The 72,089-nt window shown below is 38.3% G+C and overlaps 1 protein-coding gene across 2 annotated transcripts; it reads left to right on the top strand.

Annotated features, from left to right (window-relative positions):
- Positions 1-29,501: 29,501 nt before the first annotated feature.
- CNRIP1 (cannabinoid receptor interacting protein 1) lies at positions 29,502-52,686 on the top strand. Of its 2 annotated transcripts, none has more exons than XM_079110613.1 (3): positions 29,502-30,217; positions 32,394-32,544; positions 51,696-52,686. In XM_079110613.1, exons 1-3 carry the CDS (start codon positions 30,129-30,131, stop codon positions 51,858-51,860), a joined length of 405 nt encoding a protein of 134 aa, XP_078966739.1. In that variant the 5' UTR covers positions 29,502-30,128; the 3' UTR covers positions 51,861-52,686. The 2 variants fall into 2 exon arrangements, with proteins under 2 accessions (XP_078966739.1, XP_078966738.1); XM_079110612.1 differs by having other exon boundaries at positions 29,507-30,249.
- Positions 52,687-72,089: the final 19,403 nt, after the last annotated feature.

Raw genomic sequence — 72,089 nt, 5'->3', positions numbered from 1 at the left:
ACTCTACCAACTGAGTTATCTCCCTAGCCCTTAACTCCTAATTTCTGTTAGACTGAAAACGTGTCTCTAGTCCAGTGATGATCTAGGTGCTGTGGAATAAACTGTCTTTAGTAACAGCATGTTTAATAATGGTCCACAAGAATTTCAAGGAAACATATTCAGTACTTGTAATTTTAGGGTATAATTTTGGTGTTCCTTTATTAATAGACCATCCCACATTGCCAAAGTGCACCCTGCCTTGGTGTGGCTTCAGCACATGAGGGCTCTGGACCACTAAGTGCAGCTTTGTGGGGACTTGGCCCACTGACACTTCTGCAAGCAGCAGCACCATCAGGGGGGCTCTCTAGGAGGGAGACCTGCTCTCAGTTCAGACGACCGCACCCCAGACATCAGGCACCCGCACTCTGGAATCAGCAGAACCTCAGCAGGCATTGCCCACTGCAGTGGACACACGGGCTGCAGGGCAGAAGTGCAAGGAAAGGTCACAGGGGAAACCCATGGTGATGACAGGACTGTGTCTGGGTCCACAAGAGTCATCCCCTGTAGAATCTCCAAAATGCACAGAAGACCTAGAAGAGGTCCTATCAAGGTCCTTTCACAGGCGGTACGCACAGAGCTTGAGAAACACCATATACAACTGCCCTGGTGATGCTAGATCTTCCCCAGACTTGTGCAGCTGGAGACACACGGGTTCTATATCTGCATCGTGGTTACTAGATACCGAGGGGATCTTCAATCTTCAACTTGTTCAGGCAAGTTCATTCCTAAAATGGGCTTCTTAGGATACAGCTGCTTGGAGTTCCAGTTGTCACCCTTCCTTCTTACGTTTCCTGCTCAAGTCCAGATGAGCTAAGTGATATTAAGTGTAGCTGAGGTCACTGAAAAGATTTTTAAATAAGCTATTTTAAAAGTTACTGACACCACCAGCTCCGAGCTGTTATTCCTAGGTCAGCACATCCTCCTCCTCGCTGCAGCCCGGCCTTTCTGCTGATGGCCGCCTGACTGCGCAGCCGCAGCCGCGGCCGCGGGGCTGGGTGTGGCGCCGCGGGAGCGAGAGCTCTCTCGCCCTCCCGCAGCCCACTCCGCACGGCAAGTGGTGGAAGTTGCTGGCCAAGAATTCAAACCAAGTGCGATATCAGATCACGATTTGTTTCTGAAAACATGTTGACATGCTGAAGTTTAGAAATAATATCTATTTCATTCTGATTTATGCAAACTTTCCATTCGTTTGAGATACTTTAGACTCATACATAATATATGAGTTTATTTCAATAGTTAACAATTAACTTTGGGAGGGGATACAGCGATAGATAACATCTAACTTTTAGTCCAACGCCTGGATTCTGTCATTCCAATGAATTAAATAGAGTTCACCTACATTCTGTTATTCTGTGTGTTTGCTTATTTGGGGATAGTTTGATTCCTCCCACCCCCCCCCCCCCACCGCCCCACCCCCCGCCAAGTTCCTGGTTTCCGGAATTTTAAAACAATATTCTTTTTAGTTGTAGATGGACACAATACCGTTATTTTATTTATTTATTTTTATGTGGTTGGTGCTGAGGATTGAACCCAGTGCCTCACACGTGCCAGGCAAGTGCTATACCACTGAGCCCCAGCCCCAGCCCCCATGTTTCTAGGATTTTAAGAGCAATAATCAAAGAGAAACAATTCACCTCTGCATGGGAAGGACAGATGTCAATGCATCTAAGACTCGTGTTAATCTTCCAAATGCTGTCAACCTTTTTAAAAATGACATGCTTCTTAACACCCTGCTTGACATAAATCCATAATAATAATAAGAGCTAATGGTTTTAGAATGTTTGCTGTGTTGGTATTATGCTAAACCCTACACTTATTTTTAATCTCATTTAATCCTCTCAATTTAATGAGGCAACTGCTGTTATTATCATCCTCCTCATCATCATCTTTGCCTCACTGATGAAGTGCCAGGGACAGAGAAGTTAAATAACTTGCCCAAGGCAACTCAGTTCAAAAGGTATTTGGCCCAGGTCTGCCTCACTCCAGAGTCTGCAAGTCCCATGCAATACCTGACTTAAAGTCACCTCTAGGCTATGTTGCTTGGCAACCCTCACTCCCCAAAGACCCACATTTTGTAGGACAAACAAAACTTCTGTGGGTTCTTAATTATTGAGGGGGTGGGTTGCTTACTTTTTTTTTTCATTTGTTTGTTTTTGCTTTGGGGGGGGGAGGAAATATGGGATTGAATCCAGGGGTGCTTAACCAATGAGCCACATCTCCAGTCCTTTCTACTTTTTGATTTTAAGGCAGGGTCTCATGAAGTTTGTTAGGGCCTCACTAAGTTGCTGAGGCTGTCTTTGAACTTTCAATCCTCCTGCCTCAACCTCCCAAATCACTGGGATTACAGGTGTGCACCACTATGCCCAGCTTTACTACATATTTTTATATGTAGTAAAGACACAGAATAGCACTAAATAAAATATCCCTAAAGTAAATGTAGTCTTTGATTTTTATATAACAATTTCTTAAAGTCTCTCAACAAATCTAAGGTAAGAAAGTAAATCCTTACTCAACTTGGAAAAATTGATGAGGGTCAAGATAATAGGAACTATATATAAAACTCTAAGAATCTGTAAATTAAACTTGGAAAATACAAATAAACACACACACACACAGCTTCATGTGAATTTCCTTTAAACAACCCTCCATATAAACCAATTTTCATCACAGTGCTTACAATAAAACTTGAGCAAAAATTTGAGTTATAGACCTTTGCAAAGGTCTAAAATGTGTATATTTTAGGTCATCAATTAAGAGCAAACATAGATGCTTTGAAATATAGTCAAGTTATTGTTCAATAAATTATAATTTGTTGTTGTTGTTGTTGTTGTTATGGTGGTGGTGCTGGGGATTGAACCCAGGGCCTTGGGCTTAGCAAGGCAAGCACTCTACCGACTGAGCTATCTCCCCAGCCCCTCAATAAATTATAATGTTTTAATGGGTTTTAACTTTAAAACATTTTCTTGCATAAAGTCAAATATTATTTTCCATGAGTTGGCTGTCTAATTTTACTAAGAGAGCTACAAATTGGCACTAAAACCCTGGGTGACATTACTGGAATCCTATTTAAAAAATAAAAATAAAAAAAACAGGTGGGGAATTAGGGCAAGATGCATCACATATATCTTGACTTGATTCAGGCAAACTATATTTGCATTGCCAGCAAGTAATTGTTGGACCACTTATGAGACCAAAGAGGTTTGCATGTTGTTTTCCTGGACTTATTTCCATCTGTCCATAAAGTAAACAGTGCTAGATGGCCCTATCGTGTCTTACTAGTTGGATTGCCGGTCTGAAATTTGGAACTCTCTCTGGCGATGGGGCAATACATCATAAGGCCAGCTGTATCCCCAGCATCCAAAACAGAATCTGGCCCATATAAGAAACACTATAATATTTAAATGATAAACAAATGGATGAATGAGTATAATAGTAAGTGAAACAGAGCAAGGTGCAGACTGGTAACTGCGTGTGTCTCTCCCCAACACCAACCCCAAGCTATCCCCTCCTTACGGCAAATTCTTGCCAGCCTTCCCTGACTCTGATCTCTGCCTCCTCAATTCAGTGAACCAGCTGGGCTTTGTTTCAGTTCTCCTTCCTGCCCCATGACCAGGAATTGACCACAGAAAGTATGTAGGGACACTCGAAGGGCTTGCCTTATTCGTTTTCCTTCCCTCAGTTTTCCCACTCCGACTGGTGTCTACTGTCTGACCATGGTTGTTACATATATTTGGTTCAATTTTCTAGTTGTTTATTACAGGAAGGAAATTCTTACACAGTTCAATCCTCATGAGAAGAAGCACAAGGCAATAATTTTGTTCTTTATAATAGTGATAGAGTATCTCCAAGGTCCATTAAAAATGATATTGTGGTCATGTTAAAAGTACACACACACACACACACACACACACACACACGTAGAGAGAAGGAGAGGGAGAGAGAGAGAACCCAAGCTTTGTCTTTTCAAGTTTCTATTGAAGTATTTTTAGACTATGCAATATAATTTCTGGAATTTACTTCAAAAATACAGGCAAGGTGAAATTGAATGGGGGTATACATTGGCCATGAATTGATGATTGTTAAAGTTGGATGATGAATACAGTTTACTCTTTCGTGTTTCAGAGTGTTCTATCATTAAAAGCTTTCTTAAATAAGTTTATAGGAATCTCTGTGCTTCATGCTCTTTAAATGACCTCTGTGTCTACTTGATAAGAATGGGTGGTCTGAGAGCAGGTGTATAATGGTAGAAAGGGGCAGAACATGAGGACATGTCACCGAGGGAAGGAAACTGCAAAGCCAACTGCCATTTTAAGTGCCATGACTTCAATGAGACCCAGATTCTGAGATCCAGAATCGTGGTGACAATGGGCTCTCCACTACTGTGTGGCTGAGAGGTGGCAGAAACTCTACCCACCACCATGTTGTCACTGCCGCTAAGACGGCCTGGTCCTTATTTTTAGAGAGTGAGATTTCACAAATCACAAAACCAATCTGTCCTGTAGCAAACTCCTTCTAAAATGAACCTGGATCACCATGGTAACAGCAAAGGCGAGCATTCAGGGAGGGACTTTGTCACAGCTACAGAAAAGCAGGTGAAAAACATTAAGTCAGAGAAAGCCTCTTCTCCATCCCTCCGGATCCAGCCCAGACCTCTCTTCAGTGGATGCTGTTGAAAATGCAAATCCTGCCTCTTCTCGACCCCCTCTACAGAGTTCAGCTTATAGAGCACCTGGTCTGGGTATCTGAGGAAGGTATCATCATTTCTAATTTGCAGAGGAGTAACTAAAGCATAGAAAGGCCAAAAATCTCTCTAAAGTCTAAGTGCCAATGCTGGGATTGAAACTAGGTCTACTGGGTGTGGCCATTGTTCTCCTCTCCGATGCTGTAAGGGCCCATAGCATTATCCATGTAAACCTTTATCAAACTAACACAACATACAATATGACAAAGGCAAAAGTGAATTTAAATTGTAAGCATTTAAAAATCCAGAGTGTTTTGAGAACTCATATTTAACTCTCCCCCCTCATAAATTTCTACCCAATAAGAACATAATATTAGAAAATACTAAGGGGGAATTTTTTTTCCTTTATGGAAACCAGAGGGGGGGGGGAACATATAGAACTGCTTTAAAATGTGAACTAAATAGGCTATATTCTGGAATAAATAAAATCATACTGTTCAGTTTATGTTTCTCCATATAACTCCTCTAACAAGCAGAAAAATGTCAAAGTTGCTGAGACTGGGTCTTGAACTTGCCATCCTCCTGCCTCAGCCTCCAGAGTTGCTGACATTACAGGTGTGCACCACTGCACCTGGCCCATTGTTTAATAATTTTTAAATGTGGTGGAGAATAACATATTCTTCATGTCTTACTGGTTCCCAAGGATGATGTTTTGTTTTTGTTGGTGTTTTTATTATTTTGGGATTTTTTTTTTTTTTTTTTTTTTTTTTTTTTTGAATTTCCAAAATGTTTTCTTAAATAGAAAAAAAAAAGCACTTGTTCTCTTACACAGTCAACACAAAACACTTTGCCTCTGGTCACCAAAATGTATGGACCTTTGTCCCCATACAGCAAGTAATTCTCCAGTGGACACTAACTGGGTATCCTCTAAATCCATTCAATTCAATTCTGAGACTATCTACTTAGCATTCAAGTCAGACCCCACAGGTTTAGGGCTCAGTCCCTCAAGACTGTCCTCCACTACAGATGTCATTTGATGTCTGATTACCCACAGCTTCTGTCCAATTTGGCTGCTGATTGGACTTGCCCACCACCCCCTCCTCAGGTTCCATTAATTTGCTAGGGCAGCTCACAGCACTCAAGGAAACAATTATTTACATTCACCAGCTTATTATAGAGTGTATAACAAGCAGTACAGATAAGCAGCCAGATGGAAGAGAGGCATAGGACAAGGAATGCCAGAGCTTCCGTGCCCCTCTCCAAGCACCTGCTCCCACCTTTGGCAATCTGGAAACTCTCCAAACCCATAGTTCAGAGAATTTTTTACAGAGACCTCATCATATAGGCATGGTCAATTACTAAATCTCTACACTTCTCTCCCTCCCACAGATGGGGTGCAGAGTTGAAAATTCCAAGCTTCCAGTCTTGGCTTGGTCCTTCTGTGACCACCAAGAATCATCTCATTAAAACAAAAGATGCTCCTATCATCCAGCAAATTCCAAGGGAGTTAGGGCCCTGCATTGTGTATGCCTATCACTATGGAACTTAGGGGGGGTCTTAGGAGATCTGTGTCAGGAACTAGGGATGGAACCCAAAATATATATTTCTCAACATAAGCCCCAATATCTTAAAGGAACACCATGACCAGGAAGCTGCTGCACCCCACGGTGCCTGAGAAATTCTGGTTATATTTTAGTCATTACATTATTTATTCAAGTTTCAAAGTCCTGAAAAATGCTTATGTACCACACCTCATACAAAAATTAACTTAAATTGGGTATTGCTCTAAATGTAAAACCTAAAACTAGGAAGAAAAAAATTAAAAATCAGAAGAAAAAATAAGAAAAAAAATCATTGTAACTTTAGGTTAGAAAAAAGGTTTCTGAGGACAACAAATTCATGATTAACAAGAAAAGTGAATTGATGAGTTGGAATTCTTCAAAAGTAACAACCTCTTCTCAAAAGACACTAAGAAAATGAAAGACAAGACACAGATTGAGAGGAAATATGGTGGATCACATTTCTCTGTATCTAGAATGAATAAATGAAGAACTCTTAAAGCTCAATAATAAAAAAAAAATACCTATCTAATACAAAATGGGCAAAAAAGAAATGGATGAACGCTTTTGGTAGACTGAAGAAAGACTTCCTCCCTCCAAAGACATCCTGCACCTGACCCCTGAAACTCATGGATATGCTACCTGACATGACAAAAGCAATTTTGCAAATAAGAGTTAAGTTAGAGATGAGGAGTTTAGCCCGGATCATCCACTTGGGCCCAAAAGTCACCAATGTTCTTATGAATGGGAGGCAGGAAATTCAGGGTCAGGAGGAGGCAACGTAATGATGGCAACAGAAAGAAGCTGGAAGATGACTGATTGCTGACTTTGCAGGAGGTCAGGGCCACCAGCCGAGGAATGGTGACCTCTGGAGAATCTAGAAAGGCAAGGAAACTGACTTTCCTCCAGAGACTTCAGCAGGAACACAGCCCTGCCAACATCTTCTTTTAGGACTTCTGACCTCCAAACTATGAGGTAATATATTTCTGTTGCTTTGAGCCATGAGCATTGTGGTAATTTGTTACAGCAATGATAGGACACTAATGTCTATGTCACCAAAGTATGATGAGCACTTGGAAAGACTTTCAACGCCATTAGTCATTAGGGAATCGCCAAGGCCACAGTGAGATCTCTTTACTCACTCCCAGAAGGGCTAATATTTAAAAGATTAACAATTGCAAATGTTGGTAAGAAGGTAAAGCAGCTAGAACTATTGTACAATGGTGAAGGAGATGTAAATAGGTAAAGCCATTTTGGAAAGTTGTTTGTCATTATTTACTGAAGTTAAGCATTTGCAGATGCATCCATATGTTCACCAAATGAGAGATATAAGGAGTTCATAACTCATTTTGTTCATATTGTTTGTATTAGCCAAAAAAGTAGAAACAACTCAATTTCCAACAACAGTAAAATAATAATAATAATAAATATTGCTCTATTTATTCAATTGAAGGACTATATAACATTAGCATCAATGGACAATTGCTAAACATAGTGATACGGATGAATCTTACAAATATGCTGATCAGTACTGGGCATGGTGGTGCACACCTATAATCCCAGCAGCTCTGGAGATTGAGACAGAAGGATCTCAAGTTCAAGGCTAGCCTCAGCAACTTAGTGAGAACCTGTCTCAAATTTTTCAAAAATGTTTAAAAAGGGCTGGGGATGTGATTCAATGGTAAGTACCCCTGGGTTTAATCCCTGGGATGGATGGATGGATAGATAGATGATAGATAGATAGATAGATAGATAGATAGATAGATAGATAGATAGATAGATAGATAGATAGATAGGGCTGGGGATATGTTTCAATTGTTAAGCACCCCTGGATTCAATATTCAATCCTAGATACCAAAAAAAATTCATATTGTATGATTCAATTTTATACAAAATTTTAAAACAGAAAAAAACAAATTGATGATTTAGATATCAGGTTGGTGATTATCTTTTGGAAGGAAGAACTGGGTGATGATTAGGTAGGTTTTCTGGGATGCTATTTCATTTTTTAATGTTAGTAATAGCTACACAGAGTTCCTTGGCCTGTAGACAGGATTTCTGCGCTTTTCCAATGCTTGCCCTATTTCAATATAAAAACTGAAATAATTCTAAGAGATTACTTATAAACATAGAAAGACTGAGAAGTATTCATTTTTAAAAGGTCTCTGTGAAACAGTAAGTAGAGGATGGTCTTATATCTGTTGTTTTGGGCTGCCCATCATTTCCTTCTTGTTTTTATGGTGAAAACAGTCCCCTTTTCTCCTTCCTCCAAACGCACATACTCTTAGTCTCATTACTGCCCCTTCATATGCCATGCAGTTTTAGTGGGACTAACTAACACAATATTTATTCCATTTCAGTCAGTAAGCACCTTTCCAAGAGATTTCAGATCCAGAGTGTAACAATTCAAGAACAAAAGATTTTAAAAAGATGAAACAACCCATGGAAGAGTCCTACTCCTAGGGAGATTGCCGAGGTACCTATACCATGGTGGCTGTGCATCCTGAGGCCTAAGCATTCTGCTTGAAGTATACAAACTCTCTAAGATCCTTTTAATAAAGAAGTAAGTCAATTTTCTTTAATGGAGTTGGGGTTGGGTGGTGGGTGTATAATCAGAGAATACACACCAAAATTGTAAAAGTAACAAATACTTTTTTTTCATATTTATTGCCTATATTTCCTACAGTGAATAATGAATGTGCATAACTTTTATAATATAAAAAAAGGATAATGAAGCTTTTTTTCAAACAGGACCAGACATAAAGATAGTATCCGGCCTCTGGAATGAGGTAGTTACCCTAACTGAGCTCTTGACTCAGATTTGACTTTTCTGGACCTTATTGTAAACATCTCTCATTCTGTGGACTGCTTTTTCTCGTCTTTAATGGGATCTGGATAAACAGGCACTCTTAACTGTGTGATACCATCTACTTTAAAATTTTTCTCTAGTCATTGAGGGGCTTGTTATTTTGTTTTTTCAAGAGGCAACTCTCATGGGTTGTTTACCGATAAATGTGATCAGATAAGTAGAGCGTAATTATCATCATTTGTGAAACTATGGATCCTTGCATAGCTTTTCTTCTTTGTTTTTATCATGTGGTAAATATACAAAGTGGTGCATAAAACGTATAAATGGCTTAAGGAAAAATTATGAAGCAAATATGTGTGTAACCACTCAAGTCAAGGAATAGAACATTCCCAGCACTCTAGAAACCCCACAGGTCCCCAATTATATACCCCTCCTTTCCTCCCACCAGTGATCACTGAGATCTTGACAGCATAATAATCACTTTTTTGTTTCCTTTATCATTTATACAAATGCACACTTAAGTGTGTGTCTCTAACCAGTATAGAGGTTTTGCTTGTTGTTGAAATACATGAAATGTTAGTATTTTTATTCTTGAGAATCTTGTTTTTTTCATTGAGCATTGAGAAATATGTTTGTATGGTTGCATATATTTCTAGGTGATTCATTTTCTTCCAAATATGGTATTTTAGGTCAATTTGTCGATTCCACTGCTGGCAGATGTTTGATTCTTTCCCCAACTCTAAACTGTTTTATGGAAATGGATTACTGCTAACTGGTCCTTTCTTGTAGCTACCTGGCTATATTTAATAATCTCTTATAACCCAATTCACCTTTATGATTTCTGGATTTCCACCTTTTAGAAGGTAGAGTTAAAGAGGGACATCAGCCTTGCTATTTTGTTTTGTGTAGGTTTGAGTTTTTTGGTGAGAAGAGAACACTTTAGAACTGCATGATATATCAAAAGAAGTTGGGGCGGAGGTTGTGGCTCAGTGGTAGAGCACTTGCCTAGCACATGTGAGGTACTGGGTTCGATCCTCAGCACCACAGAAAAATAAAAGGTATTGTGTCTATCTACAACTAAAAAAATATTAAAAAAAAAAAAAAAAAAAAAAAAGAAGAAGAAGAAGAAGTCCTGGGGGCTGGGCCTGTAGCTCAGTGGCAGAGTGCTTTGCCTGGCCTGTAGGAGGCACTGGGTTCAATCCCACATAAAAATTAACATATAAAATAAAGGCATGCTGTCCATCTATAACTAAAAAAAATTAAAATAAAAAAAGCTGAAGTTCTTAAGAGAATACACTTTGGTAGGCTGGGAAGGTATTACAGGCCTTGTTTAAGATAAATGAAAGTTATTTCACTAACCAAATCAGATTTTTGCTTTGTTGAGTAAGGGAGGCAAGAGCTGGATTTTCCTCAGCTGAGAGTAAGAGATGAACTTGGATCACAAAGAAAATTTATAGATATTTGGGGAAGAGAAAGGGTAAAAAGAGCTAACAGGGGAAAAGAACAATGTCACTGGACTGGTTTAAGTTTCTGCTGGAATATGAATCACAAAATAATGACAAAAATATGTTTTGGAATTTGTTTCGGAAGAAGAAACGCTTTAAGCTAAGTGGAAGTAAGAGCTTAGATCAACCTACATTTGGTTGCTCTCTGAAGAGCGAAAATTATCTTGACTTTATTATTTTGGTCTCTGCAGAAATTTCTTCACTGTTAAGATTTAATGCTGATCTCAGTTTTATAACATAATAATATTAAAAATCCATTTGAAGAACATTCTGTCTTTTGCAAAACCATATTTCAAGATAATATCCATTAAGTTACTCAATGTACCTTATTCAAGAACCCACACACACACACACAAGATTTCTCCTTAAATTCAGTGCCAGGAAAGTCCTTGTCTCTTTAGAAAAACATGTTTTCTTCTTTTTATCAGACAAAATAACTCATGTGTTCCCTGTCTTAACTTTGTTTCCATAACCCCCAGAAGAGTCGGAGCTAAATTTAAGGCTCGACTATGGTGACCAACAAATCCCAAATACCTGGTTTCATCTCTGCCTCCAATCCTGTTTTATTGAAAATAACTTTATTATCCTTTTATGTCATATTATGAAAGTAAAGGGTGCACTAAGACCTAGGTTTGATTCCCAGCACTGTAAAAAAATATATATAATTACATTCATATATGAATGACATATATATATATATATATATATATATGAATGACACTGGAGAGCTGATATCACTTAAATACAACACCCAAGCTTCAGGATGCTCTGTAGCCCCAAGCCTCCTGCTCCCAGCAATGAAAACCAAGGACAATCTTCTCAGGAAGCTGCCTTTGGCAGAGTTATCTACAAACTACTTTTTTTCCTGAGTGGTAATCAGTGTGGAGCTCTGTGCTCTGTGATTCCACTAAAACTGCATGGGATGGGGCCGGGTCAGTCAGTACAAATGAGTAGAGTAGGGGGATAGTTCAGTTATCACAAAACTGGGTTAGAAAAAGGAGGTGTCTCAAGTCACTGAGCTGGAAAACATCTTGGGTGTGGTACATGCCTGTCTCTCTCCTTCCCCTATGGTCACAGTCAAGTGTTCATGAATTCATGTGACCCCACACCTATTGCCACTGCTGAGGGCAAGAAACCCTGGACTGAGAGACAAGGGATTCACTCTCCTGGTGGATTTTCTGAGCAGGACTTAGTTGCTGGGAGCAGTGGCAGTCCATTGCCTCCATTGCTCTCCCTATGCCTTGTCCTACCAATGATAGCTGGGTCATCAGAGAAGCCAGAAGAAGGAGTCCACACTGGACAGGAGACCATAATCTTTACCCTGAGTTCATTACACATAATTAGAGCAAAATAAAGTTTGATTATTTTAATTGTAAATATGAATAGTAGATGGTGTAATTTTGCTTTATACCTTCTGTAACTGATATTTAGGTAATATCCTGTTATGTATCTAATCCAACATTTCTCAATACTTATGCCAATGCTAATTTATGGAACACCAGTTCCATTGGTGTTATTAATATTAGCTTTGAGGAAAAGGTTTTGGCAGTTGAAAAAATTTTGAGAAAATTGCATATCATATCATATTTTTGGAAATGCAAAATTTATTGCATTATAGTCAAGTCTCTAGAAAGCTCAACAGTTTCATGTGTGTTTAAACACACACATATACACATACAAATATATAAGTATATACACATATATCAATATGTTCAAATTCTGAATTTCCTGGTTATTTGATCACATGGAACACCACAATTCTTGTAGAATTGCTGTTCTGCTTAGTCTATGAAATGGTTTAATATTTTAGGGATACTTAACGTTTCAAAACTTGGCAGCCAGAGTTTTCAAGATGGCAGCCTAGAGGGTGGCTGCATTTCATGTTGCTCCAGGACTCAGGAGTCAAAAGAGGAGATATTGAGAGACTTGGGACCAACTCAAAGCAGCTGGGTGAGTCTCTCCCATTGGGGAGGCGTCCCGGATGGGGCGGTAGTCCCGGAACGCAGGGAACTTTGTGAAGTAGAGCTGCCGGCGAGACGCCCCTTCCCCCGCTGGAGCAGTGAACTCGGACAACTGGGAACATCGGAGAGGAGGCCGCTCAGCACAGTGCTGGGACTCGGAGCAACCACTGGGGCTCCGGCGGCTGCCCAGGGGAGGAGCGGCGAGGAGAGCTGTTTGGACTCAGAGCGACCACTTCTGAACACTCCTGCCCTGAGGAGGAGGAGGAGGAGTGTGGCCGCTTGGATTCGGAGTGACTATACCGGAGCTACAGGCGGTTGCCAGAGGAGAAGCGGCGTGGTGAGCTGTTTGGACTCAGACCACTTCTGAACACCGGGGCCTGCCTGGAGGAGTAGGAGGAGGAGGAGGAGGAGCGCGGCAGGTCATTTGGACTCACAGTGACTGCATTAGAGCTCCAGGCAGCTGCTCAGAGGAGAAGGCGAGTGGTGAGTTGTTTGGATTAAAGCGACCGCTCCTGAACACAGGGGGGCTGCCTGGAGGAGGAGCGTGGTGGGTCGCTTGGTCTCGAGTGGCTGCAACAGAGGTCCAGGCGGCTGCCCAGAGGAGGCGTGCAGAGGGTCACGTGGATTCAGAGCCACTCAGAGCGACTGCTCCTGAACACCCGGGGGGTTACCTGGAGGAGGAGGAGGAATGGGGCGGGTCACTTCGACTCGGAGTGATTGCCCAAGACTACGGGCGGATGGTGGGAGGAGGAGGCACACAGTGAGTTGCTCGGACTCCTAGTGACTGCACCGGAATACTGGGTGGCTGTCTGGAGGAAGAGGCATGCGGCAGGTCTCTGGAACGCAGATTGTATGGGCCCCCAGGTGGCTGCTCAGAGGAGGGGCCGCATAGCCAGGCGATTAGGTGCAGAACAGGGTCCCAGGATCTAGGAGGCTTCTTGGTGGAAGAGCCGCACAGAGACACGCTTAGGGCGGAGCGAAGGTGACTTGTGGGCAGATTCTTTGAGGAGGGACAGCCTAAGGAGATTCATCTGCGAAGGGTGAGGCTCCCAGGCCCAGGAGGTAGGGCCGGACCCCTGGGAACTTTGCAGAGGAAGGTAGCCCAGCCCAGGCGGTAGCTGTAAATTGAGGGGAACCTCTAGGAGGGAACTGACCAGCGAGACCGCCCCACCAGGCGAGTCTTCCCTGGTGGGTGAGGTTTCCCCACAAGGACGGTAAAACCAGAGACACAGGCCCAAACAGGCCTTGCCAAAGCCCGCAGCCTAGTTCCCCTTTAGACGACCATTGGTCAACAAGTGGAGGCACCTCTGCCCACTAGCAGGGAATATACCCGACCTGAAGGCCACCACTCCTAGAGAGGCAGCTTCTTTGTGGCGCACCACATTATCAACTTCCTCCAAGACTTCAGCCTACTGAAGGCTAAGAGGGGATATATATATAGAAATCTTCAGGGACATTGTAAGTCAATAGAGGAAATCTGCAATATCTCAGCGGGCCACTGATACCTGAATAATATGAGAAAACAAGGAAAGAAAATGCCGCAAACAAATCTAGATGTTATATCAATAAAACCCAATGACAGCATGGCAGAAGAAATGACAGAAAAGGAGTTCAGAATGTACATAATTAAAATGATCAGGGAAGCAAACGATGAGATGAAAGAGCAAATGCACACACTGAATGATGAGATGAAAGAGCAAATGCAGGCATTGAATGATCGCACCAATCGACAGTTAAAAGAGCAAATACAGGAAGCAAAAGATCATTTCAATAAAGAGTTAGAGATATTGAAAAAAAACCAAACAGAAATCCTTGAAATGAAGGAAACAATAAACCAAATTAAGAACTCCATAGAAAGCATATCCAGTAGGATAGAACACCTGGAAGACAGAACCTCAGACATTGAAGACAAAATATTTAACCTTGAAAACAAAGTTGAACAAACAGAGAAGATGGTAAGAAATCATGAACAGAATCTCCAAGAATTATGGGATATCATGAAAAGGCCAAATTTAAGAATTATTGGGATTGAGGAAGGCCTAGAGAAACAAACCAAAGGAATGAACAATCTATTCAATGAAATAATATCAGAAAATTTCCCAAATCTGAAGAATGAAATGGAAAATCAAGTTCAAGAGGCTTATAGGACTCCAAATACACAAAATTACAACAGACCCACACCAAGGCACATTATAATGAAAATGCCTAACATACAAAATAAAGACAGAATTTTAAAGGCTGTGAGAGAAAAGAACCAAATTACATTCAGGGGGAAACCAATACGCATATCAGCAGATTTTTCAATCCAGACCCTAAAAGCTAGAAGGGCCTGGAACAACATTTTTCAAGCCCTGAAAGAAAATGGATGCCAACCAAGAATCTTATACCCAGCAAAACTTACCTTCAAATTTGACGATGAAATAAAATCCTTCCATGATAAACAAAAGCTAAAAGAATTTACAAAAAGGAAGCCAGCATTACAGAACATTCTCAGCAAAATATTCCATGAGGAAGAGATGAAAAACAAAGAAGCAAATCAGCAAAGGGAGGAATTATCCTAAAGGAATTGTCAAATAAAGGAGGAACCAAGTTGTGTCAAATAAATAAATAAATAAAATTTTAAAAATGAACCATATGACCGGGAAACCAAATCATATCTCTATAATAACCCTGAATGTTAATGGCCTGAATTCATCAATCAAAAGAAATAGACTGGCAGATTGGATTAAAAAGAAGGATCCAACAATATGTTGCCTACAAGAGACTCACCTCATAGAAAAAGATACCCATAGACTAAAGGTGAAAGGATGGGGAAAAACATACAATGCACATGGACTCAGCAAAAAAGCTGGAGTATCCATCCTCATTTCAGATAGTGTGGACTTCAAGCCAAAGTTAGAAGGGATAAAGAAGGTCATTTCATACTGCTTAAGGGAAGCATAAATCAGTAAGATATAACAATCATAAACATCTATGCCCCAAACAGTGGCTCATCCATGTATGTCAAACAAATCCTTCTCAATTTCAGAAACCAAATAGACCATAACACAATAATACTAGGTGATTTTAACACGCCTCTCTCACCACTCGACAGATCTTCCAGACAAAAATTGAACAAAGAAACCATAGATCTCAATAACACAATCAATAATTTAGACTTAACGGACATTTATAGAATATACCATCCATCCAAGAGCGAATACACTTTCTTCTCAGCAGCACATGATCCTTCTCTAAAATAGACCATATATTATGCCACAAAGCTAATGTTAGCAAATACAAAAAGATAGAGACACTGCCTTGTATTCTATCAGATCATAATGGATTGAAGTTAGAAATAAATAAAAGAGTAAAACACAGAAACTATTCCAACATCTGGAGATTAAACAACATGCTATTATATGATGAATGGATAACAGAAGATATTAGGAAGGAAATTAAAAAATTCTTAGAGGTAAATGAGAACAAAGAAACATCATATCAAAATCTCTGGGACACTATGAAAGCAGTACTTAGAGGGAAATTTATTGCATGGAGCGCATTTAATAAAAGAAGTAAAACTCAACAAATAAACGACCTAACACTACAGCTCAAAGCCCTAGAAAAAGAAGAACAGACCAGCACCAAAAGTAGTAGAAGACAGGAAATAGTTAAACTCAGAACTGAAATCAATGAAATTGAAACAAAAGAAACAATACAAAAAATTGACAAAATAAATAGTTGGTTCTTCGAAAAAATAAACAAAATTGATAAACCTTTAGCCACACTAACAAAGAGAAGAAGAGAGAAAACCCAAATCACTAAAATTCGGAATGAACAAGGAAAAATCACAACAGACACGATTGAAATACAAAACATAATTAGAAGCTATTTTGAAAATCTATACTTCAACAAAATAGAAAATTTCGAAGACATCGACAGGTTTCTAGAGACATACGAATTGCCTAAACTGAATGAGGAGGACATACACAATTTAAATAGACCAATTTCAAGTACTGAAATAGAAGAAGTCATCAAAAGCCTACCAACAAAGAAAAGTCCAGGACCAGATGGGTTCTCAGCCGAGTTCTACAAAACCTTTAAAGAAGAGCTCATTCCAATACTTCTCAAAGTATTCCATAAAATAGAAGAGGAGGGAACCCTCCCAAACTCATTCTATGAAGCCAATATCACACTGATACCTAAACCAGACAGAGACTCATCAAGGAAAGAAAATTTCAGACCAATATCCTTAATGAACATCGACGCAAAAATTCTCAATAAAATTTTAGCAAATCGCATACAAAAACATATTAAAAAGATAGTGCACCATGATCAAGTGGGTTTCATCCCAGGGATGCAAGGTTGGTTCAACATCCGGAAATCAATAAATGTCATTCACCATATCAATAGACTTAAAGTCAAGAATCACATGATTATTTCAATAGATGCAGAAAAAGCATTTGATAAAATACAGCACCCCTTCATGCTCAAAACACTAGAAAAAATAGGGATAGTGGGAACATTCCTTAACATTGTAAAGGCCATTTATGCTAAGCCCATGGCTAATATCATTCTAAATGGAGAAAAACTGAAAGCATTCTCCCTAAAAACTGGAACAAGGCAGGGATGCCCTCTTTCACCACTTCTATTCAACATCGTTCTTGAGACTCTAGCCAGAGCAATTAGACAAACCAAAGAAATTAAAGGGATATGAATTGGAAAAGAAGAACTCAAACTATCCCTGTTCACTGATGACATGATTATATATTTAGAGGAACCTGGAAATTCGACCAGAAAACTCTTAGAACTCATAAGTGAATTCAGTAAAGTAGCAGGTTACAAGATCAATGCTCATAAATCCAACGCATTTTTATACATAAGTGATAAATCTTCAGAAAGAGAAATTAGGAAAACTACCCCATTCACAATAGCCTCGAAAAATATAAAATACTTGGGAATCAATCTCACAAAAGAGGTGAAAGACCTCTACAATGAAAACTACAAAACATTGAAGAAAGAAATTAAGGAAGACCTTAGAAGATGGAAAGATCTTCCATGTTCTTGGATAGGAAGAATTAATATTGTCAAAATGGCCATACTACCTAAAGTGCTATACAAATTCAATGCGATTCCAATTAAAATCCCAATGATGTACCTTACAGAAATAGAGCAAGCAATTATGAAATTCATCTGGAAGAATAAGAAACCCAGAATAGCTAAAGCAATCCTCAGTAGAAAGAGTGAAACAGGGGGTATCGCAATACCCGAACTTCAACTTTATTACAAAGCAATAGTAACAAAAACGGCATGGTATTGGTACCAAAATAGAAAGGTAGATCAATGGTACAGAATAGAGGACATGGACACAAACCCAAATAAATACAATTTTCTCATACTAGACAAAGGGGCCAAAAATATGCAATGGAGAAAAGATAGCCTGTTCAACAAATGGTGCTGGGAGAATTGGAAATCCATATGCAACAGAATGAAACTAAACCCATATCTCTCACCATGCACGAAACTAAACTCAAAATGGATTAAGGACCTCGGAATCAGACCAGAGACCCTGCAGATTATAGAAGAAAAAGTAGGTCCAGATCTTCAACATGTCGGCTTATGACCAGACTTCCTTAACAGGACTCCCATAGCACAAGAAATAAAAGCAAGAATCAATAACTGGGATAGATTCAAACTAAAAAGCTTTCTCTCAGCAAAGGAAACTATCAGCAATGCGAAGAAAGAGCCTACAGACTGGGAGAATATCTTTGCCAATCATACTTCAGATAGAGCGCTAATCTCCAGAATCTATAAAGAACTCAAAAAACTCTACTCCAAGAATACAAATAATCCAGTCGACAAATGGGCTAAGGAAATGAATAGACACTTCACAGAAGAAGATCTACAAGCAATCAACAAACATATGGAAAAATGTTCAACATCTCTAGTAATAAGAGAAATGCAAATCAAAACCACCCTAAGATTCCATCTCACCCCAATTAGAATGGCGATTATCAAGAATACAAGCAACAACAGGTGTTGGCGAGGATGTGGGGAAAAAGGTACACTCATACATTGCTGGTGGGGCTGCAAATTAGTGCAGCCACTCTGGAAAGCAGTGTGGAGATTCCTTCAAAAACTTGGAATGGAACCACCATTTGACCCAGCTATCCCACTCCTTGGCCTATACCCAAAGGACTTAAAATCAGCATACTATAGAGATACAGCCACATCAATGTTCATAGCTGTTCAATTCACAATAGCCAGACTGTGGAACCAACCTAGATGTCCTTCAATTGATGAATGGATAAAGAAGCTGTGGTATATATATACAATGGAATATTACTCAGCCCTAAAGAATGATAAAATTATGGCATTTGCAGGCAAATGGATGAAATTGGAGAATATCATGCTAAGTGAGATAAGCCAATCTCAATAAGCCAAAGGACGAATGATATCGCTAATAAGTGGATGATGACATATAATGGGGGGGAGGGTAGGGTTAGTGTTAGGGTTAGAGTTAGGGTTAGGGAGGGGGGCAAGTATGAAGGAAGGAAGTACTGTATAGAGGGAAAAGAGGGGTGGGAGGGGTGCGGGGAAGGGAAAAATTAACAGAATGAATCAAACAACGTTACTGTATATAAATTTATGATTACACAAATGGTATGCCTTTACGCCATGTACAAACAGAGAAACAATATGTATCCCATTTGTCTACAAGAAAAAAAATACATTATTAAAAAAAAAAAACTTGGCAGCCTTATGAATAAGATTATCTACCTACTTGATATGGAAATGTTACCTGAAGACTTCACACAAAATTAATAATCAATATAAAATGGTAGGTAACACCCCCTTTTTATTTGGTAGTAATTTATTATTTGCTCAGAGGTAATTCAGACAACAACTGTAAGATGTTAACATAATAAAACATATTCAGAATATATTTTTTCCCACTGTTTAAATCCTTTCTCCAAATACCTTCATTAATGTAGACTCCAGCTCACTTTAATCTTATGCTACTATGTATGGAAAGCATTTTTGGCTTTTCATATATGACTTCACTCTCAATCATGAAGTAAGAAACCATTTTTCTCCTATAAGATTTTCAAAGCTTAAAAAAAAAATAAGTGTCTTGACAGGAATCAAAGTGGTACCACTCTTATAGTGGAGCAGTTTGACATAAAAGGGATCTTGAATGAAAGTTGTCTCAAAGGACAGGAAACCTCAACTGATATTTGTGATACACACACACACACACATACACACACATCTACCTCTAGGAAGGGATGGAAGGAAATACACTAAAGTAACTAATTTCCCTGGGTTAGGTGGGACTATAAATATTTTTTCTATGTTTTGCTTGTGATATTCTGATTTTTTTGTAGTCAATATATATAAGTACATATAAGAAAATTTTGATTAGCGCTTTATATAAAACAGATGAATTTAAACATTTAATATTTTTTAAATACAACAAAAGAAGAGAATTTGTTTTCCTCAAACTCATAAAGTGTTTGAAGGAAGCTCCCACCATCTGTTAAGTTTCAGCCCGCTGGTCCCTTAATATACTGAATGAACGAAGCAATATCAGAATGCCTGCAAGAGTAGTAAGAGCTGGACGCTGTGCTGCGCGCCTGTAATCCCAGCCTCTCAGGAGGATCGTGCGTTCAAAGCCAGCCTTAACAACTTAGCAAGACCCTGTCTCTAAATAAAATATGAAAAAAAAAGAGCTGGGGATGGGGCTCAGCGGTTAAGTGCCCCTGGGTTCAATCCCTAGTACAATAAAACAAACAAACAAAAACTTGTAAACAGTATTATTTGTTAAATAATATTAATCCCTAAGGAATACTTTATAATCAATAAGAAAATCATTGTATTCTTTTACCACTAACGAGTAAGAAGGACATAATTTTCAGTATCCTTTTAAATCATGAGTTGGCAAACTTATGTAAGCAACAAGTAGTAAATATTTTAGATTTTGCAGACCACTTAGTCTTTATCTCTGCTGTTTAAAGCAACAGCAATCATAGGCAATGCCTAACCAAATGAGTATGTGTTACAATAAAGCTTCATTTACAGATGCTGACATTTTTTGTGTCATTCAGTATGGCTATTGTTTTGACATTTTTTTCGACTATTTAAAAATATAAAACCATTCTTAGCTTATGGGTCATACAAAAAATGGCAGAGTCAGATTTAACCCAAGAGTTATAATTTGCTGACTCCTGTTTTAAACATTTGTAGAGCAGTGATTATACAAATGTTATTTGTTCAAGCAAAAAAGTGTCTGTTTTTAGGCTTCTCTATTAGAAAACTCTGAGGTTTCAGCTGGCGTTTCCTAAGGAGAACGAGCTTGATAAATGCTTTTATTGCTATGGTACTCAGCCTCCAGATCAGTACCTGCTACTATTTGGAAATGGTTTGAGTATGTCCCCACTGTATTCATGTATTGGAAGTTTGGTACCCAATATGGCTTTATTAGGAGGTTGCGAAACCTCTTAAGAGGTGAGGCTTAGTACAAGGTAATTAGATAATTTGGAATGTTGCCCTCAAAATAGATTAATGCTGGTCTCCAGGAGTGAGTGAGGTTCTATAACAGTAGGTTGTTATCAAAGAGTAACACTGGCCTGTCTCCCCGTTGTCTGACTTTCTGTCTCACCATGTGATTGCTCTCACACACACTCCCACCATTTTGATGCCATTTCCCATGAGACCCTAACCAGAGCCAAGCAGAAGTCAGTACCATGCTCCTGAATCTCCCGAATTATGAGCTGAATAAACCTTTTTATTTACAAATTACTCAGACTCAGGTTTTTGTTATAGCATCAGAAAACAGACTAATATAGACCCCAATAATCCCCACTCCTCCTCTTGAGAAATCAGTTTCCTCTCCATTTGCAACAGGGACAGAGAAATGGTGGTTGTCATTTCCAGGATGAAGTTATCACCAGCTCCAAGAGAGTCTTCAGATGATTTCTGCCACAGCCCAAAGACTGAAAGTAATCTCCTGAGAGACTTTGAGCCCAAACCACTCAGTTAAACTCCCGTGGACTCCAGAATACCCAGAAACTACAGTATTATAAATGTTTGCTGTTTGCTGTTTTCAGCTGCTGAGTTTGTGTGAGTATGTGTGTGTGTTGGTATTGGGGATTGAACCTAGAGTTGCTTTATCACTGAGCTACAGCCCAGTCCTTTTTACTTTTTTTTTTTTTTTTTTTTTGCGAGATAGGGTCTTGCTAAGTTGCTGTGGCTTACCTTGAACTTGAAATCCTCTTGCCTCAGGTCCTCAAGTTGCTGGAATTACAAGAAGTGCTACCATGCTTGCCTTGGGTGCTGAGTTTCAGGGTCATTTTTATGTATCCACGGATAAGCAACACAGTACTTGTTAGGCCAAGACGTGTTATGTGCTCACACTAGCCTTTGCATATTGCAGCAGAACCCTCTGAACCCTCTGCTCTGAGTCATAACCGAATCCTTCATCTGTGCCCAGTCCCAGACACTCCCTAAAACCAGGACTTAACTCCAGCCTTTGGCTTGTCGATGTGTCACATATGGAACTAGTAAAGGGAAGAGAAGGAAATTCTTTGCACATTATTTTCCATAAAACACTGGTCAGACTTTCTAAAACTAGTAATTTTATAGGATCTTTCTCTCCTTAAAAGATAAGTAAAAGTTTATTTGCTGCTCCCTAACCTTGCTTATATAACTTCCCATATGCTCCTCATTCATACTTTTCAATGTCTTTTTTGGACAGTATATGGTACTTTAGAGACAATTTGATCTTTGAGAGTTGTGCTCTGTTTTTCAGTCACCTGATTTTCCTTGAGAATGCACAATCTATTCCACAGTTTATTACTTTTTACTTGTCAGCGTCACAGGTTCCATGATTACTCAGGAATGACATTTTGCAAAACATAAGGCAGGAAAAGCAAGAACATAAGGTCACTCTGCCAAGCTAATCAGATCCTGATCTTGACAGAAGCTTGGAGATAGGCCATTCATCATTAGCAGGAAATCATTTTATTGTATTTTGTGATTTAAGGAGATTGGGATATCTTCCCCCACCCCTCATACTGGAGACTGAACCCGAGTCCTCTACCACTGAGCTATATCCCAAGGTCTTTTTTATTTTATTTTTCTTATTTTTGTGACCAGGTGTTGCTCAGGTTGGCCTTGAACTTGTGATCCTTCTGCCTCGGGCTCTGTAATCCCTTATTTGGGATTACAGGCCTGTGTTGCTCTGTCTGGCAAGGGCATTGGGATTTCTTCATATCCATAAAAACCATCTCTGCATTTGGAGGACTATCTGGGATTGTACATTGTTCCACTGTGAGGGGGTTTCAGGCCCCTGAGCATGTGGACATGTGCTTGCATGACAGGAGAAGAGATGGGGATCAGAAAGTGGGCAACATCCAGTTCCCTTAACCAACTTGCTTCTTAATTAATCACAGAACTCTAGATTAAGAACCAACTTCAAGAGATCATTAAAAATTCTCATCTGGTCAGGCACAGTGACACACCACCTATACCCAGTGATTCGGCAGGAGAATTGCAAATTTGAGGCCAGCTTTGGCAATTTAGCAAGATCCTGTCTCAAAATAAAAAAATAGAAAGGGCCAGGAATTAGCTCAGTGGTGGAGTGCCGCTGGGTTCAGTCCCCAATATGGCAACAACAACAACAACAAAATAAATAAAACAATAACAACAACAAAAACCTCTATTTGAGCTCTGACCTCCACAGCTATGTCTTCTATAAAGTCAGGGTTGTGGTATGACAAGAGGTAGCACTGATGATTGATCATAGGCTCCCGGGTCCTCCCAGAGCTCAAGCACTAGAGTTGGATCATCTCAGCTCAATTTCCCAACTGTCACTCATTTTTGTTTCAATGTTTTCTTTTTGCCTTCCCAGAACCTTTCACTGTCCCTTCCTTTGAAAACAGCACTTCCTTTGGGGCAAAATGATTCATCTTCTCCAACCATGGGCTCTGAAAGTTCTAGTTGCAGTTGTTCCCGAGGTCGTTGATTCCTTCCCTCTTCTATGTTCAGATGCTGATGTATTATTACCAAGATTATTTTAATAATACTCATCAACTCTTCCTTTTGTTATATAATACACTAGGCAGTCTTTCTACTAAGCTGGTTAGAACTGAATGCTTGCCTTCCTTCCTTCCTTCCTTCCTTCCTTTCTTTCTTTTTGCTCTGCTGGGTTTGAACTCAGGGTCTCACACATGCTAGGCAAGCACTCTACCACTGAGCTACACCCTCAGCGCAGAATTGACGTTTTTTCTTTGCACCCACTTACAAAAGAATCCCAATTAGTTCAGCTGTGTTAGGTGTTGTGGCATAAATAAAAGGAGAGGAAATTATGGTCTATTTAAAACAGAAAACATATGAAACAATTGAAAATTATATAAAGTGGTAAATGAAAATAATTATTATAATAATCTGGTAGTGGATTGAATAATCTTCAGCTTTAGTACTTTAAAAGCAATATTGTAGAAAATGAATAAAATTGCCCAGTTTCTGCATATTAAAATGTCATATGCTAAGCATTAAACCTCTCACTGATTAAACACTACCTATGATATTGTGCTCCAACCTGACATTCTGCCACTTTTGTGTGGAAAACTGAGCTGTGAGCTGTTGTTGAACATCTAAATGTTTGAGTATAATTAAAATAACCTTGGTAATAATACATCAGCATTTTAACATGGAAGAAAATGTTTGAAACATTTGAATGATTAAAAACTGAGAAAGTGACAAGATATTAAATAACCTTGATCCTTGTCACTTGTGTTTAATATAATTAAAAAATCCAAGGGTCATGGAAAAAGTGGTTTTATGAAAGGAAAAAGACAGCAATGGCTTAGGTTTCTTACAGGAGGCTCAGGGAATGGTCCTTGTCTGGGTTGAGCTGCACTAAAAAAAAAAAAAAAAAGAAAAAGAAAAAGAAAAGAAAAAGAAATTGCAACCTTAAAAACAGGTGGTAACTTTGAAGTATTATTTTGCCCAGAAACCATATTCATATAATACTATGAGGTTTTTAAAGGACACATTGAAAAAAATGTCAATAGCCAATGGCCACAGCATAGGTGGAAACCTTATTTGTAAAAACTGAGATGTGACATCTTTGGGAGGTCACTCAGTGTGAAGACAGAGAATGATTGGTGGGGTAGAACATAGAGCAAAAACTAAATCATGAACAGGATCTCAAATCATGCTTGGAAAATGTAGAACCTTAAAAAGAGAGTTTGTTCAATGAGATTCACCTATTCCATGGGCTTTTCTGAATTATTTGAAAACAAACAACAACAGTCATTTTTTGGTTGAACAATTTATGTGAATTCTATATCCCTTTGAAAAGGAATCTATAGAGGGGAAAATTCTAAAATATTAGATGTCCTATAAATATTTTGTTCATTTTCCATTAGATTTTTTACTAGTTCTCTATTTATCATGAATTTGAGTTGTCCATGATCATCTCCTCTCCCAGCCTTCATGACTCCCAATATTCCAATTAATTGGAAGCTGACTAGACCATGATTGCTGTAGGACTTCAAAGGCAGTGAGTACTTAAGTGCTGGCTATTCAGTAATAGATTCAAGGAGAAGGTTGCACTTAACTTGAGCCTTGATAGATGGGAAGAATTGCAAATAATGTTGAAGAATTAATTTATATATTCATTCATTCAACAAATATTATATTATATATATTTTAATATATTATATATATTAATTGGTAATGGACCTTTATTTTATTTATTTATATGCAATGCTGAGAATTGAATCCAGTGGCTCACATGTGCTAGGCAAGTGCTCTGCCACTGAGCGGCACCCCAGCCCTCATTCACAAACATTAAGTGACCCTATTTATGGGGCTGTTCTAAGTACTGAGGAAACAGATACAAACAGGATAGAATCTCTGACCTACAGCTGTGGTGGGAGAAGCAACATTCATGAAAGCAAGTTTTTCAATGATATGTGCTCTGGAAGAAAGCAAGATAGGATGAGGACATAGGTATGATGCCCATCCTAACCAGTGCCCTTGATATGCATGAGGCTTTCTCTCCTGGTTTGATTTGTGACACTGAAGACAAACCTTCCTCCTGGACCAATGCTGAGGAGCCCAGGCCTTTCCTAGGCCCTGGAGGATCTTGTAGCCATGGCAATGAGCCATAGGCTTCTGTTTGTCTGTGAGACTCTTCAGGGAATCACCTAGTCATGGGGCAGACAGGATCCTGCCTGGATGAGGCGATATTTACAATAAATGCTAAGAGTAAAAAGCGGAAGCAAAAAGACCAGGATGGCATGGGTAGTACTCTGTGCAAGGGATGACCGTGGCCTTCACTTGAGTGGTAACAGTGGAAATGGGGAGAAGTAATGGAGGCAGGGCTGATCCTGAAGAGCTGGTAGGACTTCCTAATGGACAAAAAGAAAGGATTCAAGAAGGACTTCAATACTTTTTACCTGAACAACTGAGTCAAGTGTGGTAACTTTTATTAAGATAAGAACCCTCAGGAAGCATGAGTTTGAAGTAAAAGAATCAAGAATTCTCTTTCGGCCATGTTAAGACTGGGATACCTACTAAACACCTAAGTAGCAGTATCTGTGGGGAGTCGCTATCTGAACTGAGAGCTTAGAAAAATGTTTGAACCTGGAAATATAAAACTGTGAGTATCATGTGGCAGTGGTTTTTAGTAGAGATATTTGCATCTAATGTAAGGATACTTACGTTCTTTCTCCATGGAACACTGGCTATTCAGCATAGCTGAATGTGTTAAGAACAGAAAAAGTAGAAAATGGTCTTTATGCAATCTACTTTAATTGAATATTTATTTACATTGGTGGAAAAAAATGAGCGAGGCTATTCTGGTTATTCAAATAATATCCATAGCAATAAACAGTGTAAATTTTATTTGAAATGTAAATTGCTATGCTAAATTTGTCCAGAACAAAGGCAAACATGACCTGATATTAGGATCCCTGCCACTGATCCAAGAAGTGGATCCTGCCTGCCCCCTGTGTGAGGAGGTAACCAGATTCCACCAGGAGTCTCACAGACAAACAGGAAGCCTATTGCTCCTCACCATGACTTCAAGAGCCTTTGGGCCTAGAAAGGACATGCGCTCCTCAGTATGGGTCCAGGAGAAAGGTTTGTCTCCAAGTCTATCAAATCAGATCAGGAGAGAAAGTTTAGCACGTAAAATGTGCTGGTTAAGGTAGAAATGCATCACGAGGCAGGGGAAGGGAAGGAGTCTGGCACATCAAAAATCATTGACACTAACTCAAAAATAAAAATAAGGAATAACTCCTGAAGATATTAATTAAACTGCCCCGAAGGTAGACATGAATGAAAAAGAAAGTATGCTGCCATTGATTGTGCATATGCGTGTGCATGTGTGTGTGTGTGTGTGTGTGTGATTCAAACCCAACACATATTATGACTCAATACATAGTTGTGTTGTGTGTGTGATCCAACTCCAGCACACTTAACTCCTTTATTTTTCATACACACTCGCATGTGTGCACACACATACACCCCATGTTGTCAAGCCTGTAATATGAACTCAGCAGAGAGAATGGGACTGGTAGTGTTGTTAGCCTAATGTCTTAGTCCATTCAGGGTACTATTATAAAATACCTTAGACAAGGTAATTAATAAACAACAGAAATTTATTGCTCACAGGTCTGGAGTTTGGGAAGTCCAAGGTCAAGGCTTCAGCAAATTTGGTGTCTGGTAAGAGCTCATTCTCTTCTGCTTCATAGATGGCACTTTCTTGCTCACATGGTGAAAGGGGGTAAACAAGCTTCCTCAGACCCCATTTATAAGGGCACTGATCCCATTCCTGAGGACCACTCTCAGGATCTAACATCTCCTAAAGGTTCCACCCCTCATGCTAATGGGGATTAAGTCTCAAACTATGTGTTTGGGGTGATTACAAACATTCAGATCACAGCATCTGACTCCTCTGAATGATAGCCAAGTCCATTATGTACTTGGGTTCAATTTCCCATTTCCAAAAGAGTGGTAATAATGGTTGTCCTATTGATAAACAATGTATAAATTCATTAACTAATGAATCTACATAAAGCTGAAAGCACTAGGACCTTAAAAATGCATAGAATGTTTTAAATAAAAATATCTACAATTTAGTTAGTGTCTCTATGTGAATGATACTCTTCCGAATTTTACTCAATTGATTCTATGAGCTTCATATATATCATCATCATCATTTTACAAAGGAAGAACTGGTCTCAGAGAGTTTAATGTAACTTGTAATCAGCAGATCTGGTATAAACACAGATCCATTAGACCCATAATCATATTCTTTGCACATAGGTATTAGTGATGACAAATTTTCCAGTTCCTTTTACGTTAATTAAATCCAAAAACACTGCATTGTATGTATCTGAAAATATGATTCCTAATGGATGTTATCCAGCACTGGTAACACCTCATATCTGAAAAGCAGCTTATTATTATTTTTTGGTTTCACTTTCTCATTTAATTCTCCCAATGTTGAGAAAGAAGCACTTTAATCCCCATTTTATAAATAATGAAAACTGAAACACAAAGATGTTAAGTGCTTTGCATAAAGTAACATTTAAGTGGTTGAGCCAGGTTTTAAACAGGAAACATCTCATTCCAAGTCATCATTTTTCAATACACAGGTGGAAGCTGATTTGAGACTGTGGAACACTGAACGAAAGATTGAAGGGGAAAAAAGTGAAATTTCTAAAAAGGTTTTTAATTCCCAAAGGATATTCATCTTCTTTTCACTACCCAACCACCAAAGCAATTTATATTAAGTATACTGTGTACACGCTTATTCTTTTAATAAAAACATTTTGAAATGTTATGTGGTTTAAAGTATTTTCCAGTGTGTTAAAATTACTACGGATGGATATTTGCAACTAGACTTTTTTCTCTTTATTCCAGGTAAATCACATGAATCTAATTACTTTTAAAATGAGGAATAATTTAAATATGACCAAGTTTCAAAGGACATCAATTCAATTCAATAAATATTTATGAAACAACTACTATAATCCAGGAACTGTTCTGTGCAACCGACAAAATAAAAATCCCACTCTGAGGCTTCCACAGTTCTCCAGTCATCACTTTAATTATTAAACTTTAGCGTAAGTGTTTGTCAATGTCAGATATAACCAGTTATTTTAATAGTTGTATAAAACTCTGTAGTATTGTCACCCAATTCTTTATTGGGTGACATTTCTGAACGTCAATACCACATACACATTTATACACATACATACAGTTTATTATTTTTAAAGAAAAGCAGTCTGACCTGGGTCAATAAAAACTTACAGACCCATCGGGCTATGACTGCTCTCACTAATCCGCTCCTGCATTTCCCAGGTGTGCTCAGCGGCTCTGGTACTATCCACTTAGGTGGTGCTGAAGCAGGTATTCAATCTCGGCCATCTAAAGCCACTTCCAGCCCCAATACTCTTGGTCTCCCCTTGCTTCCCCAAATCACCAACTGTCGACCAGTTTCTACTTAAGGTCTTTCAAATCATGCTTAACATGCAAATCTAAACTGTACGGTGACACATGGGTGCTTTGCCAATAATCCATTCCTCCTCTTGGCCTTTGTCAGCAGCAATGCTTTAGGCACATGCCAGTTGCCTTTTACAGGGTTAACAGTTCATCCTTTGAGATGTGTAAATACATGTGACTAATTACACCGTGTCATTCTTGAGACAAGATATGTATAATAGAAATACACACCTACAAGAAGGTGTAGCTCCTTGAGTAGGGTTCTTTTTCTTACGTACATTTCTAATCCAGTGTGGCTCTCAGCCCACATTAGATGGAACTGCGCTTTCCCTCGGCCATTTCCCCCTAGCTTTGGAAAGACTTATTTCCTGAAATTTTAATCACTAACTAGCGGTTTCCTAACCCACTTCCCGTCTCCCGCCTCCCTTTCCCCCTCTCAGTCTTCTCCTGCCGGGCTGGGGCCAGATCTGCCTGCAACAGAATCTACACTCTCCGGATGACCCAGGCGATCTAGATTCAGAGGGTCTCGCTCCTCGGTTAGCAGTCCCTTAATCCCAATGCCTACCGTCCCCCACATCCTCTCGTCCCGCCCAGTGCTGTTCTAGGAGGAGCCTAAATGTCCGCTTCCCCAGTTGAAGGGGATTGTGGTGCGTAAACAGGATTAACTCTCTCGCCCCCAGCTGTGCTGATTTGCTCGGCTGCCAGCGGGTCGCAGCGAGCCCTCGCGTGCGTGGAGGGCGCAGCAAGGCGAGCGGGGGATGGGGCAGGTCGCGCTCTCCGGGCGGCGTCTGGGGCCGGCTTCCTTGCCCTTTGCGGCCGGGGGCCACCGCCTCCGGGGCTGCTGCTTGAAAAGCCCGGCGGACGGCGGCGACGGCTCCTAGTTGCTGCCTCCCTTTCACCACCTCCCATCCCCTCCCCGCGCTTCCTCTCCGCCCACCGCGCTCCAGCCGCCTGGTCGCTGCCGCAGCTGTCCTCCGCCCCCCAGAGCCGCCGAGCCAGCCCCTCGCTCAGCCATGGGGGACCTGCCGGGCCTGGTGCGCCTCTCCATCGCGCTGCGCATCCAACCCAACGATGGCCCGGTGTTCTATAAGGTGGACGGGCAGCGCTTCGGCCAGAACCGCACCATCAAGCTGCTCACCGGCTCCTCCTACAAGGTGGAGGTGAAGATTAAGCCCACCACGCTGCAGGTCGAGTAAGTGCTGGGCGCAGGGTGGCGCTTGGGTTGCGGGAGGAGGACGGAGGCCCCCGGAACAGACTAAGCCTCTCCTGGGTTTTTCTTGTCTCCCTTCGCCCAGAGGATCCGGGGGGGTAGGGAAAGAGGTCGGCTCTCTGTCCTCGCTTTGGTCCTCTCCTCTGCCTGTCGCTGATATTCCTAATTTCTGCTTCCCTCCACCCATTGCAGTGACCTCAGTTGGTTCGTTTAAATCAGCGACAAGAAGCGGGCGGGGAGGGGGGGTGTTGTGTTTGTTTTTCTTGTAAATTGCCTTTCTGTTCACCGTTGGAACCGCAAGCAGAGGGTTGGGGCAGATGGCAGAAGGTCGCTGCAGGGTTCATCTACCGCAATCCCAGCCCTTCTCTGCTGAGTTCTGGCGTGCCGCCGGCTTCTGCTGGCAAGGCTGAGAGAGGGAGAAAGGGTGAGGAAGGAAGTGTAAAGGCGGAGGAGAGGTGGTTATTGGGGTTCCCTGAGGGATGCTCCCCAAGCCTCCATCTGCCTGTTGGAGGCAGGGGACCCCCAGCGCGGGATCAGCAGGCACAAATCTGAAGGCGCGGCCTCTGCTTAAGGCCTAGTGTCACGGTTTTCCAGATCCTCCACTTTTCCACTTTTCTTTTTCTCCTGAGCTGTCTGTTCAGCCTGGTGATGTCGCCTGGGATTAACATCCTCACAAGAGGATTTTTTTTTTTTTTTTTTTTTAAATTTATTCGAGGCAGGGATTATCTCCTTTCAGCTACCACAGGGATGAGGTGATGCACCCAGCAAGTAGCCTATGGGAGAAGAGTTCATGGCTGGGTCCTTTACCTCTCAGCTTCCACCTACGTGTTGTGTGAAATCTAGTGTGGAAGGAGGATATAAACCTACATTTATCCTATGTAACATTTGCTGGGGAAGGAGTTTTGAATCCATCAGACACATCCATAGTTTATTATAATTCAGTAAACTTACATTAGCATTCAAGGTACAAGGACTTAGAATCACAACTGGATGGTTTCTAGGGTTTCTGATCCATCTATTTATTGGAACTCCTCACCACACACACACACACAAACACACACACAACTCCAGACATTTCCCAGTGTTCCCTGCACCTGGATGTAATCCAGGCTTTTTCTTTCTTGGAAACCTCTTTTCCTGACTTATCTGTTCTATATTCCATTTTCTCAGGGTAGCTCTCTAGATTTAAAAGCAAATCTAAAACTATTTGTTAATAACAACGATTTTTTCTACTTACATTTTAATTTTATCAAGGATTTTTCATCCAGTGGTTCATCAGAATCACCTGGAAGTCTTGCTGGAACACAGATGGCTGGGGCCTTCTGGTGTTTCTGGCCTGTTGTCTGGGGTGGAACCTAAGAGTTTGCAGTTCTAATATGTCCACAAGTGATGTGGACACTGCTGGACCAGAGATTGGCTTTGAGAACAATGATTCTAACGTTCATGAATGATGCCAGTGAGAATCTCTGGTGGTGTAGCAGGCTTGAGAAAAGTGCCCCAAATCAGGACCCATAAATGTTGAACAGAAAGAAAAAAAATTATTATAAATTAGTTCACTAGTCCTTGATCTGACCTGCACATAAAGATCACCTAGATAATTTTAAAATAAATTTGCCAGTACCAAACTATATCCCAAGCCAACTAAATCCTATCTCTGGGGTTCGGGATGGGACTGGTTTTTAGTTAGGTTTTTCATAGTTTCACAGACAACTTTAATGTGTAACTAAGGAGAAACGATCATTGATAAAGTTCAACTCAGCATTTATGAGTATCTGGATGAGAATACCAAGGTTATCCCAGAGAGATGAAGTAGTTGGTCTATGGTCACATGATTGACTAGTTGGAGAACTCAAGCCTCCTGAACTTTCATAACTTTCTTGGTGGCTTTGTTTTATTTTGTTTGAGATGGGGGTCTTGTGATGTCTCTCAGGCTGGCCTCTTCATCAGCTTCTTCAGTGGCTGGGATTACAGGCACATGCCACTGTACCCAATCAGAACTTTCTATCATATCAATATGTCTCCCCTAGGCAAACTCTGCAGGTTTCCTGCTCAGGGATTTGGTCCAGACCAGGACAGGGTACCTAACCTAATTTCTACTATATATGGTCAACTCAAGTCCATTGCAGGAACATTTCCATTGGTGGTGTGCTTGTCCCACTGGAGCTGAAGGCTAAAGAACCTGATGGGGACAGAGTTGTTTATACCGGCACCTATGACACAGAAGGTGTGGCCCCAACCAAGAGTGGAGAACGGCAACCCATCCAGATCACCATGCCGGTAAGGCCTGGTTTGGAGTTTGGTGGTGTGGTTTCAAGGCAAATGGGAAGCATAGAAAAGAAAACAGTCACTATCTCTTTAAGAAAATGTGTATTGAAGCCAATTACCGTGGAAATTAGTTTCCTTCATGGATCTGTTAGAACTGTGTAATTAATGCTATTTAATATAATAGACTGACCTATGGACGCCAAGCAGGTAGTGATGGAAGAGACAGTACCTACATTGCCATTTTTCCTGTTACATTCTGTATCAGGACTGGTTTAGATAATTGACCCTGAAAAGTTCTTTATTCCAATTTCAATGACATTTTTCTATTTAAATCTAATCTAAATAAAGAGTCTCCCAAAAGTGATTTTAATGGAATATAGTAAACCTTTCAGTTATCTAGTCCTACTAGGTATACTAGGTCATCCCTCTGTATCCACAGGGGATTGGTTCCAGAATCCCCTTCAAACACCAAAATCTGTAGATGCTCATACCTTATATAAATGTATAGTATTTGCCTATAACCTATGTACATTCTCCAGTATACTTTAAATCATATCTAGATTATGATACCCAATACAGTGTAAATGCTGTGTAAATAGTTATCGTTATTCCCTAAATAATACAATGGACTAAGAAAAAGTCGATACATGTTCAGTGTGGGCACAATTTTTTTTTTTCCTTAGTGTTTTCAATCCAAGGTTGGGTGAATCCATGGATGCAGAACCCATATATACAGAGAGCCATCTATATATTATATACAATATTTATAGCCAAGTAACATTGACTCCCAAGTAAAAACATCAAATTGATAAAAGAATAGAGCTGAGAAAGAGTTAACTATATGTTCAAACACAATAGGGGAGGAAGTAAACTTGCCTAAACAAAAGGAAAGGAAAATTCATCTAAACTACTGCTTATAAATCCTGGGCAGCATTTTCCCTCTGCAAGAACAACCTTGAATTATCTCCCTTTTTGCTTTATAGGAGGTGGCACAGAGGTTCACAAAATATGTGTGCATAAGAATCTCTTTGAGTGTTTAGTTAGAATGCCAATGCTAGGTCCCACCTCTGGTGATTTTGGTTCAGAAGAGCTGAGGTGGGGCCAGAGAAACTGAACTTTCAACTTGCCTACCAGAGGATCCATCCTGACGAGGAGAGTCTGTGAAATGTACTTTGAGAAACGCTGATCTGAGTAAGAGTTAATTCATCCAGTCCTTTGAAACCTTTGGGTTTTACTGTACCCAACATACTTAAAACAACAGTGACATAAGGAACTAATCTTAGCAGTCCATCCCTTTACATCCTATATTTGAATTATTTTTGGAAAGAATTCTATATTCCATCAGAGATTTTTAAACGGAAGAAAAAGTACAAAAATGGAAGACATATATAATTCCTGAGACAACGTTTTTGTGACTGTTCATACTTAGAAAGTTGTTTCTATATGTATAAAATGGGTATCATTATAGATGTATATTTTTCCTATTTACATCTTTGAATGTGAAATAAACATAAAAATCAATGTAAAAATAGATGTAAATATGAAACAAATTTGAAGTCATATGCATGCTCTATTATGTGAATGTATCAAATTATCCTCAGTCACTTATTGCTAATTATTTCTCAGTATTATAAAGAAAACTACATTAAAAATCACTCACTTCTGCAAGAATTGCCAGATGTTTTCTTGGGATAAATTCCTAGATGAAATTTGCATGCTAAGGCATTTTATAGTACTGGTCCCTAGGAAAGTCAGGCAACTTACATTCCAATCATCTGCATTTAATTATCCATCTCCATATGCACTAGGAATAAAACAAAAAAACCTTGACTGGGCACAGTGGTGCATGCCTGTATTCCCAGTGGTTCAGGAGGCTGAGGTAGGAGGATCCCAAGTTCAAAGCCAGCCTCAGCAAAAGCAAGGTGCTAAGCAACTCAGTGAGACCCTGTCTCTAAATAAAATATGGCCAGGGATGTGGCTCGGTGGTTGAGTGCCCCTGAGTCCAATCCCCAATACAAAAAAAAAAAAAAAAAAAAAAAACTTTAAAAATTTTTAATTTGATAGGCAGTAAATTCTAATTTTTGTCTCTTTAGTTACTGTTAATTTGAAATATTGACATGTTCATTTACAGTTTGTATTTCCTTTGTGAATAATACATTCATAGCTTTTACCCATTTTCTATTTGTCTTGCTGATTTTAAGAAATCTTTATAAATTATAGTCATATTTTTGTGGCATCTTGAGTGTGTTTATTTATCGTTTTGCATTTTAACTTTGTTTACAATATGCACTTAAATTTTCATGCACTCCAATATATTAGCCTTTTCCTTTATGGTATTTGTAGTCAGGATCCATTCAGCTTGGAAAATCTTCCCCAACTCCAAGGTTAATTATGTGCTCTCATATACACACTGCATTTGTGTATTTTCATTGGAACTCTCATGGTCTCACTTATTAAATTTCAGATGAATTAGATCTAAATACTGTTTCAGTTCATAGCTTTCCCTGTGGGATACACTAATCCATGTCTTAGAACAATTATTTCAGTAATCTATTATCCTCTAATCATCATTTCAAACTAATTTCTTATATTGCAAATTTAGTATATTTTCACACTTATAATATATTCCATCAACTCTTATCCCAATTCTAATGCCAATACTGTATTGTTTTGAATACATTATTTTTATAATTTATATTTATTTGTAACTAACCACCTTACTGAACTTTCTTACTAAAAATTTCCAGTGAATTATCTTGGATTTTTAGATAGACAGTCATAATCTGCATATGACTATGCCATTTTCTGATAGTTTACTCTTCTCTTTTTGCATTGTCTAATGATCCTAAAATGATGTTGTCAATCAATGGTGTCAAGGGATATCCTTGTCTCCAGGATTCCATTGTTAGGTACAATTTTAATTTCAGATAGTTACTGTGTTAAAGCAACCTTTTTCATATTCACTAAGCAGTGTGATTTTTGTTTGTTTGTTTGTTTGTTTTTGATTGGGAGGCATATTGAATTTCATCCAATTCTTTTTCCCATCTATGGAGATACTTTATCTCCTTTGATATATTAATTGATGAATTATATAATAATACATTTTTAAATACTAAACCACTCTTTAATTCCTAAAATACTATTTTAGTATATTGCTCTATTCAATTTACTAAGATTACATTTAAGATTTTTAGAATGTTAATTTTTTTTTAATATTAATTTTGCTTGTTCTATCAGCAAAGATTTCCTATATTAGGTACTAGGGGGAAGAGTAGTGAACAAAATAAATATCCCTGGCTTCACAGGCTTCTGAAACATAGGGGAAAACATAACTTTATATTGTCAAATGTTGTATTAAAGTATATTGTCAAATATTATAAGTAATCATTATTTTTCAAAAATGCATAGAAAGTAATAATGCATATGGTGTATATGCTGGGGGATCTTACCCTAGATTAAGATTGGGAGATGTCTTTCTTAAGAAAGGAATTAAGGATGACTAAGAGTGGGGAGAAGAGGGAGCATTCCAGGAAAGAGAAACTGCAAAAGTCAAGAGCTATCAGAGAGCGTGCTGTGTTCTAATGGAGGAGAGAAGCCCAGCATGGCTGGAGCAGGGAGTACAGAGGAACAAGTACGGGTTAGATGACATAGGATATGGCAGTTAGGTATGGTTAGTGTGTCTCCCAAAAGTGCATATGCTAGAATCTTGGTCCGCATTGTGCCAGTGATGAGGTGGTAAAACCTGTAAAAGGTGAGGCCTAGTGCCAGGTAGTGAGGTCATGAGGGCATTGCCTTGGAAGGAATTAACACTGGTCTCAAGAATGGGCTGTTGTAAGCCAGGCACAGTGGCACATGACTATAATCCCAGTGGCGCCAGAGGCTGGGACAGGAAGATGATGAGTTCAAAGCCAACCTCAGCGACAGCAAGGAGCTAAGCAACTCAGTGAGGCCCTGTCTCTAAATAAAATACAAAATAGGGCTGGGGATGTGGCTCAGAGGTTGAGTGCCCCTGAGTTCAACCCCTGGTACCAAATAAAAAACAAATAGGTTATTATAAAGTAAGGCCACCCCAAGTGGTTGGCCCCTCTTCTACATGTGGTTATTTTCCTTTCTACCAAAGGTTGAACAGATGGGGCTGCCTGAACTTAGACTTTCAGCCTCCAAAAATGGAAGCTAAATAAACCTCTTTTATTACCCACTCAGTACTAGGGATTGAAGCCAGAAGCGCTCTACCACTGAGCTACATCCCCAGGTTTTTGTTTTGTTTTGTTTTGTTTTATTTTTTTTAAGACAGAATCTTGCTAAGTTGCCCAGGCTGGCCTCAAACATGGGATCCACCTGAGTAGCTGGAGTTACAGGCACATGCCACCACCTTCAGCCTCTTTATTCTTTATAAAGTACCTACTATCAGGTATTCTGCTATAGCAACACAAAACAAACTAATACGTAGCAACTTCTTCCTAATTTGATTTATTCTAATACTATAGGAATTCATTGAAAATTTTAAAATAAACTTTGAGATATTTTACATACGTAAAATGAACCAACTTTAAGTGTACAGTTTATACATGCTTTAACAAAAAGCTACTACTGTGTGATCATTACACCAATAAAGATACAGATACAGAACATTTCTACCACCCTGAAAATTCCTCCATGTTCATTGGTATTCAGTCCCCTCTATAACCTACTCTGAGCTTTCTATCTCAATATATTACTTTTAACTATTCAAGATTATTATTCGAATAGAAGCATAATGCTGTATATAAATTCTTTCATTTGGTATAATGGTCTCGAGATTAATCTATATTGACTATATCAGTATTGGTTCCCTTTATCACTGAATAATACAAATCACATTGTAATACATTTATCCCCTTAAATGGATATGTGGGTTGTTTTCAGCTTTTGGTATTATGAAAAAAGCTGCAATGAGTTTGAGTCTTGGTATAAATCCATTTTCATTTTTCGTGAGTTAGTAGTACATAAGAGGAGAATTACTAAGGATAAGCATATGTTTAATTATGTAATGTATGAGGATTCTAGTTGATTCACTTATTTAAGATATGCCAATATTTTAAATTTGGAAATTCAAAAGACCTGGAAGAGCCAACACAATTTTATTTCATGATCTCTATTGTAATCTTGGCATCAGAACTACAGATTCGTATTCAGAGGTTTGTTTGTTTGGGGCTTCTGTAATCCTTTTGCATTGTTAAATCGGTTTTAGAATGAACTTGTGAATTTCTCCAATAATTGGAATATTAAGTTTACGTTAAATCTCTAAGTGCTGGGTACCATGGCATCTCAGCCACTGAGAAGCTAAGGCAGGAAGACTGCCCAAGTCCAGTATGGACAAAATAACAAGAACCAAGACCCTTACTCAAAACAATCAACAAAAAAAGTCAATTTGGAGAGACTTGAAATCTTAATATTAAGAACCCATGAACATCTCTATTTAAATCTTTTTTCATTTTCTGTTTTTAAATTATCTCTGCAATATGTTGAAACATTCCCTATCTGAATTTCATCTATACTTTGTTAAATTTGTCATTAACTATTTCATATTTTTATGCTATTATAAATGGAATTATTTCTATTGCTGATATGTGGAAATAAAACTTTTTTTTATATTGATCTTGAAACCTGAGATTTTGCTAGTCTCATTTATTAATCCTAATAATTCTTTTATGGAATCACTAGGATTTTCTACATATGCTATCATTTCATCTGTTCAACAAAAGTTTCTCTCCTTTCTTTCCAATCTGTATTTCTTTTACTTATGACCTGATTGCAATGAGTAGGACCTTCATTATGATGGTAGATAGAAATGATGAGAGTATTAGATCTCCTTGTCCCTTGACCTTGGAGAGCAAGAATTCAGTTTTTCAATAGTAAGTATGATGTTGGTGGAATAGTTTATATTAGTCCTTTTATAAGGTTAAGAAAGTTTCTTTCTTGTCCTAGTTTACTGAGTAATCTTGTTGTGATGTGTTTTCAAACTTTTTCTGTCTTTCGATATTATCTTTAGCTGTTTTCTACTTTTTTCTGTTACATTAGATTGCATTGCTTTTTTAGTGTTAAATAACCTTGAATTTCCAGAATAAGTAACTCTTGATCGTGTATATTTTCTGTTTGACTGGACTTGATTTGTTAATATTGTTGAGGATTTTTACATCTATGTTCCTGAAAGATATTAGCCTTCGATTTTCTTTTCTTATAATGTACTTATTGAGTTATGATATCAGGGTAATGCTAACTGTATAAAAGTTGGAAAGTGTTCACTCTTGTCTGAGACAGTTTGCATAGAACTGATGTTCTCCCCTGTGTTGGACAGAATTCATCAATGAAGGCATACATTTGACTTTATTTGATGACTTTTAATTACAAATTCAATGTTTAAATTAATATTGATTGGGCTATCACATTTTATTTCTTGAGTTTTATAATATGCCTTTAAAGCAATTTATTTCAATTAAATTGTCAAATTAATTGGAATAAAGTTATTTAGAATCTTCCACCATCCTTTAACGTCTTCGACTCTGTAACAAAATTCACTTTTATTCTTGACGTTAAAACTGTCTTTTGTTCCTGATCAGTCTAATTAGAAATGTATCAGTGTTATTGGCCTTTGCAGAATTCTAGCTTTATTTTCACATGCTTCATTCCCAATTTTTCTATTTCATTGTTTTCTGGTTCAATATTTATGTCCTTCTTTTGTTTGCTTTAAAATATTTTAATTGAGCTGGACACAGTGGCACATGCCTGTACTCCCAGTGACTTGGGAGGCTGAGGCAGGAGGATGACAAATTCAAAGCCAGTCTCAGCAACTTAGTGAGGCACTTAGCAACTCAGAAAGACCCTGTCTCTAATAAAATATAATAAAATGTCTGGGTTCAATCCCCAGTACCAAAAAAAATAAATAAATAAATAAAATATTTTAATTGAGACATAATATACATGCAGTGAAATGATCCTTTTATATTGAAAATCCTGGCTTTCAATAGGTTGGATATGATGTGATTAATCATATTTCTTTGTATCTTTCCTTCTGGTGAATCATTGAAATTCTTGAATCTATAAAATGCTTTCACCAAATTTGGAGTATTATTAACCATTATTTTGTTAACTATGTTTTTTACTCTTAAAGGTATAAACTTACTTTGAAGATTTTTAGTTACAAATTCAATTTTCCAAATATTAGACTATCTATATTTTATTTCTTAGTCTTTGTAACTTGACTTTAAAATTTATTGCCAAGGTTGTTCATAATAATCCTTTGTTTTTCCTTTCCTTGAAGGACTCCAAATAAACATATGTCAAATAGCTTGGTATTATCTCACAAGTCTTTGAGGCTCAGTTCAATTTTCTTCACAAATTTTTAATGGATCCTAAAAGTAGATCATTTCATTGATATATCTTTAAGTTCACTGATTCTCCTGCTATTTCTAGGTTTATGTTGTGTTCTAATTTTTTTCTATCATTTTTTAGCTCTAGAATTTTTATTTATATTTTTTATAATTTCAATTTCTTAAAATTCCTCATCTGTTTGGTCACGGAGATCATGTTTTTCTTTATTTCTTTAAGCATATTTATAATCACTGGTTTGAAATCTTTGATAAGTACAACATCTGGCTCCATTTACAGTAAGTTGCTATATATAGACTTCTAGGATGTGGATTGTACCTTCCTATGTCTTTAGATGTCTTGTAATTTTTGTCTAAAAACTAAGCATTGTGGATAATATTGACTACAGTGTTTGCTTCATTCTTTTGTGTACAGGTTGAGTTTCTCCTATCCAAAATTATTGGGACTAGAAGTATTTCTGATTTCAGTTTTTAATTCTTGAAATATTTGCATAGATGTTATCTGTTGAGCATCCTTAATCTGAAAATCTAAAATCTAAAATACTCCAAAGTTCAAAACTTTTTGAGTGTCATTTTGTTGCTCAAAAATTTCAAATTTCATAGAATTTCTAGATTTTCTAATAAGGAATGATCATCTAGTATTACTGTCTTTCTATATCTGGCCAACAGTAAATAGTGCTGGACTCAAACTTCAAACTATCTTCCTAGAATTATGCAGCAAATGATGTCTCTGCTCAGATTTTTCATCTCCTATTTGTTGCTTTTCTAGCCTGGTCCCTTTTTATGCCCATAAGATTTAACAATCAGCCAAAGAATTGAATTTTCATACTGAGTTTTTGGATTTAACTACCCTAAGGTTCCCCTAAATTTTTATCTCCTCTGCCAGTCCTAGATTCTTTACTTTGATTCTTCAAGCCAGTAAGACTCGGGTTTGGAAATACACTTAATTTTTTTTAAAAAGTAAACTTACAAATCTTATTCAGCATGACTTTTACTTTCCAGGATTGTCTCTTTGCTGGTTTTTCTTTTCCAGTGAGTACTGTTCCACTATTCTACACATGCAGTTAGCCAGGGATTATGGCAGAGTTATAGTCAGACTTTGGGTTTCATGTTTTCTGTAGTTGTTGGTTTTTTTTTTTTTTTTTTTTTTTTTTTTTTTTCCTTTTGGGAATTTCTATCTAAATTGTCAGCTTCTCTGTCAGTGTTTTCTGCCACTTTCAACAGGTAATACTCCATTTTCTCCTGCCAGGTCCCCAAGGGATTGAGAAGTACCTTTAAGGGGTGGGAGAAAGTCACAAACAAAATTCTTAAGTGGTCCATTTGAGATCTTTTAAGGGTGATCTTCCTTTGGCTTTTGTCCTACTTTTAATCTCTAGAAAGAATTCAAAAAATTCTTATTAACATTTTGTCAGACTATATAATATCTATGTAAGTTTTACCCAACAATTCTTTCTTATCATTTCTGTCTTTAAAATTTTGTCAGTCTAGTTCCTGATATTGGATAAACATGGAATGTCAAAAATCGATGTAAAGTGGGGCAAGTTGTCCCATGCCTGTAATCCCAGCAGCTCGGGAGGCTGAGGCAGGAAGATCCAGAGTTCAAAGCCAGCCTCAGCAAAAGTGAGGCACTAAGCAACTCAGTGAGACCCTGTCTCTAAATAAAATACAAAATAGGGCTGGGGATGTGACTTAGTGGTCAAGTGGCCCTGAGTTCAATCCCCGGAACCCCGCCAAAAAAAATCACTCTAAAGGCTAATGTATAAATTGGAAAGGCAAAGAACAATTAAAAGACCTTCATAGTCTTCAGTTTTAGGGTTAATAGCTTTGCAAAATGAATTAGGAACTTTTTTATAGGTTATCCTCTGAAACAATTTATATAGCATGGGTCTGAACTATTAGCAGAAATTCTGACAGAATTTGGCCATGAAAGTCAGGACCAAGAATAAAAATATTTGGAGAAAGTATATTTAACTTTCAATTTAGTCCATGATTTTTGCCTTTTATGTAGTCAATATTGTATTTTTGTGAGAATAATATTTATTTCTACAGAATTTTAGTATGTATTTTTAACCTCTAGTATTATTAAATACCATTGATAGAGTTAAAAGAATGTTAAAAACTACATCCTTAAACAAGTTTAAAGCTATTTTCATGGAGTTGCATTTTGACATTAAGCTTTCAAGTGCTTTGAAAGTTTAAGAAGTAGCCGTGTGTAAAAAACCACTCATGCTAAGTGCTCATTAATGTTCCATGTGGAATTATTTAGAATTGGAGCTAGAAAAGCCTTCTATTTTCTTGATTTCAGGAAGATATTTTCTTTATAATAACTAGAATGCTTTAACTCAGTATTTTTCAGATTGTTTTCTGAAGTCTCAGGGTTTCCTTGAGGTACTTCTTGGCCCTTTGAAAGAATTAGGGTATCGGGTGGCAGACCTCTCTCCTTTATCCAGTCATTACAGTATTGCCCTTTATATCTTGTGAAGAAATGTACACTAGGACTGTAAAACATTTTAAATTAGCAATTATTAACTATTGTAGGTGGGTAACCAGAAAGCCCAGAACCTCTAACATTATTTTTATTTGTATATTTTTAGCTTTATGTAAAATGCTAAACCACATAGCAAATTTTTTTATAAAGTAAGGGACAGTATAAACACATAAGACCAGGTTCAGTAAAGTGGGAAAGTTAATCACATAAGATCTAAAATTACAAAAAAAAAAAAAAAAAAATAGGCTGTCAGTTATGGAAAAATGATGTTCTTAATTTTAAATAGAAAGAAGAAAAACAAGAAACTTATGTTTCTACATAATGAAAAGTTACAGTAATAATGAGAAAATGATACTTTCTGTCTTTAAAAGTCTGATTTTTAAAAATATCATTTAATCTTCAATAGAAATATTAATAAAACATGAAGAATGCTTTCCACACTTCTCACAAGAAAAAGTTGACATTCCTAAAAAATGAAGGTAAAAAGAAAACTAGAAAATCTATTTTTGAAAGTAATTCCCAGTGATGTCATAATTTTAACAAGACCTTTTTAAAATTTTATTTATTTATTTGCCATGCTACTGCTGGCTTGATCAGAAAAAAAAAATTTTGTCATTTTTCTTATAATCAGCTTATTACAGATCAGATACAAAGAGATGGCCAAATCTCACACCAACAGGTGTTCAATCATTATTTGGAACAATTAACTATCAATCATCTGCTTCTCCTAGATGTAAAAATGTACATAAGAACCTCAGCTTTACTTCTGGGGCTAAGGATTTGTGAGTCATAGTAACTAAGGCTCTCCAATCTTTTAGCAGATGCCTGGGTAGGCACACAACGCTTATGATAAGTAAAGATCCTTTCTCTTAATGACTATGTCTAAATCATTCTCATACTAAAACAATCTCATGCTTCAGCCATTCAAAAGAATGTAGAAACTCACTTTTTACAGATCCAATTAGGAAGAAGCTCTGAATCGGGCCTTTCTAAACTGAATTAATTTCCTCTGAACCCCCATCCTGTGTTCTGTTTACCCTAGAGCTGGAGAAGTATGGATCCATCCTGCTCAGATCAGAGACCCAGGAACAAATAGTGTCCTCAGGAAGTTACAGCTTTAGTTCCCCCAGCCCATGTTGGCTCCAGAGAATTGCGGAAGTCTCCCCTTCTGCCCTGTGAGTCCTTGGAAGAGACCTTTAGTCTCACATGTGGCAGCCTCCTTCACACTTACCCAGTGCTCGGTACCTGTCAAGTGAAATGATGAACAACTTAAAAATAGCTCGTTGTCCTTCAGGCCTCATGACAATCCTGACAGTTTTAGCATTTGTAGTTCTGCTTCAAATTAATATTTCACTTCAACTCTTTTTTAAAAAAAATATTTTTAGTTATAGATGGACACAATACCATTATTTTATTTAATTATTTATTTTTATGTGGTGCTGAAGAGCAAACCCAGTGTCTTACACATTTTTAGGCAAGCGCCCTACCACTGAGCCACAACCCAGCCCCCTCACTTCAACTCTTTATTACATATGCTACTCTTCTCAGTCTTGCTTAGAAATCTAAAGTTATTGTATGATTTTATATTAAAAGCATTGAATTAATTATGCTGAGATAATTGACTGTGTGGGGGAAACCTTACTGTTACTCTTTTCTGATACCACACTCCAAAATGTATTTCAGATGGAAAAAGTCAACTTTTCTAAAACTCTTAAAATAATTCATTTAAACTTTGAAAAACCATGAAGAAATCCAAAGGTAAAAGTTGAAAGCTTTGATTATATATCATGTGAAATTTCTGTCAAGGATCATAGACCTCATAAATTGAAAAAGTGATTTAGATTGAAATACAAATGACAGTTAAAAAAATTATTGATAACATGTAGTCTCCTAAGTCATGTTGCCTTAATCTACCAAGACCCATACACACTGCTACTACCTTAATGTCATTCCACAGTCTGTTGTCTCCTGCTGAAGCAGTGAGTGACTTCCAAAGTCAGGTAGTTAGATGCCCTCTTACATTAATGGCAGTGATCTCAAATAATTCCATAGGCCCTGGTACTTGAAGATAATAAAGCAATACCCAGGTCTGATACCTTTCAGCTCCCAAATAGTAGTGTCAAGCAGGCTGGGTGGTACATACTTGTAATCCCAGAAGCTTGGGAGGCTGAGGCAAGAGGATGGTAAACTCACAGTCTGCCTCAGCAACTTAGTGAGGCCCTAAGCAACTCAGCAAGGTCCTGTCTCAAAATAAAATATAAAAAGGGCTGGGGATGTGGTTCAGTGGTAGAGTGCCCCTGGACTCAACCCCCGGTACCAAAAAATAAAAATAAATAAAAAGAGTAATGTTGATTTGTGTTTTAATGTGGCATAATTAGTCCTTCCTAGGAGAGAGTCCAGGTAGAGATTCTGTCTGCACAAATCATATCATATTCCCTTATGTTGGCCCTCTGCAGTGGGAAACTGGTGGGAGTTTGGAGGTATAATGCAGGTAGGGATATGAGATTATTGTGATGCTAAGTGTGAGATGGAGGGAGGTAGCCTTACACATACAAACCCAAAAATGTCAGTCTACATGCCAGCCATTTGGTTTAGTATTTGGCAAGAGTGTACCCTTGTTATATTGAAAGAAAAAAAAAGTTACAAACCAGTGAGAAAGAAAGAATCATAGCCTGTGAGACATAGAAAAATGAGCAAAAACTCTTAAGTAGGTCAATAAATACAAATGGCCAATAAATATATGAAAATGGTTGGACTTCAATATTGGTTAAAAAAATACAAATAGGACAATATTTATATTAACCTATAAAATTGGCAAAATAATACCAACTTTTCAGTGCTAGAATTTCTTCACAAAATAGTGATTTTTATAAATTGATATTTTATCCTGAAACCTTAATAAATTCACTTAGTCTGGTACCATTTTTTTAGCTTGCTTAGTATTTTCTGCAAGCATAGTTAGACAGTTTTACTTCCCTTCTTTTTCTCCCTGACTCTTGCCTTAAAGACACTGGCTAGGACCTCCAACACAATACTGAATAGGAGTGGTTAGTGCCTCTTAATGAAGTTGAAGAATTTACCTTCCATTCCTACTTTGCTAAGAATAGAATCAATGTTGCATTGTCAAAATCCTTTCTACACCTGATATGATTTTATTAATGTGTTACTTAATGATGGGAATACATTCTGAGAAATGCAACCTTAGGCAATTTCATCATTATGCAAGCATCATGGAATGTACTTAAACTAAGAAACTGGTGACATCACTAGGCAATGTCATCTTATGGGACCACCATCATATTTGCAGTCCATCATTGACTAAAATGAAGTTGCACAATACCTGACTTATAGTTTTTCTCCTTTATTTGGTTCGTTGCTATGCTATGGTTGCTATTTATTTTGGTTCGTTGCTATGGTTTTTTTCAAATATTGAACCATCCTTGAATTCCAAAGATGAAAACTGTTTGGTTCTGATGTGTTATCCTAATTACGTATTGCTAGGTTTGATTTACTAATATTTTAAACAAGTAGAAATTATAAGCACATTTTTATAAAAGTCCATGAAGTTTTTTTTTTTTTTTTTCTGTAATTTTCCTTTATTTCTAATATCTTTGTCAGGTTTAGGTATTAGAGTAATGTTGGTCTCATAAATGAAATGATGCAGAGTGACCTGGATTGCGCTCCGCACCACACGGTCCCGCGAGCTTCCAGTGGTCTTCCCTGGGGAAGGAGGTTCTTGAGACAAGGCTTAGGGTGAAGGGACCAGAGAGGACCTTGTGATTTGGTCGAAGGTGCCTGGTTCAGTGCTGTAATTGTCTTATTTTATCTCTCTCTCTCTCTCTCTCTCTCTCTCTCTCTCTCTCTCTCTCTCTCTATATATATATATATATATATATATATTTCTTGGAGTAAACATTTTAAATAAACAGCATCATTGTTTACTCTGAAAAAAAAAAAAATGAAATGAGAGCTGGGCACAGTGACACATGTCTATAATCCCAGTGGCTCTGGAGGCTGAGGCAGGAGGATCAGCAGTTTACATTTAGCCTCAGCAACTTAGCGAGACCCTAATAACTTGCCAAGACCCTTCTCATAATTTGTTTTTAAAGGCTTGGATGTGACTCAGTGGTTAAGCACCCCTGGGTTTAATCTCTGGTACCAAAAAAAAAAAAAAAAAAAAAAAAAAAAAAAAAGAAAGAAAGAAAGAAAGAAAGAAGAAATATTCCCTTCTCTAAGTTACCTGAAAGAATTTATGTAGAATTGGCATTTTTTAAAAAATGTATCAATGAAACCATTTGAACTTAGGTTCAATTTCTTTAGTAGACAGAGATCTAGTGCTCTTTCCAGGAGGAATTTATCCACCTTTATTAAAATTATTGGCAGGGCTGGAGTTATGGCTCAATGGCAGAGCACTTGCCTGGCATGTGTGAGGCCCTGGGTTCAATACTCAGCACCACATATAAATAAATAAAACATCCATTGACAACTAAAAAAAATATATATATTTAAAAAAATATTGGCATAAGGTTTTCCTAGTTTAAAGTCTATGGGATCTATAATAATGTCCTTGTTTTCATTCCTGCTATTTTTTTTTTTTTTTTGTTTCTTGCTCAGTTTTGTTAGGGCTTTATCAAATTTGAGGACATTTTTTTAAAAACTAGATTTTAGTTTTATTGATTTTTCTCTTCCTCTCTGTAATTCTTCTCTGGTTCATTGATTTCTGCTGTTTATTTCCTTTCTTCTTCTTACCATCAGATAGTCACAAGACAGGCTAAAATTTAAAAGACTGGCAATGCCAGGTGTTGGAGAGGATGTTTAGAAACTGTCATGTTGCTGGTAGATATAAAAATAGCAAAATTGCATAAGACTAAAAGTTCAAACTTTTTTTCTTTAAATCTGTTTAGGTACGGGAAGAGGAAACATTTTCACCAATAAAACTCCAAGCAGTACAGGAATAGAGAAGTTTGAAATCCAGTGGAAATTGATAGGTCACACCACACTAATAATCATAGATGAGTATTGATACTCATTTTGTTTATAATAAAGCAACATCATGCTTCTATCAATATAATTGTTATTGCTCTGTCCCAAGTCAATAGGTTGTTGAGTGACCTTGTTTTTTATGAATTTCATGTGTCTGGAAGTGGGTGGCATGGTGAATGTAAAGAAGTACTCTGAGGACTTTATGAAATGAGCTCTTCTGATTCCTCATTGTTATAGAGGGCCACAGAAAGAGTCTCCTTTCCTTGGAACTGGATATATTCTATTCCACGTTTATTATGAAATAAAAAGGTGCCTAGACTTGCAACTTGTAGAACATCATGGCAATACAATGCCCAGCTAGTGTGTCCATAGCAATGTCCTAAACACATTCTACGTTTGTGACAGTTCATGTAAGTTCTCAGGGAGAAAAAAAAAGAAAAGAAAAGAAAAAGTCCCTTTGCTTATGTAAATAGTTTGGTACAGTAATAATAGCTCCTAACTAGGAAATAGGAGACAAAGTTTCTTGTCCTACCCTTATCATGAAATGGCTTTGGAGTCTAGACCCAAAGCAAATTTCTTAACCTCCCTCAATCTGGCTTTTTGGGGTTTTGGTTTGTTTGTTTGTTTGTTTTGGTTTGTTTGTTTCATCCATAAAATGAAGTCAACAAAGTCAGGCCCAAGATCAAGGTGGAATGATACAAGTAAAGGATTGTGTAAAGAATCCTATTCAAGAAGTCCATTGGACTAGCCAAAGGGGAATAAGGGAAGGGGGGAGGATGAGAGTAGGAAAGACAGTAGAATGAACAGAACATAACTTTCCTATGTTCATATATGAATACATGACCAGTGGAATTCCATGTATGGATAATATGTCAATATACACTCTACAGTGTGAGGTAGGGTACATCAGGATTGAACCTAGGGCTTCACACATGCTAGACAAGAGTTTTATCATTGAGCTACATCCCCTACTGTAGGAAAATCTGAATGAAAAGATAGAGGTAACTCTTTTTCTATATGTATAAGTCAGTACCTTTCTTTTCTTTGTTTCTTTTTTGTTGTTGTTGTTGCTATTATTGATTTTTTATTTTTTTGTTGTTGTTTTGGGTACTAGGGATTGAACCCAGAGGCACTTAACTACTGAGCCACATACCCAGCTCTTTTTTGTATTTTATTAGAGACAGGGCCTTGCTGAGTTGCTTAGGGTCTTGCTAAGTTGCTGAGGCTGGCTTTGAACTCATGATCCTCCTGCCTCAGCCTCCTGAGTCACTGAAATTACAGACCTGTGCCACCCTGCCTGGCTAAGTTAGTATTTTTCATTTTCTTTTTTCTATGCACCTGATTTTACATATTTGAGCTCATGTATGTAAACTGTTTCTTGTGAACACTGTTCTAAGCATTTTCTTGCATCAATAACCCTAATTTCGCTTTTAAGTCCATCATATGGATATGCCACCATTTTCATATTATTTTCTTAATGTTGGATGCTTAAATTGCTTACAGCAAGAAATTTAGAAATGTTTTACTAAGTTGATAAATGAAGAGTATCTCTATAGAAGACTATGTTTCCTTAATTACTAATATTACATCTGAATCTTTTTCAGATGTTACCCTATTTTTCTTTTTAATAATCTGTGTTCTAGTCTTTTATCTATATATTCTTGGTAGTACTTACTAATTAACTTATCTAATCTTTTATACTAAGGATATTAACTATTTGGTAAAACATAAATACAATTTTGGTTTTAGCATTTTTCTTATTATAAAAATTAATAAATTTTGAAAATAAGCACATGGGAGAAAATAAAGTACATTCTATCAGTTATCAACATTAACAAATATGATTAAGATTGAATAATACTATACTTTTGGGGGGGGGGGGTTACCGGGGATTGAACTCAGGAGCACTCAACCACTGAGCCACATCCCCAGCCCTATTTTATATTTTATTTAGAGACAAGGTCTCACTAAGTTGCTTAGCCTTAGCCTCACTTTTGCTGAGGCTGGATTTGAACTCGACATCCTCCTGCTTCAGCTCCCTAGCCACTGGGATTACAGGCATGTGCCACTGCTCCAGCTGACATTCTTAATAGTATACTGCTTAGTTCATTTAACAATACAAAATAATGGAAAAAGTTTAAATATTTTACATTTAAAATTGCCACATGATATTTGGATATTCTATAATTAACTAATGTCTCAAAGATGCCTACTTATAGTTTAATTTTTCATTGCTCTCAACTTTTTTATGTTCTTAAGATAAATTATAAGAGGTAGAATTGCTGGACCCAAGTGTACTTACACCTTTGACTTGATAGAAATTACCATTCCAAAAGGCTATATAATTGAATTCCCATTCATGTCATTTAGAATATCAATCCCTATAGCTTACTGAAAATGGATATTTCTACTTTCTTAGTTCATGTGGTATAGTTTACATATAAAGTGTGTACCCATTTTAAGCATACAGTTCAATTAGTTTGACCCTACATGCCCCTATGTAACTACCACCCCAATTCAAATTATAGAATGCTTCCATTGCCTCCAAAAAAGCTCCCTCTTGCACATCCCAGGTGTTAGATAACCATGAATGTTTCCTGTCAGTATGGATTCTGTTCTATCATTTTATAAAGTTTTAAATAAAGGGAAGAATTTAGGATGTGTTCTTTGGGGCCTAGACTTTTGTTTAGCATGTCTTTAAGAGTCATGCCTGTTAGCCAGGAGTGGAGGCACAGGCCTGTAATCCCAGTGATTAGGGAGGCAGAGGCAAGAGGATTGCAAGTTCAAAACCACTCTCAACAAATTAACAAGACTCTGTCTCAAAATAAAAAATAAAAAAGACTGGGGATATGGCTCAGTGGTAAAGCACCCCAGGTTAAATCCCTAGTACAAAAGAAAAAAGAACAAAATCCATTCCTGTTGTTGCCTGAATTAGTAAGTACTTTTTTATTGTTGAGTAGAATGTGGTGTTATAAATATAACCAAACTTGCTATCACCAGGAGAATGAGTTGACATTTGGGTTGATTCCAGTCTGGGACTATTATGAAGAAAGCTGCTATGCTTGTATAAATAGTGCTTTAGCCATGACTCTCCAAAAAGAGATACCTTATTTTCATACCTGAGATTTGGGTGAACTCTAGGTCTATCATCAGCTGTTTCACATCAAGCAAATTTCCCAAAGGAAAGCCCAGATCTTGTTTTGGGACCAAATTAGCAGGATGAGGCAATGTTGCAGGATATAATTTTGAGAGCATCTTGGAAAGCTATCTGGGAAGCACCTGATCACCCTCCTCTTGTATCAGCTGCAAAGCATAAGGCTCCTGTTGCTCACTGCCCTTCTTCTCTCCATGTCTTCTGGCTCCTGACAAGTCTAAGAATCCTGCCAAGTCAGTCCCTGTCCCCTCCCATGACAGGAGGGTCAGAGGAGAAAATAACGACAGGCATCACGCTGTTTAATGCCAGATCCCCTAAATAGCTCCAGAAGGTGGTAGCAGGGTCAGGCAACCCCACAGGCCATTTGAGCATCTGCCTCTGGTCTCTAGGGTATTCTATGCCCTCTTCTTGGCTACAAGAGAAATGCAACTTTAGGCTTACAAGAATTCTGTGCAATGATTTGCCAGGCCTACCTTCTAGAAGTAGAATGTAAGCTCTATAAGAGTAGGAGTCATGCCTTATACAAAATTTTATATGTGCAAGATACATAGTAGATGCTCCACTATAGTTTTGCATAAAGTATTCTCCAAGCCTGAGATGTGGGCATGGACTCTTGACTTACAGTCAATATTTGATGGTTAAAGAGGGGTATTTGCCAGTCAAATATTTTCAATAAAATATTTGTGGCTGTGACCTCAAGTTACATATATTTTCCTGGAATTGAAACTAATGATAAAAGGGCAAATATATCTTGTGTGTAGATATGCTGTGCAGGTACTATCTGGTACCACTGTCTCCTGAAATAGAAACCAAAAGACAACCAGTATACATAATTCCTTCTTTTCTTCCCAGTCCCCCTTCTTTGGTGGGGTCTGTTTTACTGCAAGCTATAAAATTCTGAGACTCTAAGACGGTTTTTCAGAAAATAAAACTTGGAAGACAATATAGGCTTGAGAATTATTTTTGATAAAAGCAATATGATAGCAGCTTTTCAGAAAATATCTCCCAGTAACAAAGGAAGATAATTCACAAATAAAGGGCTTAAGTTTTGCAGACCAGGAGGCACTTGATTGATTAGGCAAGATGTTCAAGCACCACATCAGTGACTTTAGCTCTCTGACATTGCATATTGCAGAGTGAGGTTTTATCAGGCATGTTTCTCTTCCCTCAGTTCACGGACATCGGGACCTTCGAGACAGTGTGGCAAGTCAAGTTCTACAATTACCACAAGCGAGACCACTGCCAGTGGGGAAGTCCTTTCTCTGTCATTGAGTACGAGTGCAAGCCCAACGAGACTCGCAGTCTCATGTGGGTGAACAAGGAGTCCTTCCTCTGAAGACAGCTGTTTCCAATGTGGCTGGACAGTCTCTCCAGAAATCTACTTTTAGATAAACCAGCACAAGCCTTAAGCAAGGCACATGCACCCTGGCTGTTTCCCATCTGGTTCTGATGACCTGCTATCCCCTATTACTTGAAAGTGTAATTCCCCTCTGATACAGTACCCCCTGATGTAAAAGATGGTGATGTACCACTCCCCCAAATACTCCTTTCTGTATTCTGTGCTGGTGGTCCTGCATCCAGTTGTGCTCTGTCATGCAGTTGATCTCTGTGACTGGGGTTCAGTGGAAGTGGTAGGCTTGAGCTATACTTGAGGGTTCCACTGAATGATCTGGGTATTTTGTTTCCAAAATGAGTAATTGCCTCTTTTTTTCATTGTTCATTTTTTTAAAATGTGCTTGGATCCTCCCATGTGTAATGTGGTAGCGTGCAGCACACGTTTGCCAGCTTTCAAAGCAGGCTTTGTGAAAATGTAATACAAACAGCACTAAATGGGACTCAAATGTTGTGTTTCCTAGAAACAGGGTTTCAGGGGATAATGACAAAACAAAAGTACAAATATGTAAAACGTCTTTATAAGTTATTCCTTCAGGTAATTTAAGATATTGTGCTATGACCTAATGGAAATTGGGAAAAAAGCATTGTTGGGGACCACTGGGAAACTAAGAGACTGGAGTTGTAGGGTCACCCCTTTGGCAAGCTACCATAGTGTCCAAATATGCACGTTGATGGCATCCTACATTTCCCCACCTGAACTTTGTAAAACCGTGTATGGAACTGTAACGAATTTTTGATATTTCTTAATAAAGCTATTGAAAACCGTGTGCTGACTTTCATTCTGAAGTTGGGTAACAGCTATCCAGCAGGAGGGCTTGTGCTTCAGGCCATGCACTCAGGTCTGTATGCTACAGGGAAAGGGGAACGTACCTGGAGTAGAATTAGCATACCTATATAATGGGAGTGCTCCAGCCAGCTCTAACAGGGAAGCACAGACCCAGGAACTTGGGATAATCAGAAAATGCTTGACCCTGTCCTCCTACGGTGACCACTTCCTCATTAGTCAGCTATGCAGCTCAATAACTAGAGGGCATAGGGCTGGAACAGCATGCATTAACCAGGGTAGCGCCCTCCCTGCCTGCTCCCAGGGCACTCCCGGGTACCTAGCACAAAGCCTGCATTCCAAACAGTTCCTTAAGAGGAAAAGAAACTTCTATTGAAAAGCAACATCCTGCTTTCCGACAATATTGTAATATTCCCTTGGGCAGCACAAATTCTATTGTGTCATATGAGGTAGTAGGAGGTGTTTTTTTGCTACCTGTAAACCTTTTGTATAAGAACATGCAAGAAAAGTGGGAGTGTTTTGAAGAGTTGGTTTAATATGACAGTGAATTTGGAAGGCTGGCAATCAAAATCCTTTCCCCCTCTAAGTAGCTTGCCTGCAATGAGGCTATACTGCCACCAGGGAACAGCAATGCCCTGGCTTTGGGCTAAGAAATGGTGTTAAAAGAGAGCAGTACATTTCTCGATTAGCTTGTTTTTGAAAAATAACTGTCTGCTACAACTGCCAAAGATAAGCACTAACCCATTCCTAATTGCTATATTTTTAAAACCAATATTCATTTTTTGAGCAAACATTGAGAGATTTAATACAGTGCATTAAGTTTTACAGAGGCTTTGGTTTTTTTCCAGAATGTTCAATAGAAATACAGGGCAATGAGAAGGAAGAAAAATGAGAGCACTATGTCTATTACCCTATTTAAGAATTTGATTTGTAAACATTTTCATTTGTGAAACCTGAGGTTTTAAACCAGTGTCTCGTCTCTCAGAACTTTAGAATTTGTTTTTGGGGGTGAAAATAATATGACATTGTAATATTCCATGCTGAAAAACACTAGAGGCTTCATTTCAAGTTTCAAATGAGTCAAGGCAGGGCTGGGGGAACTGTGGAATATAGAATAAATATAAGTAGAAAATTCAAACTTTTTTTTTTTTTTTTTTTTTTTTTTTTTTTTTTTTTTTTGTACCAGGGATTGAACGCAGGGGCTCTAACCACTTGAGCCACATCTCCAGTCCCTTTTTATATCTTATTTTGAGACAGGCTTTCCCTAAATTGCTTAGGGCCTTGCTAAATTGCTGAGTCTGGCTTTGAACTGGCGATTCTCCTGCCTCCGCCTCCTGAGCCACTGGGATTACAGGTGTGCCTCACAGCACCTGGCTTCAAGCATTTTTTGATTATTCACCAAACCATACATCTTAAAGGATTTTTGAAGTCTCCATCCTTTGAGACAAGCAATTGGGAACACAGGTTCACCCAGGGTGTTAGTGGGGCTCACGACCCCTGCTCTTGCAGGGTTCCTCTGTGGGAGGGAGGGTGTGTGTGAGTGTGTGTTTTCCCTGCAGGTCTGAGGCAAGGTTGAATCAAGGGAGGTGGGGAGGAGATGGAGATGAAGTAACAGGAAATCTTAACAGCTAATCTGCCACGTTAAGTGATCGCTCCTGGCATATACTGTTCTACTTAGGATTGGACTCGGGCCTGGTCTCTCTGGCTGCTTCTCTCACAGCTCTCCTCCTACTCCAAAATGTGAGTGCTCAGCTATATCAAGCTGCTGAGTTGTAACTTTGCCCCTCAGCCATCTGGAAGGGCTATTTTTATTCAAGTTGTAGCCACGTCTCTCTTCTTCCAAGCATCAGATGGCTACTCAGAAGCTTGAGGAACTAGGCCACCCTTCTCATTAGGATGATGACTAAAACATTTTTGAACAAGTGGAAGAGCAGAAATGCCTTGAATTTATATTTTGTGATGCCTTGCTTATTGAGAAGCTGCTTATCCAGTCATCTGAACTACCTGGACACGGTTGAGAACAGAAAACATGCCAAAAAATAAAGATCCCTGACACAGATGTCACAAAGTCCATTCACCAAAGGCTTGGGTTTTCTCTCAAAGCCTCATGATTCCTAGTTTAGACACAGTGCTAACAGGTGGGGTGTTCAATCTCTGGCTCTTAGGAAACTGAAAGCAGAATAATTAGAGGAAAGAAGGCAATTTGTAATGGTAAGTATATAGAAAATAATTTTCTAACAGAGGAAGGACAAAACAAAAACCAAAGTAAGTCAAAATATAATAGATGGGAACATCTCTTATACTATAGGAACAACAATCCTATACTAAACTACATTAGCTCTGCAGATATTAAAAAAAACATGGATATATATACATATATATGTATATATGTGTGTATATATATATATACATACATATATATATATTATATATATAATGGGGGTTCTGATTTATTTAGGAAGATGGTCCATGATCTTCAGTAATATATTATGCCTAGTTCAGTGTTTAAGAGTTCAGATTCTGGACCCAAAAACTTCCATTCATATCCAATTGGAATGCTTATTAGCTATGTGATCTTAGGCAAGTCACTTAATATCTCTGAGCCTTGATTTCTCATTTGGAATATGGAGATGATAATATTTATCTTGTAGAGTTGTTTTGGAGATTAAATAAGTTAATACATGTAAAACCTTAAGAACAGTGCTGGGCATGTAACATCATTATTTGATACATTGTAAGAAAAGGGAGGAGGGCTGGGCTTGTAGCTCAGTGGTAGAGCGCTTGCCTTACATATATGAGGCACTGAGTTCAATCCTCAGCACCACATAAAATAAAACTACTGTATCCATCTATAACTAAAAATGTTTTTTAAAAAAGGAAGGAATAGGGCTGGCGATATAGCTTGGTTGGTAGAGTGTTTGCCTTGTAAGCACAATACCCTGGGTTCAAATCCCCAGCACTACAAATAAATAAAAAAATAAGTAAATAAATAAATAAGGGAGGAATACATTTCCAGACAAAATTATTAAAAATGCCAACAGAAAAACTGAAGGTATTTAAAGGAATTAAACTCATTTCCCTAGAATATTCTATGCATGGATTTGAATTAATAACCAGAGACTATACTCTCTATATATACTAGGGAAAATACACATGGAGATTACATTTTTTAAAAATAAGTGATTTGAAATAATATACAGTTAACCCTCTGTATCCTCAAGTTCTGTGCCTGAGGATTCAACCAACTGTGGATCAAACACAGTTTGGAAAAAAAAAAAATTGCTTTGTGCTAAAGACATGTAGACTTTTTTCTTATTATTTTCTAAAGTATGGTAACTATTTATATAGTATTTATACCACAATAGATATCATGAGTAACCCTGAAACATTTCAAAGTATACAGGAGGATGTGTGCAGGTTAAATGCAAATGCTACATTATTTTACATGAGGGACTTGAGCATCTGTGGATTTTGACATCCATAGGGGCTCCTGGAACCAGTCCTCTATGATCAGCAAAGGACAAATGTCCTTACAAGGTGCGAGGAAAAGACTCTCTCCACCAACAGACTTCATTAAGTCACTTTTATAAAGATCCCGTTTTGAATAATATACTAACATCAGGAGAGAATCAGAGAACCTAAGTTAAGAAAAGGTCAAGAATGATGTCAAAATCTCTATTATTTATTTCAATCCTTGTAAGCCTGTTAGGTAAGCAGTGTGTGTCATAACTTCACTTTGCAGAGGAAAAATAAGTCTCAGGTTGAAAATGAGGCTCAAGTTTAAACAGCTAATTCTGTAAGAGACTTCTGTACTTGATCCTTGGTTTTCTCACTAATAAAATGGTGAGGGAAAAAAGTCTGTTAGGATTCAATGACGCATCTCATATGTAAGCTTCTTTTTTCCCTCTCACCTTCCTTCCTCTTGACAAACACCTTTTATTTAAAATTACCTCATTACGTGGCCACACTCCTGCAGTATTTGCTTTTAACCTGGTGGCTTTGCCTTACTTTGTTTGCAAATTACAAAGAAAATTACTATGGATATATTTTTAAAATAATGTGACTTAACTATTGCCAAAAAGTCAGAAATACTCTGTTTCTAGAAACTCAACTACCTGTAGTACAGCAGTCGCCCTCTGATCTGTAGAAGATAGTGCGGAGACTCCCCCACGAATGCTTGGAACCAAACGCTATATAAACCATATTTTTCCATACCTCCATAACCATGATAAGGTTTAATTTATAAGTTAGGCACAAAGGAGATCAACAACAACAGTAATAGAATAAATATAGCATTACAGTGTGCTATAATGTAAGAGATTTCATCAGACAGTGACCTTCACTTTAAAACCTATGAACTGTTTGTTTCTGGAATTTTGCATTTAATATTTTCAGACCACCATTGACCCAAATGACTAAAACCATGGAGAGTGAAATCTTGGAGAGAGGGGGACTACTGTACTCCACACAGCAAATTACTCAGAGATGGTCTTTTCTCTTGGAAGTCAGCTTAACTAGATAACATGAATTCAAAAGTTTTCTTTGGAAAGTAGAGTATTCCATTCCTTGCTTACTAACATGAAAAATACAACATTTTTGGTCCTGTGTTAGTACTTAAATGTAATCCTGACAGACACACAAGTCTCTGGCCACAGTGAATTTCTTATTCTTCAGATATCCTAAGCCCAAACAGTTTCCTTACCACTGCACAACCTGTTCCCTCTGCTTGGAATGCCCTGCTCCACTTTCTACCTAGCAAATACCTTCAAGTGCCAGCTTAAATGTCACCTCCACTGTGAAGTCTTTCCTGACTCCTCTAAAAGGGCCAGTTGAGAATAATTTTGAAATATTGCTTATTCAAATATTTTATTTCATTACCCCATGTCTGAAAAAACTTCCCCAGTCTCCCTCCATCTAAACCTCTGTTTTTCTTAAGTTCTTTGGAAGACTTCCACATCTTACTGACTCAGTGAAAATGAGCTGACTCAATAAAAAGGTGATGAGATTCTAGAAAGAGCTAGCTGGCTGGGCTGGCCCGCCGGATGGCTGGCTGGCTGGCTGGTTGACTGAAACACCAGCCAGAGGGAAGTTTGGAATATATTAGCCTTCAGTGGCCTAGTTCTCCTCCTCCATTTAAAGGAGACTTTTAAAGGAAGGAAAGCAGATGAGAAAGAAAACATTTCTGAATTCTCTTATGACACTGCTTCCCAAGAATACGCCTTTTCATGCTGAACAATGATGATGCCAAGGTCTGTAGTTCTTTGAAGGAGTGTCTGAAGTTGTTTATTTATGTCAGGGGGATAACCACCTGTGCTGCTGACCACATGTTTCCAGCCCTCCCCCATCCAGGCACATGATAAGACTGTACCTCTGTGACCATCAGCAGGCTCATGTGCCAATAGCTCTGGCCAATGAGTTGTGAGCAAAAGTGACATGTGTCACTTCCAGGCTGGAACAGCCTCTGACAGCAATGCTCAGCAGAGCTCTCTTTCCCTTTGCCATGGCACCCAGCCACTTCCAAGAGGATCCATCTTCCTGGGCACTGGAGTGAGAAGATAGGGGATAGAACCCTACTAATATTTGTTGGACCCGTAGCATAAAAAAGCAATAAACTTCTCTTCCAACATGTTATCATGTTGTGAAAAATGCTGAAATGTATATATAAAGTTGAAAGAGTTACACAAAAAACACACATACCCATCACCTGGATTTTGCAGTTAACATTTTGCTTTGCCATTTCTCTGTCCTCCTAAGCTGCATCAGTCCTCCTCTTTCCTCCCCCCCCCTTCTCTCTCCCTCTTTCTTTCTTTCCCTCTTTCTTTCTTTTTTCTTTTCTGGTAAATTATCAAAAGGCTTGGGGCTCAGCCATGACAATAGCATGGTCTTGCTTTTCCTACTCTACATCTGGAGAATCTAGACCAGCTGCTCTTCTTCTTTTTGTTGGGGACCCTAAGGTGAAACTAAACTAAAAAGAAAAAAGTAATTGCTTTAAGTTAGTGACAAGAAATCATTTCCTTTCAGGGACAGTTAAAAGTCATAGGATGAATTTGGAGAAGAATTAACCCATCTTTTTTCTCTCAAGCTCTTAAAAAATAAGATAAACTCTCAGAGATAGCTAGTTTAGGTGTGGCTCTGTTTGGAGGTCACAGAGTAGATTAAACTAGAAAGAAGAGGCAAAATGAGCATGCCTTGAAGGCCTGTTTTATGCAGATGTTTTATATGTACTACCTCATTAGAGCCTCCAAACTGTTCTATAAAGTATATGTGATTTCCATTACAAAAGTGAGAGTGTTAAGCTCAGAGAAGTTAAGCTGCCTGCCAGAGGTCACACAGCTTGTGTGAGTGGAAGAGGCAGAATGGAAACTTAAATCAGTACAACTCCAGAGTGCTTTCCTTCCTCCAGAAGTTGCTGAACTCTTGACCTGTGACAGCCCCAGAGGCTGACATTTTCTCCTTCTGAGAGGACCATTCCTGTGGAGGTCAAGGCCAAGAGGTAACAATAACCTTAGTGACATCCTCCCTCCTTCTTTGAAGCAAAATTTGAAATGTTAAAATTATTTTCTTTTTTAACTTTTTCTATCAAACCTAACCTTTCCCAAGAGACTTTTATGCGATTAAAATAATGCTTGGATACACTCAAAGGGACACCATGAGGAAACTGTTCTGTCCCCTGATAATGGTGGAGGCTGTGTGAACATCTACCTGTGTTAAAACTCATGGAGCTAAAGACACACACACACACACACACACACACACACACACACACACACAGAGTTAAATTTACTGTATGTTTATTTAAACAAACAAGCATAAAAACACTAAAGCATTAAGAGGCCCTGGAGGCAAGAGCATAAGCCATCAAGTCAGGTCCATTCCAAAAAGCATGAATGATTATCCCCAGAGGGGCAGAGTATGGAACAGACATCCCAAGGTGTAGCTGACAGTGTGGTTCCCTCCTCTTTCCCTTAGCTGGTTTGCTTTGAATATATGTTGCCTGCCTTGGCTCTTAAGTGGTACTTTATTGAATCTTGAGTAATGGTGCTGGGAAGTAGAGACAGGCCATGACTTGGAAGGCAGAACCTAGCAAAAGCAGAGTCAGCGAAGTACCTTGGTCAAACACTGGGTTAACTCAACAGGGCTAACCTCTTTGGCCTGAGAACGGATATAAGAAATCAAAGTCTTTTGAAAAATGCGAGGTTAAGAACTGATAGGGGGCTTGCCCAAAGATGAATGAGAGGAATGTGGAGCAGGAGTGAATCCAGGTAGATCCAGGTAGCTAAGGCTAGGGCCCCCAGACCTCTAGGAGACTAGTGGACATCTGCTGCCTAAAATTTCTTATCTTCTGATCCAGAAGCTAATCCACATTTACCCCGGTTTCTGCAAAACCTCTTGGATTAATTGTTCCAGGTTTTGTTTTGCCCAGTATGGTCCTTGCATTTCTGCATTGCATAGAACCTGGGAATCTTTTTGGAGCTTATCTATCTTGGGAGGGAAATCGTCTGAACAGACTTGAAGGCAGGGGTGGAAGCCACCTGCTGAAGACAATATGAGCATTTGGCAGGGTGGGTGGGGAAAATGAGACAGAGCAGAGGGGAGGGGGCTGGGAATTATCCCACTCTCGCTCCTGCCTGCATCTGGTGTCCCAGGAGCTGCTCTTGAGCAACGTCTCTCTAACGAGTTGGCGGCATGAACTTGTGGTTCCTCCCTCGGGGAACGAGGGAAGACAGGCTTAAAGCTGCTAAAATGCTTGGAGAACCTCCAAAGAGATGCTTGACACAAATGCAACATATTAATGAAAACAGCTTGGGCTTGGCTAAACAGTGACGATGCTAACAAAACAAGCATATGGGAATTGATGACAATTGTCCCAAAAAAGAAACAGCCCGGCCCTGTACTTTGCTTGATGCTTCTTTATAATCTTCCCGGAATTCACTGTCGTTTTCTCCAACTTAGGCTGGTATCTATTTATTCTCAGGAGTGCCAAGAACAACTACCTCAAGGGATCTCTTAAGGGCATAAGCACATTCTTCAGTGAGTACCATCTCCAGGAACAAATGTTCCTTGCTTTTTTTTTTTTTTTTTTTTCTCTTCAAATCATGTGCTGTGCTTTCCTAAGGAAGGCTTCTTACAGCCATCAAAATTATCCAGGATGCTTGTTAAAATGTAGATCCCTGAGCTCCACCTTTGTAGACCTGTCAAATCAAGTGAGCTCTCAGGGAGTCGGTCCAAAGCACCTGCATTTCGATGAGCACTTTAGGAGAGTCTTGCTTAATACATTAAAGTTTGGAAATCACTGCCCCAGGGTTTATTCACTAGAGTCCTTCAGGAAGTGTGCAGATTCATTCCACAAGCACTCACCTGCCAGGTACCCTGGGGGCAGAAGATGGTAATGGAAGTGTGATGAGGACTAATAAAATTGCTTATGGTTAAATCACGATGATAAAATATGGTAAATGCTGTACTAGAAGGGGAAATAAAATACACGGAAACAGAGAGGAGGAGTCTGTGGCAATAGGAGGCAGCTTCAGAGATATTTGAGCTGCATCTTGAGGAATGAGTGGACGCTAATCAGGAGGACAAGAGAGAATGCATATCTCAGGCCTAGAGAAGGTCCTGCCGGGTGCTGGCATATAAAGGTGTAGATTCTTTCTGGAAGAAGGGATTCTGTGCTGCTGGGGACTAGGAAGTTGTGGGGGTGAAAAGAGGCGTGGGCTGAAGCCTATGAAGAGCCTTGTATACATGCTAAGCAATTTAGGTTTAGCTGTACAGAAAGTACAAGCTAGAGGAATTTTTTCAGCATGAAATGACACAATGATATCTGCATTGTAGAGCAACCTGCCTGGTGGCTGATTGGAGTCAGGGAGATAGATTCAAAGGCTTCTGAAGTGGCGAGGGGTGAGGAGGCCAAATGGGGACAATGACAGAGAGGCCTGTGAGAGGGTTAGCAGACTGAGAACACAGGAGAAAAGCAGGCAGTGTGGAAACAGACCACAGGTTGCTAGCTTAGAGTGCCGTGTAGAGGGCAAGAGGAACAAAGGCCCAGGATTGGGAAGGATTCAGCCGTGGAAGTGGTAATGGCCAATCAGAGTTAAGAACCTCATCCAGGGGAAGGCACTAACATCCATGTAACCCTTCCAGCTCAGAGTGTGAAAGCAGGCCTAACGCTTGTGGGCAAATCCTAGCATCTGGGCTCAATAGCATATTCTACTTTGCGGGGAAATTGGTTTAATTATATCTGTTAAGTGCAAAAAATCACCCATAGGATGAAGTTTGAGACCATTTATGTTTTCACAAACTAAGTGTAGAGAGAAAGAGAATGGGAGAAAGGTTGGAATTGGGTGAACTGTGTAGGAAAGGCAGGGTTACTGTTAATAAGGAAGAAAAGCAGGATTGGGAGAGAGAATGGAAGAAACTTTGACAATTTGCTCTGACTTATCATGCATTTTTCAACTGTTTTTAACAATGAGGTTTCTGTTCCATTTTGTATTTTGGTACTGGGGATTGAAGCCTGGGGTGCTGTGCCAATGAGTTACATCTCTAGTTCTTTTCGTTTTTTATTTAGAGACAGGGTTGCTTAGGGCCTTGCTAAATTGCTGTGGCTGGCCCGGAACTTGCAATTCTCCTGCCTCAGCCTCCTGAGTTGCTGGGATTATAGGCATGTGCCACCGCACCTGGCATAACAAGGAGTTTTATTGTACTGATGTGATCCATTACTTTTACAATTTTTTGAAGCAATTTTTACAAAGATGCTTACACATCTTCTTGGTTACCACTAGGTGGTACTAGTGGCAGGACAGACTGGATGGCCTTCAAGCTTCCTGCTTTCGGCAGGGACACCTGCATCTGCGACTAACTTTAGACACCTACATGTGGATCCAACTTCCAACTTTACAGAGTGAAACACATGCCTTTGCCAATTATTATTAGCACATGTCCTCAGAGATTTGGGGTCAAGGTCCCCATGACTTTCTTTTTCTTTCCCCTTAGATATGAGATGTAGAATTTTCTATTTAATTTGTATTTTTAAAAAATTACAAGTTAAAAAAAAATCTGCATCAATCTAAATTGACCCAGATAAGTTCACATCACATATATCTAGGTTAACCCCAAACTCTCCACCTTACAGTGATGTTCCCAAGACAGATCTTCATGAGATGCATAATACAATTGAATTCTTTGCTGGGATGGCACCTTCACCTGAGCTTCTCCAAATCCAGGACAGCATTTTCTCAACAACTCACCCTTAATTCTCTTAAGCCACTGAGTCTTCTATCACCTCGATGGACATGGGCAGGAGACAGAAGTGTCTTTCCGCATTCACCCAGCGTAATGTAAATTTTGGGATTTCACTTCTGGATTTCCTCCTGTTAAGCAGGACTTATCTCCTCATATGTCATTGAATGAACTGAACTAGATACTGTGCTGTTCCCTTGCTCCAAAGCAAAGCACCTGACAGTCCCCATACTGGAGTTAGCTTAACTCTCTTTGGGATTATCCATCAGGCCAGCCTGGCACACAAAAAGCTACTCAGTTCTATGGACTGCAAAGCCGCGGGGTGTCTGCGGTGGCTCTGACTTGGCTAAGGCAGGCGGCTGGCCATAATTCTCTCTGAACAGGCATGATTCTTCACCCTCTATACCACCCCACCCCACAACGCCAGCATGGCCAATTTGCTGAGTCAATCCTTAGAACAAACGCAGAAGAGATTGACCAATTTCTCATAGAGTTATAATTCATACTCCTTGCCTGGTGAGTTAATAATAAGTTCAAGAGTCAGGAGTATTCCATGCAAGTCATACTAGATATTAAGTAGCTATTAGCCACTATCCATCATTAGTGGTAATGAAGACTACTGTGTATTTGAATTCTTCCCATTTACCAAGTTCTATGCTAAATACTTTAGATATGTTATCTTATGGATAAAATTACCATCCTGTAAAGTAGAATCATTGTTCCCATCTCACAGATGTGAAGACAGAGACTTGGAGAGTTTGAGATGAATAGCTCAGATTTATCCATTTTAAAATTTGTCTTTTTAAGACAGTTTGATAGCTCAGAGTTCTTTTCACCCTCCCGACCCCCTTACCCTTTTGTTCACAATCCTCTTAAAAGGAGAGAAAAGGTTAAGACAAGAAAGTGCACGTAAACCTATCCATACACTCTGTACTGACATTCAAAGGCTTAGCCCTACATTTCTTTAACTGCAAGAAATATGCTTTTTTCTGTTTTGTTTGTTTTGTTTTCCTTCAGCACTTCCCATAATGTTTCAATCACAATATTGTTTTTGTTTTGTTTTTGTTCTGGTGATTGAACTCAGGAGTACTTTATCACTGAGCCACATCCCCAGCCCTTTTATTTTTTATTTTGAGACAGGGTCCCCTAAGTTGCTTAGGGCCTTGCTAAATTGCTGAGGCTGGCCTTGAACTTGCAATCCTCCTGTTTTAACCTGAGTCACTGGGATTATAGGTGTGTGCCTTCATACCCGGTTACTTACTTACCGCAATTTTTTAATACCATGTTGCTTCAGTGATTGGCTGGTTCCTTGTTCACATTTGGGGTCAAGAAGATTAATGATGGTATATGAGTCAAAGTTTGTTTCTATGGATCAAATTATTTTTACTGTTTCCCTTTACCATGTATCCCTGAAAATTAAATGTAAATTAATGTCCGAATTGAAATTTTATTTTTTTAGATGAATCCACTTTTATTAAATGAGTTATATTTATGGTTTTAGGAAAACTAATCAAGAGTGGTTGGTCAAAAGTAGTAAACAAGAATAAATCTGTTGCTGCATCTCTTTCCTAGGAACTTTGAGTTAGAACTTGTTTTTAATGGTATAATTAGGCAGGGACTTTTGTGACTTGATTTAAGAGACAGATTTATAATCACCTTTTTTTTTTTTTTCAAAACATTTTTTTTTTTCTCTGCTACCCCTGGATGAACCTGGCTCTGCTTCTCCAAATTGTATGATGTCAGGTCAGCAGGGAGCAAATTCGAGACTGTATAATTCCCATCAGCTATTAGTGAGGGAGATATTTTCATCCCTCAGGTCCAAGTTTAATTCTAAAGGGCATGTTTTCTTTTCTATGTATCTGGTTATCTCCTATTAACAGTAATGGGTGTTATGCATGAACATGCAGAAGATTCTATACCCTTAAGATTTGCCCAAGCATGAATTTCATGAGGCCAAAGTAAACACATTTTTTGCTTCTTGGAACCATCCTCCTCTGTGTTAGGATAAAGGCTGGTACCTGAATAAGACTCCACATGACGAAATGCCAACACATGTTGCTTTTGCATTTGTCCTTTAAAGTACATTGCTTTTAAAAACAGGTCCCTTTCTTCTCTGTTCGATACTTGGCCTAGAAAGCCATTGTAAGCCTGAGAGGGAGGTAAAGAGACATTTCTTTGAACAATTTTTTTCTGCCCAGATGTCACACAACTTGTGCCAGTAAGGCACACCCTGTACCACTATTCTAATCTGAAAAGTTTGCATATAGACCCAGCAGGTCCTTATCTGAATACATGCATCCAATCTACTTTCCGTTGATCAGTATCAGATGCTCATGAAATGAAAAACAGGTGTGAAAAAAAGAGGCCTGAAATATGAATAACAAGCTGTTCAAGACCAGACAGAGTGTTCTAGAGGGTTGGCTCCACTTGCCTGAGAGGTGTGTACCAAGGCCAAATCAGCCAGCGCGAGAGGCAGCCTTGTTTGTATAGTACCTAATAGGCCCCAGAGGGAAAAGAGACAGCTGAATGAAACAACCTCGCCTAATTTTTTTCTTTGGTTCTTTATTTCACGTAACTTTAGAAAGCGCTCTAAAATGTGATAATTGTAGGAACACTAATCAGCCAACACTCTTAAAATGTATTTTAACGACTTTAGTCCTGTTGCAGAGATAGCTGTCAATAGCAGCAATGACATTTAGCATGTTTTTAAACACAGTAATTTCTACACATGAAGGACTTTACTGGGGGTGGGGCTATAGATCAGTGGTAAAGCACTCGCTTAGCCTGCGTGAGACCCTGGTTTGATCCCCAGCACTACAAAAAAAATGGGATGGGGGAGTGCTTTACTGACATTTGGAAATTCTTCCCCAGAAAAAACAGTGGAAAATAATATGATTAGTAGTGATACGAAGACTCTTCCATTTCTTCTGAAATCATTTGTTAGGACATAACTCCCCCTTTATTTGCTAGTATTAACCTACAAAACACAAAAAGTCAATTTGTGGTTACCTTTGCAATACTGTTGGCCTCAATTCCTGGCTCAGGAAATAACCAGTTCGACTGGTTTTATCTTGTTTGAGAAACTAAAATTAAAATCTCAGGAGTTATTTAGCTTTAACCCAGAAACAGGAAACAATGTGGTCTATCAGAAATAGTCATAAAGACAGTTTTCCAAATGTGTGGATTACTTTAATTTAGTGCCAATGGTATTAAAAAAGAGAGTGTTTTTGTTTTTTTGTTTAAGTGTGTGTGTGTGTGTGTGTGTGTGTGTGTGTGTGTGTGTGTGTAAAATGTAAACTGTCTTTCTCTACTTGCAACTGGAAACTTTAGGTCTTAGTCTTATCTTTCGGCTATGGGGTTGTCATAATCTACTCTAGGGAATGACTGCCTAAATTACTATATCCATAAATATTCTAGTGGAAAAACACTTGCCAGGCTCATTTTCAGAAGTGCACTGCAATATCTCAAAGCTGAAACCTATCTCATAAAACCAAATTCAATTCTGGTTTTATGTATTATAGTCAACAATTTCAAGGTATTATTTTATGCATCACAACTCTGAAATTATGAGAGAAAAGAACTTACATGAGTGCTAAATAAACCAATATAGAATTATTTTTTATGGGGGAAAAAACCCTAGCAAATGGTGGTGAATTCCATTTTTTCATACTACCAAATACTGGTAGTCAAGCAGCCTCTGACATTTCTTCTCGTCTAGGAGAAGTGATCTGAGAGAAAATAAAATGTGGACAGACCTATATGATGTGGGCTCTTGATACAGTCAATCTCTTTGTTTTGTTTTTTTAATGATAAATCATACCCCAGTTGTCAAATATTTAGTTTTTAAAGAAGAAATAGCAGTGGTATGTATTTACCGAAGCTAACTAGTTGGAGTCAACACAGGTCCTTCAGGTTCATTTCTAGGATTGTTTAAGTTACAAATTACTTGGTTAAGGGAGTAAATATGCTATATTAACTGAATGCTTTAATGAGCAATCTTGTTTATATATTGTGTTATCCATTTTACATCATTCTATGCTTACCACTCGTCAGCCTACAACTAGGAGGACTATTGTGCTTCTGATAATGTTGTTATTGAGCGGTCTCTATACACAAAGGGGTCAAGATGGGAGGAGATCAAAACATAATTCCTGGGTTACCTTACGAGTTAACAACTGTGGGGATAAAAGTCTAAAAGTAGGGGCTGGGGTGTAGCAGCTCAGTGATAGAGCGCTTACCTAGCATGGTTGAGGCTCTGTGTGTAAACCCCAGTACCACACACACACATACACACTACTACTACTACTACTACTACTACTACTAAAGTATGTGTTTATAAAAACAATAAGTAAATCACTTGTCTACTTAAAGAAGTTTTATTTTCATTGTTGCTCTCAGTCCTCATTTTCTTTTTTTAATTTTCTTATTAAATTCCATTTTTAATCCAAATATAGGAAAAATCTGAAGCTTACTAAGTAAATTCAGATCTAAACCATTGAAGTGTTTGTATTATAAGTAATCTGTAATTATAGGTCCTGGAAAATGAATAGCTAACTTTCAAGGTTGGGGGTGATTCTCAGTAGTACATACATTCTATTCCCTACTTCAGATATATCAACATAAAGAAAAGCAGAGGAGATATGTATAATGAGGTATCCTAAAATGTAAGCACATGGGGTTCAGATTCCAACCTCCTGGGTTCTCTTTTCTGGCTTAGCAACTTCTTCTACACATCCCCAGGTGAGTTGCTTGGTCTCATACAATCTTTGTCTCTCTGCCTGTTCAAAGGGGAGGTAGGGTAATAACATTTTTACCACAGGGGTGTTGCTAAAATTAATTAGTATTTATTATGTGCTCCATTAAGGTCCTCAAGTGATATAGGACTCATGTAATTTATATTGATCTTTGTTTAAGGTTTTGAAAACAATTCTTGATTTTTCAACTCAGGAAAAAATATGTACATATGTATATATATGTATAAACATGTAAAATGTATATATATATATATATATCACATCTTTAGACTTTAAACAGGAGGATTAAGTGTAGAAACATTTTGGCTTTTCTAGGAATAATAATTTCCTGGGGTGAAAATATTAGCAGGTCATAAGAGCTTATTTCCTCAGCTTTAAACTATGAATAGAATAGATTTAATTTATAGTTGATAAAAGTTTTTTAAAATATATTTTTATAACTCTATTTTGTTTATTTATTTATTTTTATGTGGTGCTGAGGATCAAACCCAGTGCCTCACACATGCTGGGCAGGTGCTCTACCACTGAACTACAAAGCCAGCCCCAGAAAAAAAGTTTTATAAAAGCTACCTTAATGGGCTTATTCTTACCATCTTTGGTGGTGTTTGAAACTACTCACAATTGAAAGGAAATTGATTCATCTATTTTACAATTATATAATTTTAGTACTTGGACCCAAGATGTTATTTGGTGGTTCTCTCCTGCTGCAATAATAGTATTCAGCACCTACTTGGCAAAACAAACTTCTCATTTACAGATAAGGAAACCAAGGCTCAGTGAGTGGAGAAACAGTGCAGAGAATTAAACCTCACGGCTCATTTGTATACCCCACCCCTTTGTGTGTGTGATACTGGGGATCAAATGCAGGGCTTCATACTTGCTAGGTGAGCATTCCAACACTGAGCTACATCCCCAGCCCTTTTTATTTTTAATTTAACAGGGTCTCTTTAAGATGCCCAGAGTGGCCTTGAACTTGTGATCATTCTGCCTTAGCCCCATTCATTCATTGTCTTTGCACCATCTCAAACAGACCTCCAAGAAGTGAAACCTGAAGCTGCCCTGAGTGGGTAGAAATTTACTCTCTTCTTTGGCCCTATTCTGTCTCTGTAAACTTAAAAACTAATGCAAGGTATCCTAATGAAATCTCAGTTATATCTCCAGAGCACAAATCATCAGAGTCATTTTGAAGGATAGGTAGATGAAATCATTCTTAAAAGACTCTTCTATACATTTTTATTTTTTTAAGTACATATCCTTTCTTAAAGAATTAACTTAGTTCACTCAGTTTTAGTGATTTTTAATACCAAATTAGTACACATATAATATTTCAGAGACTTTTAAACTCTCTATGGAAGTATAGCATACAAACAGAATGAAAAACACATTTTAAACTGTCTAAAATTCACTCCTCTTTCATCCTATAAAAAGACAAGTATGTATCATTGCCATTTCACACCTCAAAGTAATGTACGATGTATAATAAAGAACTCTGATTATGTATAAATTAGCTTATGTACTTAACAGTGCTTTGAAAGTTTACGCTCAATATCTAAGTTAAGGCATCATGGATAAAACATCATTATAATAGTGATTATCATTTTAAATGATGATATATATTCTTATGCCTTTGGGCAGCTGGTAAGAAAAGATAAAGTAGGCACCTCTGTACACTATCATTGTTTTTAAACCACACATTGTATAACTGTGTGAAATCTTGTTCATATAATTAACCTCCACACAAATTTCATAGTTCATCTTTTTCACCTATTATTGAAACAACATGGCATTAAAATCTCTGAGGACCCAAGAATTTGAATAACAGTTGAAAGAAATCCATCTGAGGTTGATACCCAAATCACACACTGGCAACACACCATCAATTGACCCACTGTTTTTTTTTTTTTCGGTGGGGCTGGGGATTGAACCCAGGGCCTTGGGCTTGTGAGGCAAGCACTCTACCAACTAAGTTATCTCCCCAGCCCATGGACCTTTTATTGTAGTTGGTTGTACTCCTCTTGTCTCTAGACAGTAAATCAGTTCAGCCCCATCTTCAACTTGAGTAAAGGACTTAGGACACTAAATACCATGCTCTATGCCAATTGGATTTATTATTTATTTGTTTGTTTCATTGGTGCCTTATAGTTGTACATAATGATGGGATTTGTTGTTACATATTCATACATGCACACAATGTAATTTGACCAATATCACTCTCTAGTACTTCCCCCCTTCCTCTCCTCCCTCCCTTGGTCCCTTTCTTCTACTTATCTCTCTTTGATTTTCATGAGATCTCTGCCCCCACCCTTTTTTAAAAAAAATTTGTTCTAAATTAATTATACATGACAGTAGAATGCATTTTGACACACTTGTACACAAATGAAGCACAACTTATCCTTTCTCTGGCTGAACATGGTACAGAGTAGTAACCATATATATAGGGTGATAATGTTCATCTTGTTCCACCATCCTCGCCACCCCCCTCCCCGCACAATCCAAGGTTAAGACTTGGATTTAGATGAACAAAAAAACAAGTCATTTCTTACAAGATTAACTTGGTCTTAATCCCTGTCCTCAGTGTCTATTAGACAGATAGAAGAGCTCAGCAGGCCTCTGGGTACAGTGTCTCAGTCCTGGGAAGCTCCCTTCTAGCCTGGCACCATTAGCAGAACACCCTGAGAAGGTTCCCTGAGGGACTGAACTCAGTGCTTTTGTCTGCCTGGTGAAAAACATAATTCTTCTCTAACAATTCCCTTAGGATTTTCCCCTAGGGAGTAACATATAACACTAAACTGACCCAATTGAATAACAAGTTGAGAGATGAGAAAGAAAAACAATGTCATATGAATGTATTGACTTTGCAACCACGGTTTGAGTTTAATTTGCTATCAGAAGTTGGCTAATTAGTCAGAGATGGCTAATTCCAGCAACTCCAGAACCTGGAGACAGAAGGATCACAAGTTCCAGGCCAGACTCAGCAATTTAATGAGATCTTAGAACTGGGGATGTGATTCCGGGATTAAGCCCCTAGGCTCAAATCCAAGTACAAAAAAAAAAAAAAAAAAAAAGAAAAAGAAAAAAGAAAGAAATCAGTTACATATGATCTTTCAGAATTAATTCCCATTCTTACCAATGATAGCAATGAAATCTGGCTATAAATTTTCAAGAAAAAATATTTTTAGAGATTAACTTTAAGATCATAAAACCATTTTGAGTTTTATTGAAAGTAACTACTTACAAATTTTACTACAGTCCAAAGTAATGACTTATCATTTTTTAACTTTTTTCTTTAGAAAAAAAGATCAGATCTAAGAAATTTTTATTTACATGGAAAGTTTTGTTTTGTTTTGTTTTGAACCCAGGGGCACTTAACCACTGAGCAACATTCCCAGTTCTATTTTTTATTTTGGGACAGGGTCTCACTAAATTGCTTCGGGCCTCTTTAAATTGCTCAGGCTGGTTTTGAACTTTCAATCCTCCTGTCTCAACCTCCCTAGTTGCTGGAATTACAGGTGTGTGCCAGCTTTACGTGGAAATATTTTTAAAGGTTTTCATTTTATAAACATTATAGGTCACAGAACTTGAATCAAAAAACAATAAACCACCAATAAAAGAAGTTATAAGGTGAAGAATGGAAGAAAGTTAGGACTGATTCCTTGGTCATATAACACATTTTCCCCTGTGAAATCAGACAGGAATTCTAGTCTGGCAAATAAAAAGCTATTCCAATTTTCCTTATAAGTGCATGCTGATGATTTAACAACTCTCATGAGGAGAATGTATTTTAAAGTAATCTAGTATTTTTAATAACAAAGAATGAGAGGCTATTCTATGTGGAAACATTGTACTTTTTTTGTACAAAACTAAAAAAAAATTCATAAAGTACAAACAAATAAACAATCTGTATGAACCTATCTTAGAAATGAAGTCTCTTGAGGAACTCAAAAGCATAGGTTTTCCCACCCGTGACACACTCACTAAAATCCCCTAACTGATCTAGTTATGTAATTGAATCTGTGACTTGTAAACAAACATCCCCATTGCTTGACACTTCTGGATCTGTGGGTTTGTACTGCTGTTTCCCTGTGGAGGTTGAGAGCTGCATAATGATTTATTCTTTCCTCGCCCCCTGCCTTCTTTCCCTATTTTGCCTTTTTTTTTTTTTTTTTTTTTTGTCAAAGTAGATTAAAAAAAAAAAAAAAATCCAAGGGAACTAAATGTGAAAACAAACCCTGGTGCTATAGCACTGAGGCCACCAATTTAAACAGCGTAGGCACAAGAAATGCAAAATTGAAGGGTCTCATTGTTGGAGAGCACCCCACAGGGTGGCTACAAGTATATAGTATTCTTCAACGTCCTCTGGACTTCTAACCATATGCTTTTATATAAGGTAGCTTTGATT

The sequence above is a fragment of the Sciurus vulgaris genome, assembly GCF_902686455.1.
Source record: "Sciurus vulgaris genome assembly, chromosome: 14".
Classification (NCBI taxonomy): domain Eukaryota; kingdom Metazoa; phylum Chordata; class Mammalia; order Rodentia; family Sciuridae; genus Sciurus; species Sciurus vulgaris.
This window is presented reverse-complemented; position numbering and strand designations above follow the sequence as displayed.

Bases quoted from the DNA above. Each gene is read 5' to 3' on its own strand.
- CNRIP1 (XM_079110612.1), top strand. From the start codon at position 30,071: ATGGGGGACCTGCCGGGCCTGGTGCGCCTCTCCATCGCGCTGCGCATC. The intron at 30,250-32,393 runs GTAAGTGCTGGG...AGTCCATTGCAG, and splicing joins CCCACCACGCTGCAGGTCGA to GAACATTTCCATTGGTGGTG. The intron at 32,545-51,695 runs GTAAGGCCTGGT...CTCTTCCCTCAG, and splicing joins CCATCCAGATCACCATGCCG to TTCACGGACATCGGGACCTT.